General features: G+C 42.3%; 3 protein-coding genes across 3 annotated transcripts; all 3 read right to left on the bottom strand.

The window, feature by feature from the left end:
- Positions 1-14914: 14914 nt before the first annotated feature.
- Positions 14915-27986, bottom strand: TERB2 (telomere repeat binding bouquet formation protein 2). The gene is made up of 8 exons (XM_061595864.1): positions 27923-27986; positions 26380-26461; positions 24613-24752; positions 23199-23260; positions 22389-22459; positions 20813-20901; positions 17014-17127; positions 14915-14934 (listed from the first exon to the last, which is right to left on the bottom strand). The coding sequence occupies exons 1-8, from the start codon at positions 27984-27986 to the stop codon at positions 14915-14917; spliced, it is 642 nt and encodes a 213-aa protein (XP_061451848.1).
- Positions 27987-30890: 2904 nt separating this feature from the next.
- Positions 30891-44369, bottom strand: TRIM69 (tripartite motif containing 69). Its single transcript, XM_061595101.1, has 6 exons — positions 43875-44369; positions 42114-42209; positions 40283-40516; positions 36929-36951; positions 34422-34546; positions 30891-31884 (listed from the first exon to the last, which is right to left on the bottom strand). Exons 1-6 carry the CDS (start codon positions 44367-44369, stop codon positions 31340-31342), a joined length of 1518 nt encoding a protein of 505 aa, XP_061451085.1. The 3' UTR covers positions 30891-31339.
- A 6080-nt stretch (positions 44370-50449) lies between these two features.
- B2M (beta-2-microglobulin) lies at positions 50450-65433 on the bottom strand. The gene is made up of 4 exons (XM_061595080.1): positions 65248-65433; positions 59918-60196; positions 55814-55849; positions 50450-51209 (listed from the first exon to the last, which is right to left on the bottom strand). Exons 1-3 carry the CDS (start codon positions 65333-65335, stop codon positions 55836-55838), a joined length of 381 nt encoding a protein of 126 aa, XP_061451064.1. The 5' UTR covers positions 65336-65433; the 3' UTR covers positions 50450-51209; positions 55814-55835.
- Between the last annotated feature and the right edge of the window lie 6324 nt (positions 65434-71757).

Genomic DNA, 71757 nt, shown 5'->3' with positions numbered 1-71757 from the left:
GCTTGTAGTAGAATCCTCTTTAGTAAATCTGTTAGCAAGTGATAAGGTCTGATTGTTATCATGCCTCAGTTGGCTGCTCCTGAAAGGAGTCAGTTCTGTGTTTGGGGTGGTTCTTTCTAGAAGGCAGACATCTTCCGTCAGGCCTGGTTCTCCACAGCTTGGAGGGCTTGGTTGTGCATTATTTTTTCACCACACATCCATTCTACCTCCTTTACTCAAGTGGATCCTCCTCTATCATCTTTGTGCAGTTAACTGTTTTGTTGTTGAATTTATTAGTTGCTGTTCAAGATTACTTATGAATAAAATGGGTTTGAGTTATATAAAGTGTGGATTGGACGTCAGTTCATCTGCCTGGATAGACACACAGCTCAACGTGTGTTGAGGCCAGAACATCTCCCCATCCCTACTTCTCCAGCCCATCCTGGCTGTCACCCTGAGTGGCATGAACCGTTGCCCACAAGCATCTTCAGCAAAGATCTCCCACTCCTTTTCTGCAGTAGCAACAGAGCAACAAGGAAACACAAAAGAGAAAGAGGGTGGCAATAAGCCACAGCTGGTGTGTCTCTCCCACTCTCAGTTCTCCTGGCAAACTGAGGAGCCTCAAGGACAGTAAGCCTCTAGGGAGGGATGTGCCAGTGGATTTGCTGACCTCTCCCATCTTGCTCCTTCTTGCCAGCAGGCACAAACAGCATACAGCATCCTCCAATTATAAAAACATCGGAACAACCTGCTGGATCAGGCCAGTGGTGCATCTAGTCCAGCATCCTGTTCTCCCAGTGGCCAACCAGATGCCCACTATGGGAAGCCCGCAAACAGGACCTGAGTGCAAGAGCATTCTCCTCTCCTGCGGCTTCCAGCTGTCAGGATCTAGTGATTATAATAACATTTTGTGGAATTAAGCGCATGCAGTAAACACTTAAGTTGTAGCTACACTTCAGCTTGGTAGAAATTGCACTGAGAGTCCAGTACAAGAAAAATAACCAACTAAGTTTATTGTAGGAAATACATTTAGATAGGAAAAAACCTACATCTGACTAAGATAGATAGGAGATGCTGCAGAAGAGATGTCTGCTGCATCTGAGCTCCTCCTCAGAGGGCCATGCTGGCAAGAAGGGCAAAGGAATAGTGAGATCAGAGAAGGAGCAGGAAGGGAGATTTGTTTCCTCTGAGGATATCAGTTTACACCTGGAAGGAAAGGTGAGCTTAGGTGAGAGTGGACAGAACAGTCTAGGAATTTAGGAGGACTTCTCTCTACCTCTCTACTTCCCATGTAGCATGCAATCCCCTCTTCAAGCTGAGTAGCACTGTCACATTTCCAATATCGGCAACTGGTATTCAGAAGCATACTGCCTCTATGTTGGCAGAGCACAGCCATCATGGCTAGTAGCCATTAATAGTATTAATTCAATTACCCACCCACACTTGCTCACTGTTAAAGCCTGAGAACTTGACCTTCAGGGCAGGTGCAATGAATCATGCTGCTACAAAGTCCAAGGACACTGACCAACTGATTGATAAACAAAGACAGAAGCGTGAGACCCAAGAAAAAGAAATATTCCCACAGGTACAGCTAGTTAAAGTCACAGGTGCAAACCTGCACCCAGGTCCAGAGGCTCCTTTGAGTATAAATAAGGCTCCCTCGGTTCACTTTGGGGAGCTTCAGTACAGACCCAGGCTGGTGGGGTGATATGTATTGGCCAGCTTGGATCTCTCCATTGTTTCTTGTCTGGGGCTCCCAAAGACTGAAAGGAGAACGTGAGATCTGTGCTCATTCATTGCTTTATATGTTTATTGCCTTGCCTGCCATAAAGTGCTAGCTGCTATCTCAAATAAAGCTATAACTTTTCCACTGGTATCTTCATTACTTACCCTTTGAAATCCCCTCGAACCTTCTTGCCTTTGGCAAAACAGCAAGGCTTCCATTCCACCTTGAGCACTGCATGTAAAGTGGGGTAACTGGGTCACAAAGGAAGATTTTATCATCAGGTAAACCAGCTGTCAGTTGCCAAAGGAATGTAATGTGAACACAAAGGTCCTAGAGGCAAAAACATGCACAGCTCTCCAGGTATCTGGGCAGAGTGCAATTTCACACCATTCTTAAATCACCCTGTCCATTATGACTACTGTGATTTCTGCACGCTACTGCAGGGCCATCTTCGTTTCAGCGTCTCTGCAAAACTTCCCTGTTCCGTTGTCTCAACTGAAAACTACCATTTGAAAGATGTTGCCTCAGGAGACATCAGGAACTGAGAGGGCATATGGCTGCTGAAGACTTCTTAGATCTTTGTGTTTCCTTCCTGCTTCTCGTGTCACATACTTGGAGGAGGATGACAACTTGGGGCTTTTCTGCATGAGCGTATCACTGACTGTCACAAGTTCTGGGGTGGGGGACACCCTCATATCCCACCCCATCCATATTAATTAAATTACCCAGCCACCCCTTGCTTCCCCACATTGCCCTGGCAATGTGAGCTGCCTTTCATGATGGCTCGCAAAACCCTGATGAATACTGCTATTTTTGATTGATTGATATTGACTAAATATATTTATAGGCCACCTTTTAGGGTAAACCAGGAGTGCAGAACATTTTTCAGACTAAAGGCCACATTTTCTTCTGGGCAACCTTCTGGGGCCACATGCTTGTGGTGGGCAGGGCCAGAGACAAAAGTGAGCAAAGCAATAAATGTGAATTCTACCTTCGTACAGTAGGCTACTTTACACACATTCACAAACCCACCTCTGCTCTCCCTCCAGGCTGGCAAGAAGCACTATCAGTGTTTAAGGACACACACATTCGAGCCAGGCAAAAAAACCTCAAGGAGAGTGCAAAGCAGGGGAGTTACTCAGAAGGATGTGTGTCTCTGGAAGAGTCCTGGGGCCAGATCCCTGTTCAATCAGGGATTGGGGAGGGCACAGCTGGTGAAGGCAAGGGGAAGGAAGCTATGAGCCTGTTGGAGAGGCCCCAAGGCAGATGCAGCTCACTGAACTGGGTGGAACTGCCACCCTAGCTTCAGCAGATGCTTACCAGAAGGGAACAGAAGGCAGAAGGAAGGATGGCACAGAGAGCTGGATTGGTTCTGCCAGGGCATTTCCACCATGCTGACCTCCTCACCGCCTTGTCCTTTCCCCACTACCTCCAAGTAAGCAGCCCACCTGCCCACCTGGTAAGCTGCTTCTGCTCCAAGGGCTGCATCTGGCCCTCAGGCCTTTGGCTCCCCAGCCCTGATATAAAAAAAAACCAGCAGGGGGCAAGCACCATCTCAGAAGCAGCATTCTGGGGACCAGCAGACTATTTTTAGATTTGCTCTGGTTGCTTTTCGGCAAATGTTTGTTTTTCCAACGAATGCTGGCTGGTGAAGGAATCTGCCGGCCAGGTCCAACAGCCTTAAAGGGGCAGGATCAAGTTTTTACATAAATCAAGCCATGGATGAAAAGTAAGCAGCTGTTCCTTAGGAAATCTAAGTTCGGGCACGATGGTTCTCACCAGAGTAGGATACAAACAGCGTGGTCTGGTCCCCATGACGGAGACGGACAATATTGCAGCAGTCATTAAAAAACATAATCAATGTAAAATCACGGATTTCTTTGGCCCAAATTTAAATGTCTCATCTGCTATGGGACCTCTGGACCTAACGGTACCGGATGGCACCGAATGCTTAGACTGGTCTTTGGGGCCACAGTGCCTAATGAAATTATCACCTGGGGACACTATGAGGGCTGGTGAGTGCTCTCTGGCTGTGGAACTAGAGCATGCTGATCCCTCAATTGTAAACTTTCAGCAGGCTGGCAGCCCTGCTCAGCCCCAAGTCTGTGGAGGCTCCGTGAGCGTTACTCCGCCTTGCCCTGCTGAGATCCTGTGCGCCACTTGTTCATCTTCTTCACCTCAGCCTTCCCTATCTGCTACACATCAGACGTCGATTTATAAGGGTCCTCATCATGAAGAAATGGATTCTAATACGGTAGTGGTGAGAGGCAGTGGTGAGACCACTCCTGAAAAAGCCTTCCTTGGACCCAGACAATTTTAACAGCTACAGGCCAGTGGCGAATGTTCCATTCCTGGGCAAGGTCTTGGAACGAGTGGTTGCTGGCCAGCTCCAGGCGGTATTGGATGAAACCGATTATCTAGATCCATTTCAATCGGGTTTTAGGCCCGGTTTTGGCACCGAGACAGCCTTGGTCACCCTGTACGATGACCTATGTCGGGAGAGAGACAGAGGGAGTGTAACTCTGTTGATTCTCCTTGACCTCTCAGCGGCTTTTGATACCATCGACCATGGTATCCTTCTGGAGAGGCTTGCGGAGTTGGGAGTTGGAGGCACTGCTTGGCAGTGGTTCCGCTCTTACTTAGTGGGTCGTCTCCAGAAGATAGTGCTTGGGGAACATTGCTCGACACCGTGGGTTCTCCAATGTGGGGTCCCGCAGGGTTCGGTTCTGTCTTCCATGCTTTTTAATATTTATATGAAGCCGCTGGGGGCGGTCATCAGGAGTTTTGGAGTGCGTTGTCATCAGTATGCTGATGACACGCAGCTCTACTTCTCCTTTACATCTTCTTCAGGTGAGGCAGTCGACGTGCTGAACCGTTGCCTGGCTGCGACAATGGACTGGATGAGAACTAACAAACTGAAGCTCAATCCTGACAAGACTGAGATGCTGTTGGTGGATGGTTTCTCTGATCGGGTGGTGGATATATACCCTGTCCTGGATGGGGTTACACTCCCCCTAAAGGACCGGGTTCGTAGTCTGGGAGTCTTTTTAGACTCTTCCCTCTCACTTGAGGCTCAAGTAGCCTCAGTGGTTAGGAATGCGTTCTACCAACTTCGGTTGGTAGCCCAGCTACGTCCCTATTTGAGTAAAGAGGACCTTACATCAGTGGTACATGCTCTGGTAACCTCACGTTTGGATTACTGTAATGCGCTTTACGTAGGGCTACCTTTGAAGACAGTTCGGAAGCTACAGCTAGTGCAAAATGCGGCGGCCAGATTGCTGACAAGGACCAAGCGGTCCGAGCATATAACACCTGTTCTGGCCCGCTTGCACTGGTTGCCAATATGTTTCCGGGCCAGATTCAAAGTGTTGGTATTGACCTATAAAGCCTTATACGGTGCGGGACCACGATACCTTGTGGAACGCCTCTTCCGATATGAACCGGCCCATACACTACATTCTGCTACAAAGGCCCTCCTCCGGGTTCCAACTCACAGGGAGGCTGGAGGGTGGTGACAAGATCTAGGGCCTTCTCAGTGGTGGCCCCCGAACGATGGAACAGTCTCCCCGAGGAAGTACACCTGGTGCCGACTCTGCTTTCTTTTTGGCGCCAGGTCAAAACCTTCCTATTCTCTGAAGCATTTTAAGTTAAATTGACTTACTTTAAAAATGTTATTGTATTGGATTTTTGATTGTATTATTTAGTATTATTTTGTTATTTATCGTATTTTTTTATGCTATTTTATGTTCACCGCCCAGAGAGCTATCGCTAGTCGGGCGGTATATAAATCTAATAAATAAATAAATAAATAAAATAGTCAAACTACTTAATTCCCAGTTGGACCTAATTAAAAGCTTATTTATAAAATGGACGGAAGACCTGTCGCTGATTAAGAACCTCCTTGCCGAATGTATGGGTCAGTTGTTATTATTAACGGCCCCAATGTCGCCTTGTTCAAAGGACGCCACCTTAATTCAACCGCTCTGCACTACTTTGTCGACGGACGTACCGGAGCCTAAGTTTCGGGCGGACAGGGATCCTAGTCCCATACATGAACTTAGTTTTACAACTGAATTGCCTACGTGTGTAACCCATCAGCCGAGTGAGCGAACTTTTAATACAATTAACCCGGCTAGCCTAGGCCATGCTCACAGTAAGTGTGGCATTAATGCTGGGGTTTCAACAAAAAAAGGCTCAAAACGTAAAAACATCAAGGCTCAACCAAGTTTAAAGAGGAAATCGAAAAACATAAAAGCGGCCAGTAGCTCCAGAAAGGGTTCCAAAATGAATGTTAATAAACTTTTCAAATTATTGGAATGTGAGGAGACTGGTCAATCAGAGCAGATGAACACTAGAAACAACAAAGCCAAAATTATTAAGACTGCTCAAGACCGAACCCCCTTGCACCCTAGCCCTGAAGCTTTGCCTATAGGTGATATTGCAACACCTTCCCTTGGACACCAGTTAACCCGGCAACTGATGATAAGGGGCGATGGCTCTCTAAGTAAAGCGGAAGATTGTGAGTATAAAGAGGACTTGAAGCCACCAACTCTGGAAAGTAAAAGGTGGTGCCTCTAGCTAGAAGATAGGGTTTTGGTTTTTACCAACTACCCCAAACCATACGGGTGGCTGTCACAGAGGAATCGCAAAATACACCTATTGAAGTTGCTGTCCTCTATGGTCAAGTCTTTCTTGAAACTTGACGCATTCTCAAAGATTGAATATCTTTTTTACAATTCAAACACGGCCCGTGCCCTGGTAACGTTTGCCTCAGCCTCTATTGTGGACTTTGTTTACTCGTGTAAGGAGGTGTTTCTAGGCAAAGGAATAGAGGTTAAAAGACACTTTAGAGACGTTTCTCCTCCCATGCCTTTGGTCACACATAGCATGAGGTAACGCTTTGCCTCTTCAATTTTAAGATCAGAGAAGTCCAATATAGGAGTCTCCGTGCCTCGTTTCAACTTACCCCTGAAATCACCAGCAGTTAACTCTGGCCCAGATAATATAGGATCTCTGAACTTCAGGGCCGAGCAAGGCAGAGGGAGCCATCTTGAGAGTGTGTTGATCCTCGGCTCCGGGAATTTTTATCCCGAAGAACTTCTGCTCATTGACAGCTTTGGTGCGCTTCCCGAACAGGAACAACGTGAGATCCTGTCACGGCTGTCATCCTTGAAAACTACCCTTACGAACTTCACTAATCCTTTTTCATCTGAGAACTATATTGAGACTGCTCATTCCACCCCTACCCTGTCTAGTGTCTGTTCTCATAGGGCATCTTTGAACACCAGTTTCGACTCATCTTGGTCTCACTTGGAGAATACAGAACAGGGGTCGTCAGCTAGTTGTCAAGGACCGGTTCCGTTAATTTCGCTAGCTCCTCTGAAGTGTTCTCCCCCTAATGTTTGTAGGCTGACACATACCTTTCCTTCTCCCTGACTGCCTCTGACCCACTCCCCTGGTTTAAAACGGTCATTTAAGTTTGTGGATAAGTGGGCAAAGGAGGGTATCCATGGGGTGAAGGAGGGAATCCAAGGGGCTGCCATTAATGTTGTTGAAGGCAGAGGGAGATACGAAGTAGGGAGACAGCCATGCTATCAAGGGAAGGTAGAGTGTAACCGACTGTTGATAACCCCAAGCTGTCTTCCCGTTCAAACAACCTGGATGGCCTCGGTGACAGTGCCCCTGGGTTAAAACTGCTGCTGGTGAATGCCAGGTCGGTGAATGGAAAATCGATGCTCATTCAGGATTTGGTCCTCGATAAGCATGCTGACCTGGCCTGTATTACGGAAACCTGGTTGGATGAACCTGGGGGGGTTAATCTCTCCCAGATTTGTCCACCTGGTTTTTCAGTACAGCAGCAGCCGAGACCTGTGGGATGGGGAGGTGGGGTCGCAGTAGTCTATCGTGATACTATCCCCCTGACCAGGTGCCCTCTCCCACAGTTCTCAGGGTTCGAGTGTGTGTACTTGAAGTTAGGTGGCCAGGACAGAATAGGGATTCTGTTGGTGTACCGCCCACCCCACTGCTCCACAGTCTCCCTACCTGAGCTAGCCGGGGTAGTCTCGGGGTTGGTGTTGGAGTCCCCTCGGCTTGTGGTATTGGGTGACTTCAACATCCACGCTGAGACTGCTCTGTTGGGAGTGGCTCAGGACTTCATGGCCTCCATGACAACCATGGGTCTGTCCCAAGTAGTATCTGGCCCCACTCATGTTGCTGGTCACACCCTTGACCTTGTTTTCTGTGTTGGTCGGGATGACGGTGATCTTGGTGTGGAAGAACTTGCGGTGGTTCCGTTGTCATGGACAGATCACTACCTGGTCGGGTTTAGACTCACTGGGACTCAGAGCCTCTGCAGGGGTGGGGGACCCATTAGAATGGTCAGTCCCAAGAGGCTGATGGATCTGGATGGTTTCCTGATGGCTCTTGGAGATTTTCCTGTCACCTTGGCAGGCGATCCTGTCGAAGCCCTGGTTGATCTCTGGAATAGAGAAATGACCAGGGCAGTGGACACGATCGCTCCCGAGTGTCCCCTCTTTCGGAGTGGAGCCAAACTGGCTCCATGGTTTTCCAAGGAGCTGGTGGTGATGAAGCGTGTCAGACGGGGACTAGAGCGACGTTGGTGGAAGACTCGGAGCAAAGCTGATCAATCTCGGGCTAGAGGCTATTTGAAGGCCTACTCCAAGGCAGTACGGGCTAAGAAGAAATCTTTCTTCTCGGCCTCCATTGCGTCTGCTGGGAGCCGTCCAGCGGAACTGTTTCGAGTGGTTAGGGGGCTTTTAAGTTCCAGCCACCGTGAGGGTAATTCTGACCACTTAGCAGACCGCTGTCAAGAATTTGCACGGCACTTTGCGGACAAAGTCGCTCAGATTCGCTGTGACTTGGACGCTAAAATTGATACAGTCTCTGAGGATGTAACTTCGGCGCCTGTTTGTCCAATTAAAATGGATTCTTTTCAACTTGTTCTACCCGAGGATGTGGACAAGATCCTTGGAGTGGCGTGTGCCACCACATGTGTACTGGACCCTTGCCCTTCCTGGCTCATTAGAAGTACCAGAGGAGGACTGGTCGATTGGGTCAGGGGAGTAGTTAATGCCTCTCTACAACAAGGCAGAATTCCATCATGCTTAAAGGAGGCAGTTATAAGACCACTGCTGAAAAAGCCCTCCCTGGATCCCTCTTTACTAGGTAACTACCGGCCAGTCTCCAATATTCCATTTTTAAGCAAGATAATAGAGCGTGTGGTGGTTGCCCAACTCCAGGGATTCCTGGATGATACGGATTATCTGGATCCATTTCAATCTGGTTTCAGGCCTGGCTATGGGACAGAGACGGCTTTGGTCGCCTTGGTGGATGACCTACGCAGAGAACTGGACAGGGGGAGTGTGTCTCTGCTGGTTCTACTGGACCTCTCAGCGGCTTTCGATACCATCGATCATGGTATCCTTCTGGGCCGCCTTGCCGAGATGGGACTTGGGGGCACTGTGTTACAGTGGCTCCAGTCCTTCCTGGAGGACTGAACCCAGAAGGTGGTACTGGGGGACTCCTGCTCGACCCCTTGGCCATTGACCTATGGGGTCCCTCAGGGTTCCATTTTGTCCCCCATGTTATTCAACATCTACATGAAACCGCTGGGAGAGGTTGTCCAGGGTTTTGGGGTTCGGTGCCATCAGTATGCTGATGACACTCAACTCTATTTCTCTTTTCCACCTGAAGCCAAGGAAGCCGTACAGGCCCTAAACCAGTGTCTGGCATCAGTGATGGACTGGATGAGGGCAAACAAGTTGAGATTAAATCCTGACAAAACAGAGGTACCCCTGGTCAGTCGGAGGGCAGATCAGGGAATAGGGATTCAACCAGTGCTGGATGGGGTCGCACTCCCCCTGAAGTCTCAGGTTCGCAGTTTGGGTGTACTCCTGGACTCAGCTTTGAATTTGGAGGCCCAGATTGCTGCTGTATCTAGGAGCACATTTGCCCAATTAAAACTGGTGCGTCAGCTGCGCCCGTTCCTGGAGCTACCTGATCTGACTAGGGTGATGCATGCCTTGGTTATATCCCACTTAGACTACTGTAACGCACTCTACATGGGGCTGCCTTTGAAGACTGTTCGGAAACTTAAATTGGTACAAAGAGCTGCAGCCAGAGTGCTAACCGGGGCTGGTTACAGGGACCATACAACTCCCCTGTTACAACAACTCCACTGGCTGCCAATTTGTTTCTGGTCACAATTCAAAGTGCTGGTTTTGACCTACAAAGCCCTATACAGCTCAGGTCCAGACTATTTGACAGATCGTATCTCCCTACATGAACCTGTCCGGGATTTGAGATCTTCAGATGAGGCCCTTCTTGTGTTCCCCACACCTTCGCAAGCACATATGACGCGGACATGAGATAGGGCCTTTTCGGTGGCCGCCCCTAGGCTGTGGAACTCCCTTCCGAGTGAGGTGCGATCAGCTCCCTCCTTGCCGTCTGTCCGGTGACAAGTAAAGACTGTTTTATTTCAACGGGCATTTGGGATAGAGAACGACCAGGATTAAGTGTCATAGGTTTGGTGATTACATTATATGATTTTATTATTTTAAATTGTCCGCTGTTTTTAACCTATATTTTATGGTTTTAATTTTTCTCATAGTTTAATTCTTTTTTAATAATATACTCTGTATGTTTTAATGGTGTTGTTTTTAGTTGTAAGCCGCTCTGAGTCCTATTGGAAAAAGGGCGGGGTAGAAATAAAGTTTATTATTATATTATATTGTTATTATTCTCCATTCTCTCACTCTAGAGCAGGCTGGGGCAACCTGTGGCTCACCGGGGGCTCATCTACACAGTGGTTTACTGTGTGCTTGGTGCTACTCACATCTCCTTTAAATTTGCTTGGTTCACATGACATTGCCAGCAAACAGAAGCTTTCCCCCTGTAAATCCGTACTAACCCAATCCACTGATAACACGAAAAAGAAAAAAGTCTTCACTCTGTATCTCTAGTGCTTGTGAACACTTTGCTCTGACGCTTTTAGGTGGGTGTGTCAATTGTCCCTCTCTCCATGCCCACTTCCTCTTCCTCCCTTTATTCATTTTATTTTCTGTAGGCTGACAAACAACTTCTGGTTGCTCCCCTCCATTCTGCTGGCCTTTTTTGTGTTGCTGTAAACAGTGCCTTTATTCCCCCCCCCATATAACCTGTGTGCAAAGCATAACAATGCTCAAACAAAGATTTGTATTTCAGCTGTATCCTACCAGGGAAAACACAGATATTCACACTTCTGGTTTGTTTGTTTTTAAAAGGAACCTACTGCAGCTGTAGAATAGACTGTGCATGCTTGGTCACCTTAGCAACCTTAGGGAGTGGATATGTATAATTAGAGGGCAGGGCCACAAGGAAAAAGTGAGACTAATCCTCCCCGGAGGAATGCCTGCTTGTGTGAATGGGAAACAAAATTGGCAGCTAACTTTTTAATAGGAACTGCGGACGATGCAAATGAAAAGCGAAGGTAAAAAGTGTATTTCCTACGAAGAACTGTTCCCATGTAGAAGAGCCCAGGATGATACTAGATTCCAGCTCCCATCATCCTTGGCAATTGGCCTTGCTGGCTGGGGTTGATGGGAGTTGGAGTCCAGCAACATCTGGAGGGCTACAGGCCCCTCAACCTTGCACTAGAAGATGCCTCTTCTAAGACAATTCCTGCTATAATCCATGCATGTATCTGCAAAAAACAAAGTGTGTTTTTTGCTTCAAAACTATTGCTTTCACTTCTGCAGATGGGACTAAATTAACTAAACTAGTGATGAATCGACTAATTTCTTTTAATCATGCTGCAGAAAGATAATCGGTAAAGAGAACTTTGCCCTTGCTTCTGTGTTTCCATATTTCATTTCTGCCCCGTCTTCTTGTATAAAATCAGATTTTGAAATAAGGGACAGGGACCAAAATACTGTGTCATAGAAATGTTTGTTCTTATTCACTTCCCCCTTTGTGTCACCATTTCTGTTTTTCTGAAAAATTCCCAACTTCTTATAGTTGTCAGTTTCCTCCTGTTGAGTTCCTAGTTTACTCAACCCATCTTTGGTGGCTAGGCTGGTTTGAAGATAAGTAAATAAATTGAAAATGAAACTACTCCTACCCAGTGCAAATCTTTTCTTCTAATTCCAGAAGTTTTGGTTTTGTTTGTTTGTTTAACAAACAACAAAATACATTTCTTTCTGTTCCAGGTGACAGAAAATTCCATGTCACCTCAAGCTTCTAGGTCATGAAGAAATGGATGCTGAAAGTGCAAAGAGACAGTTATATAATCAAAGGCTTGGGGCACCTTAAATCAAGAGTGGAGAGTCTCTGACCTGTGGCCCAGACGCAGACTGTGCGCCCTTCCTGCCATATCCAGCCCTATACAGCTTGGGACCAGGCTATATGAAAGATCGTCTTACCCCTTATATACCCAGTCAATCACTGTGCTCTGCAGGTGAGGGCCTCCTGCAGATACCATCTTATTAGGAGGTTCATTCTGCACAACATAGGAAGCAGAATGTTAATGTTGTGGTACCTACCTTTTGGAATTCCCTCCATTTAAATATGAGACAGGCGCTATCTCTGTTGTTTTTTCAGCGCCTGCTGAAGACTTTCCTCTTTCAACAAGACTTCTAATTAGAGACCTTGTCCCAGTCTGTGTCTGTGTTGGAAATGCTTTTTAAGATTTTTTAAATATTTTTTTTTTAAAAATGTTTTTAAGTATGTTTTGTTTTAATAGGTATCAGGCTTGTATTGTGGCACCCACCTTTTGGAATTCACCCCTCTTAAACATTAGACAGGCACCATCTCTGTTGTCTTTTTGGTGCCTACTGAAGACCTTCCTGTTTCAACAAGCCTTTAAGTAAAGACCTTATTACAGTCTGTATCTGTGTTGGCATTGTTTTGAAGATTTTTTAAAAAAAGATGTTTTAAAGATGTTTTTAGTGTTTTATTGCTTGTTTGCCACCCTGGGCTCCTTCTGGGAGAAAGAGTGGGATATAAATTTCATAAACAAACAAATAATAGTTTCCCCTTCTTGACCCCCCCCCAATTAGGCTTTTCGGGGGTGATGGCAGGTATGTGGGCTGATGCAGTGTCACACCGACAGAAGAGGTGGCGCAACTGGGCATATTTAAGTGTGTGGGGTGGAGCCCCATGGTGGTCTGGTGCCCAAAGGCCCACAGCCGTTTGGTGCTAGCCCTGAGGGCAGAAAAATAGGGGGGAGAGAGGGTGTGTTCCTTGGATTAGGGATGGGCAAATCTGTCAGTTTGGGTTTCTGTGAGTTTTTCAGCTTTCCAATCTTAAATTCAGTTCTCCCTCATCAGTTTGCGACATTTCCTATAATATAATGCATTTTTGTATGTTATTTTCCCTAACAGATGCATTTATATCCATATTTCTTTACCCTAGTATATGCATTTTTGTACACATTACTTGGCTAGAAGACTGCATTGCAAAATTCAGAGAAGTGCACATTTTGAAGGATGGCTGTGTTTTGCTTCACGTACTTTTTCAGAAAGTGTTGGTTCGTACGTTTGACTTTAAATGCAAGCGGACTCAAATTTCTCCCCCATCCCTAGTGTGGACTGGTGGTTCTGACATTGTCCATGTGTGCTTCTGCCCCCAGCCACGTTTTGTTCTGATCCCACCCACTGCCAGCATGTGGCCCTGGGAAGGTTTCCCGCAAAGGAATGCAGCTCTTAGGCTGAAAAGGGTTCTTCTAGCCATGCAAATGGTAACAGATGTGTTCTGGCATGAACGTTCATGATATAGAGCCTCTGTTGTCAAATATATGAAGTGTTCTCTTTTGCATTTATATATACCTACACATGCAACACACATGTACACACACAATTGCAAAACAGTAGGGTCATTCACTATCAAAGTCCACAAAATGCAAGAAGGTAGTAGCAACATGTCTGTGACATTTGACAAGTAATAGACCTACTGCTACCCATTGCTTCCCCATTAGAACGGACCTCTTTTTTAGGGGATGCGGGGGTCCCACCGACCCTGGCTATGGGCTTGTCCAGGTTTGCTACTATGAAGACTGAGTTTCTCACTACTTCTGCTGTCTGCATAACAAGGAATCTGTTTTGTTTAAGGCTGGAGGCAGATCTAGGTAACTCCTAGATGGTATGTTTCCAAAAGTGTGGGTCAACCATTGCTTCTTTGCCCCATACTCCTAGGTGCAACTTGAGACTTGCAGCACTAGAGACTAATCCTATGAACTCTATAATGTCCACAGGGTAGGACTGATGCACACCTGATGGCCAGAAAAACAAGGGCTTTTTTTTTGTTCTTTTAGGGGGAATGGGGGGGGTCCTCCTCTTCCTCTTACCTCCTGATAAAGAGTTCTGGAAAACTTGAAAGCTTGCTCACTATTTTGTGTCATTTTTGTGGATCCCTAATAAAAGAATTGACTAATTGTGGATTTTAGGTTTTGTGTGCGTGTCTGTAGATAAACAGATAATCTGTGAACTGAGGATAATAAAATATTTTGTTGTTTTCATTGCATCAGCCAACAGGGCTATAGCCTTCTAGAATTTGTTACATTGTGTTTGCATTGCCCACAAAATAAAAGTTCTAAACATTTATCAGTGTTTTAAAACATACTTTCTGAATCACACTGACAACATTCAGAAGGGACGCAATGGAGATTTACTGGTATTTTTAGTACCATTGGTCAAATCACACATAGTTCTTCCTCCCTCCCCCCTTAATCTTAAACTCATTTGTTTTATCAAAGAGCTCCGCCTAGAGGCCAAAGTCAACTTTATGAATTAACCTTGGAAACTGACGTTGTTCATAATAACTTCCAAAAATAAGGGCAGAGAGAGATTGGGGGGCTTCTCCGGGCATCCTTTTTATTGTGCATTCATGACGACTTATGCTCATGAAGGTGTCAGGGAAGTTACACATGATCACACTTTTAATACTGTTCGTGCCTATAAAGGTTTCGGGGTGGGCATACTGCTTTGTTCCCAATCAGTGCATACCCTGTAATTCCAGGCTGAAATCCTGTAACTTTTCATATGACAAATGTTCCGGTCCCCGCCCCCCTTCCTTTGTTGTGCTCTAGCACAAGAGTGCCCCTCCAGACAGCAATAACATTGTAATATTGGGAAAGCATTGCAGAACAACTAATACAGCGGAATGATGCGTGGATGATCAGTATAAATCCACCACTAGTTTATAGTATTGCGTCAATTACGCGTTGCAGAATACACCTGCAAAAAAAAAAAATCATTCTGGAGGGGCCCTGGGGCTGGTCTTTCTCCTCCAACCCATGCTCACTGGAGTCGTCCCTACGTCATCAGACCAAGTCAGCAGTCACAATAGCTCATCTCCCTATTCTGTATTTCCTCTCCAAGTATAGTTAGTATACATAAAGGCACACATAGGCTGCCATTCACAGAAAGATCTTGACAGAAAAATCTGTCAATTTCAGTTCTCCCAGTTTTTCATTTTTTGCAGTCTTAAATTCAGTTCTTCAGCAATTTGTGGTGGTTTTTTTAAATGCTCATGAAAATTCTTCAGCATTTTAGTGTGAATTTCTCCTAATAAACACATTTTTTTGCATGCAGTTGTGACTAATGAACATATTCTAGCAAGCCATTTCTCCTAATATAATGCATTTTTGTATGTTATTTTCACGAATATATTCATTTATATGCACACTTTCTCCTAATACATGCATTGTTGTAAACCTTTGGTTAGAGAATTGCATCACAAAATTTGGGTAAGTGCAAATTTCAAAGGGTGTCTGTGTTTTTTGTTTCATATTGTTTTGGAAAGTGCAGATTTGATAACGTCGGATTTAAATGCGAATTTGAATCAAATTTCTCCACCATCCCTAGTACACACCATACATTTAAAGCACCTGATTTTCCCCAAAGAATGCTGGGAACTGTAGATTGTTAACAGTGCTATGAGGCGTAAACTACAGGTCCCATAATTCTTTGGGGGAAGCCATATGCTTTAAATGTATAGTGTGTATGCAGTCATAATCTGAACAGTAAACTTGCTGCAGAAGTGCATGTGCATGCACGTGCACATACACACATCACATTTTGAGCCAGACTTGTGGGATTTTTCAGTCTCAGGTACCAAGTAACATGACCAGTCTTGGACATTATATGCACCATGACTTGGAAGAATGGGCACGATTTGCTGTTCCGTCCCCCAGCTGCAATATGTTTCAGGCCAGCCATGAGTTGGTTATATCACTATCACTATCAGTTCCCAGACAAGTCATAACACATTGCTAGGAAGAGGTCAGTTCATCCTTGGCCACCTGACAGAGTGTTAATTGCTTTCTGAAACACAGCCCAGTAACAATACCTGTGTTTTTCCTTCCAGATCATTTTGGGCCAGGAACTTTAATGTATTTATAAATAACTATGCTACAGGGGAAAGCCTCTGTGAAAGAGGCAGCAGGAACAGAAAGTTTTTGAATGTAAAATTTGAAAGGAAGAAAAATAAATAGGTATTTTGAAGGAGATAATTTAATTAAAAAGTCACTATTTATTCTTTTCCCCCTACCTCCACTGTCCAGCAGAGGGAGCCAAAGTGTAATAGTACATTATTTCTCATACTTTTGGTACTTTGGCTTCCCCAGCTAAATTAAGGCTATGAGCACGCTACAGGTTTAAAATGCTGCAAGGCTGTTTTTTCTTGCTGCACTTCAATCTGATTTTACAAATCCCGGCGTCTCCAGCTGCCCGCTGTCCATAACCTCACTAGCTATATCATGAATGAGATTGGGCTGCTCAAGAGGTTATCATTCTGCACTTCACCCATACAGAATATGTATTCCTGATTTAGAGAAGATCCTTGCAAACAACCAAAGAAGCTCATTTAATAATAGACATACACATCCTTACAGAAGTAGTAATACTGAAACCATTGCCATTTGGATTAGAATATTCCAGCGTTCCAGTAATATGACAGAAATCAAAGCACTGTTTTTTGTAGTTTTGAAAGTGTAAATTGTTCACAAAATTGTAACAGGTTCTTTAATTATTTTAATTCTAAGGTACATTAGGACACAGGAAATATCATAAATCAGTCAGGTCTTATTTACACATCAAATGAAGGACAAAACATTCAAATGTAAACTTGCTGATCCTTCCAGTAGAAAATTCAGATTAAAGCTCATCTAGCAAATTTAAGAATAAGGATCACAAGGAAGAATATTGAGAGATAGGGTATGCACTTCATAAGAAGCTAAACGTTCTTTATAAATTTTAATTTTGTTTTCAGATCAGAGAAATAATGTCAAAATTATTTTAATTTTGTTTTCAGACCAGAGAAAAACATTTTTTCATTTGGAATCCAGTATGCCAAGTAATCAGAGCAGCCAGGAATAAAATCCTTTATCTCTCCAAGGAATTTCTTCATCTCTTTAGCAGAGGGATAACCTATGAAGTACAGGTTAAAAGGCATACATTTCACAAACACAATACTGTTTTTAAAGACACAGAGAGAAACTCTACAACAACAAAAAGGAAATTATAATGTTAAAAGGCCTTCACTGTAATGTCTAAATTAGCTCAATCCATCTAAAGAGCACAATAAAAAACTTTTTGTTGGACAGAATGTGAACTCACACCAATTATGTGGTGCCCCCCATGTTTCACTAATGGGTTAAATAGCAACTTGGGAAAACATTATTTATCTGGGAAAACAGCACAGGGGAAAGAGTTTTTAAAACCCCTACAGTAGTCCCAATATAATCCTACATACAACTCCTGTTAAAATATTTTTTAAAGAGAGAGAGAGAAAATCCAGTAACAAATCTCCAATGTTTTATTCAATTTGGCCCTGATCCAGTGTCATACCCTAAGGGACAGGAATATGAACACAGAAAGATATATATAATTGATTTAATTATGTGGATTCTAATGGAGAAATAGTAATAATATTTTGCCTGCAACTTTAAAAAAAGACGCAAATTTCAAGCTTGAAATGTTTATGAATTGTAAATCTAAATTAATTTTAACGTTCAAAGTTAATAGCATGTTCATTTCAGCCCTATCAGCAATTGCTGGCAACACAGATTAACTAAAATCTGTTTAGCTGGACTAATTAAACCCACACTTCACAGTTTGAGGGCACTCCTAGATCCAGAATTCAGTCACCAGGCAAAAACATGTTTATTTAACCAGATATTTAAATAGAATTTTAACTGATCTAACTCCACAAGTTTTAGTTGGCTCTTCATTTATTAAAATCAGGCTAAACTAAAGCTGTATTTTGCTGTTTTTAATCTTTGTTTTGTGTTTTATTGTGCTGGCTTTATGTTGCGCATAAATCTGATATGATAAGGGGCAGGCTATGAGAGTTTCACATAAATAAATGTATTACAGTATACAGTTTTCCTTATACTAATGACCAAACTACATGTGATGGAAAAGATCTGTGAATAGATCTCCTAACATTTCTTTCTTTTCTCTCTCCACCCATCCTGAGCCTAATCCTCTAACTCCGCACATCACATGCACTGCAGCTCCAGTCCCCCAAACCCCTAACTCAGGGGTGTAGAGACGGGGGGGGAATGAGAGCATTGCCCCCACATGATAATTCTGCCCCCCCATTGAAATTTTCCTTCAGTCCCCAAATTTCCAGCATTGCAGTAACTTAAAACTACGGTTGAGCTTTTAGAAACACAGTTTAGGCATCCAAAGAAAGGGTTAAGGCAGCGTTCCCTAGGGAATGCAAATACAGATAATATGGGATTTTAAAGTGAATACAAGTCAATGTGAATGAAGTGAACACAAGTCTTGATGGACAGGGGAGGGAATTGGCAAACCTAAGGATTTTCAATTGGAGGAAGAAAAGCAGGGAAAGGCAGTATTGTTATGTACTGCAGAGCATCTCTCCCTCCCCTGTAATGCTCAACCAATCTCTGGAGGTGGGGGGGTAGTAGTGCATCTGGTGAGTGTGCCAAGGCATTTGGGCCTAGGTAGTCTAGGCTAGTCCAGGACAGGACTTGAGAAGAAGCAGAGAGGTGAGTGAGCTGGCTCTCCAAGGCCCAGGAAGCCTAATGAGACCTTACTAACTTAGCCCAGCAATGGGGAGCTGGAATATTGGGTGTGGGTGTGTCATTTCTTCCTTAATTTGTTTTAAAAGTTGAAAAATAATAATGCACCTTATTTCACTTTTCTCATGCGAACTTATGTACTACAAAAATGGGTGTGAGAGATTTCCTGGCACTGGCAGAGCCATCAGAAACAGTGTTAGCTGGGTGGCCTTTCTGCAGAACAGAGATTGTGTGCTTGTACAGTTGATTCTAGCACTGTTAAATTTCCTTCTGTTGTTTTCAGCCCAATGCTGGCCTATCAATATAAATTTGAATTTTGTTTCTATTGTTGTAAAAACTTAGGGGTTCTCTCTCCTAAGTTTTTACAACACTATCCTCCAAGGTATTAGCTATCCCTCCCAATTTTATATCATCTGCAAATTTGATAAGCATTCCCTGTACCTCCTCATCCATGACATTAATAAAAATGTTGAAGAGCACAGGGCCCAGGACCGAGCCCTGTGGTACCCCACTCGTTACCACCCCCCAGTTTGAGAAAGGAACCATTGATATCCACTCTTGAAGAATGTTTCTGTAGCCACCTGTGGTCCCATCTGATAGCTGTTCCATCTAGCCCACATTTAGCTAGCTTGCTAATCAGAATATAATGGGGCACTTTGTCAAAAGCTTTGCTGAAGTCAAGATATTTTATGTCCACAGCATTCTCACAGTCTACCAGGGAGATTACCCAATCAAAAAAAAAAGAGATAAGATTAGTCTGGCGGGATTTGTTCTTGATAAATCCATATTTGCTTTTAGTAATCACTGCATTGTTTTCATGGTGCTTACAGATTGACTACTTTATACTCTGCTCCAGAATTTTCCCAGGGACTGATGTCAGGCTGACTGGTCTGTAGTTCCCTGGTTCCTTCTTCTCGCCCTTTTTGAAAATAGGGACAGCATTAGCCCTTCTCCAGTTATCCGGCACTTCACCCATCCTCCATGATTTTTCAAAGATAATAGACAGTGGTTCTGAGAGTTCTCCAGCCAGTGCCTTCAATACTCTAGATGCAGTTCATCAGGCCCTCCACATTTGAACTCATTCAGAAGGATTAGGTATTCCTTAACCAATTGTCTATCAAGCTCAAGCTGCAATCCTGTCCATTCAACTTCACATTTGCCAGGAGGGTCATAGAACCCCTTTTGGGAGGAGACTGAACCAAAGTAGGAATTGAGCACTTCTGCCTTTTCTTTGCAATCTGTTACCATTTTGCCATCCTCATTGAGTAGTTGTACCACCATTTCTTTTCTCTGTCTTTTACTGTGGATGTTCCTGAACAAAGCTTTTCTTGATGCTTTTAGCATCTCTTGCTAATCGCAGCTTTAGCCTTCCTGACACCATCCTGAAGTCCTGTGCTACCTGTCTGTATTCTTCCTTTGTGACCTGGCTTTCCTTCTACTTCCTGTATGTGTCCTTTTTTTGTTTTCAGGTCATCTCTAAGCTTTTTGTGAAGCCACATTGGCTTCTTTTGCTGTCTTTAAGTAGCAAATTTAGTAATATTGGCTTTTGAAAGTAACATATTTGAAGGAATTTCAAGTGAACAGTTCCTTTGCAAGTTTGCAGAGAAATCACAGCACATTAGACTTCATTAACAGTTCAGATCATTATGATAGGATGACTTCCACAATATACATTTACTTCCTGGTCACTGTTAATTTAGTTTACATAATTATTTTGCATGTGGAAAATATTATATTTGAATTCGATTTGTTTTTTTGTAAACTTCACAAATCATAGTTCCCAATTAAAATGCATAAATTGGTGTTTATTTTTGTCATTACCTAAGAAAACCTTCCCCCCCAGAAACCTCATTTGTGGTGACTGATGCCCCAACCCTTCTGCACCCTCTCAACTTTTGTCTCTGCCTCCCCATTGAAAATTGTCTAGCTATACTGCTGCCCTAACTGCATGATTGTTTCTGGAAGAGGAAAAAGGTGCCAGGAGTGCAAATAAATGATCTTCCCAGTCATGTGCATTTGAGTCTTTCCTAGAAATCATTTCTACATCCCACTCTGTTTCTTACCAGTCACCATGTTGCTTGCTGGATAATCTTGTAGTGGAATATATGCCAGTTTCCTTCTTTCTACTGTCCCTGGAATCTGATTGTCTCCACTGTAATTACACAAAGCAAATGTTGCTATTATTTATTATTATTTATTTATCATTGCACAAGCATTTTCCTTTTTTCTTTTTCTTTTACAACAATTAATGAAGCACACTGTACTGGAGAGATACTGTTATCTATAGACTTAAAACTGTTAAAAGTCTTCACAAAGGAATTGTAGCGCCCTGAGGGAGACTGGGGTGGAGTTAGAGAACTCTTCACAGATCATTCTCAACTCCTCACCAAATAATTCCCTGTTATCTTTTTATTATGGATGCTTCCAGACGGGGGCTTAACACTGCAAATGGGTCATCACGGAAAGGCCCAAACTGGCACACAGCAGCCACTTTCAAGCAGGCCACATCTCTGCCTACACTCAGAGCTCCTGTAGTAAGACTGTGCAAGGTCACATTGGATTTTGGGGAAGACCAGGCTTCCCTTGTCATCGTTCCAGCAGTGCTGCCTAACAAAGCAATCCCTGGCACACAGGGAGAGCTCCAAAGCTGTTATTGCAAACAGGTTAATGGCAACAACAGGGTTTGTTTGTTTTTTAACTTATTGGATCCAGATGAAATGAAGGGGAATATAAGCTGGCATTTTGATGCCCACAACATATTGTGGATGCTGCAAAAAAAACTGCAAGATAAGGAGCACTATAGGACAAAGCGGAAGTGGAATAAAACCAATATCACTGGCTTCTGGTATAGATATGGAACAAGGCGATGGGACAAGGGGATACATTAAGTACCCTGGTGCAGCCATCTTTTCTGCATATAATGTTGGAAGTGTTAGGGTACATCTCAGCTTGCACTGAAGGCTGATGTGTCTGCATGGGAAAAAATAGACAGAGACCATGTTTTCCAGACTGTCCTTTCCTTTGAACCTGTGTTGATCTACCTTCCAGTGCTAGACTGATCCTCTTAAGGTTGCTGATCTCACTTCCTACTTCCTCTCTCTTTTCTTCCATTCCTCCCTTGGAGAGACCTTTTTGGATTTCTCTTCTCTTGAGATGCAGGAGAAAGTGTGACTTCTTGTATCTCCACTTTAGTTAGCCAAAAATAGGGATCTTTCCTATCAACATGTACTTCCTTTAGTAAATGCCAGTTTGATGTTTCCTTAAAGCTAGAGTCTCAGTGTGATTATATCCAGGGCAAAGTTCAGCAGGGATTCTGCTACACTTCAGCTTCTGCCAGCATTCAACTCCAGTGCTAACACACAGGAGTTCAGATGTGCAGATTGAGATCCTTTGGCTCAAACAGCGTTTTTTCCATGAAGAAAAGTGATTCATGCAAACGTAATATATGGACATTTTTGATAAAATTACCATTGGTGGAACAGGTAGTCATAACGGTCATTTACAATGAAAAATCAAGAACTGAGGAACTGCCTTTGGCCAATATCATTGAAAGCATGCCGCCACCGCCACCACCTCCAGGGCATTTTAGCCGCTGCAAAATGACAGTCATCCAGCAACATCATCCATTACAAAATATACCTTTTTTTCAACCCTCTCTTGCTCTTTATCTCTTCCACTCTGTAGCTCTTTACTTCAGCAGGTTGACTAGGCTGTGGATATTAAAATGATCATAGTTGAAACTGGGCACAAGACTCAATCCAGCAATGCAATTTTATAAATATTTATGGTATTCTTAACTGAGGTGTATATCAGCATCAGTTTCCAGATGATTCTTTGCTGCGATATAACATTGGAGTTAAGCTCAGTCTTTCACTCCTGGGTGGGAGAGTCATTGCTACTGAGCCTTGTTCCTGTTATGGACCAGACTCACAGCCATATTAGGCAAGTAGTAAGGAGGTGGGTGGGTGGGAACAGGTGGACGTAAGGAGAGACAGAGGGGCAGGGGAGAGATGGGCTTGCAGAGAGACAAACGGGCAAAGGAAGGGGCATTCATAGAGCAGATATGGGGAGCCTGTGGCCCTCCAGATGCTGCTGAACAACACCTCCCATCAGCCCTAGCAATCATGACCAATGGCCAGGGATGATGGGAGTTACAGTTCAGCAACATCTGGAGGGTCAAATGTTCCCCACATCTGTCATGGAGACAAGCAGAAACAAAAAGGCAGGCAAGCAGAGATGGAAAGACAGACAGGTCTATAAGAAGAAAGAAAATTATAGTATATACTAGCTTAATGCTCTAAATTAATTTCAGTTATTTCATTTTGGAGTAGTATTCCATAGTATAAATACTATATTTTAAAGCCTCAAATTTAAAAAAGTAACAGACCAAAACAGATAACAAAATTAAAATAGAAATAACATCATGTGCATTCAAGATATTCTTCTTACCTGAACCTTCAGAGGATTGGTTATCTGCTCCCATATAAAGCTGCCAATTTTTTTTCTAATTTCTGTAGTGAATGCAAAAAAAGGGAAGGGGAAAAAAAGAATCCCCCCCCCAAAAATCAGACATGCAGTAGAAGTCTATCAGATGATGCAATATGATCACTATCACTCACTAACTTTGCTGCTGGATGCACCATGCTTTCATCAGAGTGGCTCTTAAGCACTGAATAGCTGTGGTGACTGCTCAAGCACATGCATACAACTTCTCTTGATAGAAGGCAGCCCAACACATTTTGCTTCCTGATGCAAAGGACAAGATGGTTCCCCCACCATCCCACATACAGAAGCCAATTGGACTGGTAATGGCAGTTAAATCTTTTTTCAATTCTTACAGTGGAATAGTGTCCTCTACCACACCTGAGGACAGCAAGCTAGTTAGGAGATGCAAGACAGAACATGTGGTGTGTGCAGCTCTCTTCTCTAACAGACAGATACAGCCAGGGGGCTTAGGAATAGCTAGGATACTGCCATGCTGTCCAGCATCTGCTGCCTGAGGTGGTTGTCTCCCTTTGCCTAATGGTAGGGCCAGCCCTGACAGAAGGATATTCACACAGGTGTGAACTCCCAAAAGAGGTATGATTTCATTCTCACAAATACATTTTGAAATGGTGTATGAACTTGGTTTGTTTGCAGGTACAAGCGTATGTTGTGTGTGTGTACACACACACAATTGTATCTGCATTTCTATTGTGTTTGCATGTGCAATCATACATAAACACCAACTATCTTAGTTATTGTTATTTCATATTTCTAAAGTGCCAAATATTTTCTAAGTGCTATACAAAGTATTATTTATTTATTTATTATTTTATTCATACCCCGCCCTTCCTCCCAACGGGAGCCCAGGGCGGCGAACAAAAGCACTAAAAACACTTTAAAACATCATATAAACAGACTTTAAAGTACATTAAAGCAAAACATCTTAAAAACCTTTTTTTAAAAAGGTTTAAAAACATCTTTAAAAGCAATTCCAACACAGATGCAGACTGGGATAAAGTCTCAACTTAAAAGGCTTGTTGAAAGAGGAAGGTCTTCAGTAGGTGCCGAAAATATAACAGACGGCAGGTGTTGCCACCACTCACCATATGCTCAGAGGCGCATGTTACCAAATTCTTTCAAGCTACACAGGAAGTGCATTGGAGTGTGAAACATCAACCCAAATTGTGTTTGCATTTTGACCAATTTGTAGGGCAGTACAGTATCTCAGAGAGGAGGTTAGGTCTCCTGCTCCCCTGGTGCATTCACTATAGCTGCCCAATTTCCCTGCTGTTTAAAGTTTGATAGAAATATCTGTTGGCTATAGGTACATTTTTAAACCACAAGGTTTTTTTGCCTATTAGTGAATGTACATACAGACCTTGTTGCAAGCAGGCAGGTGGAAGGAGGAAGTGTCCTAATGGCACTGTGTTTTTTATTTCAGAGTTGACACTTGCAGTAAGATAACAAGAATGAAAAACTGTGATTCTGTCTTCTAGATAATCTAAGCTCCAGTGTATTCTAGAGGAAGAAGAAGGGGGGTATAGAAATAAACATGAAATATCCAGCCAATTGTTTTAATTACAGCTTTCAGTTAAATCTCAAGCAGGGTGAGTTCCTCCAAGGATCAGCTCAGGTGGGAGATTCTGAGGTATCATCAAACGATATTTGAATTAACTTGTTGCTATATTTTTACCGCCACAAGAGAGTGCTGCTAGGATATTCTGTTTTCCCAGCAAAATGCCTTATGCCATCTCTGCTCTCAAGTAGATGTACAATGCCATCCACAATGTAGAACAAAGACTGGAAATCCTTTTACGTTTATTTTAAATAGTGAATGGTATAGTTTTGCACACTTTCATTACCATGCAATAAAAAATGTTCAGACTCTTTAACAAGAAGTTAATCATTCTCATTCAAATTAGGGTGTATTACTTCACACTTCCGGTAAAGCTCATGTAACTGAATACTCATTCACTTAAAAATATTCCATGCTCAGAAAACTAGCATGTCCAGGAGAAGACTAAGTTTGAACTCAGTTTTCTGTGAGCTTATTTATTTATTTTTGTACGGCAGTATATTCAGTCTGCCTGCACTCTGAAATGATATAATCAGCACACAGCTTTACCGCCTCAGTAAGAACTAGGTCTAAGATCAATCAGATTTATGGCTACATTTTAGATCACTTAATATTTTTAAACATCTATCTATCTATCTATCTATCTATCTATCTATCTATCTATCTATCTATCTATCTATCTATCTATCTATCTATCTATCTAACTAACTAACTAACTAACTAACTATCTATCTATATATTTAAAAAGACATAATTTTAAAATACAGCCTAAAACCAATAAAATAGTAACATAAAAGCATATAAAACAGATGAAAAAGTAATTGAAGGGATTCAAAGACATTAAACAGGGTCCAGTCTTATGGGTCAGGGAATGCCTGGGCAAAAAGATGGGTCTTTATAAGGCATCTGAAGCAACTGATGGTTGCTGCTTCATGTATGGCGGAGCAAAGGACATGTCATCATGCAGGGGCAATAGCAGAAAATGCCTGTTTTCAGGTCATTGCCATATATGATATTCTGAAGGGCTCAGTACCACGAGCAGAATCACCCTAGATGACGAGCTTTTGTCCTCTTTCTGGCCTAAGTGATTGGACTGATTGGTTTGAAACACATGTTGATCCATGTGTTCACTTGAATGCTTATGTATTACACGCTTACTATAAGATGTGGTGCCACAAGCAGAATTTCCCCAAATGACATCACCCCACAACTTTGCCACAGTGGTAGCTGGTGGCTCCGATGTCAGTGGTGTTTCAGCACCTTGAACAGCTCCTTGAAAGTTCAGACTAAAATCCAGAGTGGATTCCACTGCCCCACTGACATGGAAGCCACCAGTCACCACTGCTTAGCCATGTGTTTTCCACGAAACAAGAAGCTTTGGAATATGTAATGTAATGTAAGACTTTCAGGACAGGAGGATATTTTGAAGCTGATTTGCATTCTAGCACTTCTCCTTTCAGAAATTAAGCACTGGAAGCAGAAGCAGGAGACTGGGGTATACGTGCCCAGACTTCAGACAATGTATGGTACTGATAAAGGCTGAGCGAAATAGTCAGCTATAAAATGTACCTTTTTGTGTCAGGGTGCGAAGCATCACTGCTGAACAGATAATCAGCAGCATCCTGGTTTGTGATCACTCCTCCTTCAGCAACTGCAGAAAAATGCCACAGAAAGAGAACATTTGTTCTTTAGAATATTCTTAATCTTTGAAATAGGGGGTTTGAATTTGCAGGCATGCATTCCTTGCAGTGACATGCTGTGAAATTAAAACATAAGTGTTCAGGTTTTCGTTTTAAAATGGAGTGAGCAACCTGTGGCCCTCCAGATGTCGTCGGACTCCAGCTCCCATCAGCCCCAGCCAGCATGGCCAGTGGTTAGGGATGGTGGGAGTTGTAGCAAGGAGATGTTGGCATCCCCTTTTAAAAAGTACTGAGAATTTTAAAGCACCTTCTAGACCAAAAAGTGCCATCAAATGCTCATAACAAGAAGTAGTGACTCACCACAGTGTAACAGAAGTCAAGGTCCACATTCGACTGTATTCCTTTCTCTCTAATTGCCATGGCAGTTGTGACCTACCTTAGCTTCTGACGTTGTCCTCCTTTCAAAGAGACTGGTGTGGTGGCTCTTTGAAGTCATATTGACTACATAGAACAGAGGTGAGGAGCCTCAGGCCCAGGGCCAAATGCAGCTCTCTGTCTGGCCCTCAGGATTCCACCCAGGCCACACCCCTCACTGACCTTGCTCTGCACCCACCTCTAGTGTTTTTTACCTGACTCGAATATGTCCTTAACTGTGATAATACATCTTGCATGCCTGGATGGAGGGGGGGTGATTGACCACCCTCAGTTTGGCCACACCCACCGCCACTAGTTTGCAGCCCCCAGAAGGTCACCTATGAGGGAATGTGACCCCCCGGGTGAAAAAGGCTCTTCACCTCCAGACTCCGAGACACTTATTGAATGCCAGTTGTTGTGAGGCAACAGCAGGAGGGGGTTTTCACTTTCCTGCCCTGCTTGTGCCGTTCCCAGAGATATCAGCCTGCTGAAGTACATGGATCTTTGGTCTGATCCAGCAGGGCTCTTATATTTTTAATGTGTGCCAAGAGGTGCTGGTCCATATACTTAAGACAGGTGTGGGGAACCTATGTCCCTCCAGATGTTGCTAAACTACTACTCCCATCAGCCCCAGGTGGCAAGCATGGCCAATAGCCAGGGATGATGGGAGCTGTACTTCAGCAACATCTGGAAGGCCAAAAGTTCCCCACACCTGAAGAGAACATGGTCACTAAGGAGCTATTTGTTAGCAAGCACTGACACTTATATCCAGCCCCTACAGATGTGAAATTAGTCTGAAAACCTCCCAGGAAATGGACCCTCTAGCTCTTCTCTTTGTTTTTATTTTGCAAGCCACCCTGGAAAGGTTTTTTGAAGACTAGATAAAGTTTGCTATGTTGGGGGCAGGTGTCTCTGTCTCTTCGAAGTTAACTGCCCCCACCAACCCCTCTGTTCCCTCAGTGGCAACATAAAGTTTGACTATCACCCTCAACCTTCCCCTCACGCTTAGGGAGAATATCTCCAGCTTTCCTTTCTCAGAGAGTCATAATTTCCCTCACCCCAAAGGTCACAAAGCTTGTGGCTGACGCTTTGAGAGAACCAGGCACTGCAGCCCCTGAACATCCTGCTCTGAGGCAAAGGTTGGCAGCCCTGACAGGCCTCCACTTTCCCGCCTTTTCTTTTTGATACACTGAAACTGAAACCCTGCAAAGGGGAGGAACAAGCTTCCCACATTTCACTTTTCCTGCACGTTGGACCAACCCACACATATTCCAGTGTGCATTGCCCACACACAGAGAACCCACAGACAATATCCCGTTTTCCCATCGCAAGAGTTTATGGTGGTGTTAGGTACAAATTAAAAAGGTGCATTAACATTTTGGTTATGCCTTCTGTCTTGCTTAAAGTGACACAAGCAATATTAGGAGTAGGCCAGAATGGCTTCTAGTTGACTTTCAAGATAAAATGTCGACATATTTCCTGGTGACCTGACCCTTTCTCATTCCAGTGGCTCAAAGAATAAAAGCCGGTTTAAGCTGGAAATTTCCCTTCCCACTATTCCCTTTTACTCTCGTATCACACTGAGGTTGATTGCTTCACTTATAGTTGCAAATCATGACATGTATAGAAATGTTAAAGCTCCCCAACTACCCCGCAATCTTCTAATGTAAGTCTAGCAATATTAATCTGTCATCACTTGAGGGGCGCCTGGTTGCAGCTAGGGGCTCCTGCTTAGTATCTCTTTGTTCCCATAGTCGCAGAGCGCTTATCTCAAGGACATGTGAAACACGCAGTCTCATAGTTTAACAGACATTTTGATGTTTCTACTTATGTTCTTCCTCTGCACCCCTTCACTTTCTCTACATGTTCTTAGGGTATGTTGACAATGAAATGTTTCATTGTAGTTTATGACGCTGCTCCCCAATGTTGTAACTTTTCCCTTTACTCTCGTATCACACTGAGGTTGATTGCTTCACTTATAGTTGCAAATCATGACATGTATAGAAATGTTAAAGCTCCCCAACTACCCCGCAATCTTCTAATGTAAGTCTAGCAATATTAATCTGTCGTCACTTGAGGGGCGCCTGGTTGCAGCTAGGGGCTCCTGCTTAGTATCTCTTTTGTTCCCATAGTCGCAGAGCGCTTATCTCAAGGACATGTGAAACACGCAGTCTCATAGTTTAACAGACATTTTGATGTTTCTACTTATGTTCTTCCTCTGCACCCCTTCACTTTCTCTACATGTTCTTAGGGTATGATGACAATGAAATGTTTCTTTGTAGTTTATGATGCTGCTCCCCAATGTTGTAACTTTTCGGGGTAAAAGCTATATATTCTCTGACCTATCAATAAAACGGGTTCCCACGCTGACCTGCCTTTTGGCTTGTAAGTATTGGGTTCCCCTTTGCAAAGGAATTGTGTCACGCTTACTTGATCTCTGATAGTGGGTTAAAATTGCACTCATCTCCGTACCCCTCCTGGGTGAACGCGAGTTGAGGAGACAGAGACAGAGCGTGTTAAGTTTGGACCTAACAGTGGCTTATACACAGAGGGTCCGGGCAGTGTCCTGTTTCTAACAGTGGTTCCCAAACTATTTTTCCCACAGATCCCTTGAAAATTGCTGATGGTCTTGGCACGTCACTTCATGATTTTTCCATCTGTTGTAGCAATAATAATGCGCTGTGGTAGATGCTGTATGTTTTTTTTATTGTATTTTGATTGCTTCTTGTATTTCTCATACATTGTATTTATTGTATTTCAGTTTGAATTCCATAGAATTCAAATTGCAATAGAATAAAATAAAATATAAATAAAAAAACAAAAAACCCCAATTAAAATCCATATGAATAATCATGTGATGGTCACCTATGAGGGAAAGTGGCCCCCCGGGTGAAAAAGGCTCTTCACCTCCAGACTCCGAGACAGTTATTGAATGGCAGTTGTTGTGAGGCAACATCTCCCATCTTCAATTACAAATCCACAGACATGCCTCAGACCACCTGAATGAAGCTTGTAGTCTTCTGGTGGTCAGAAGACCACCGTTTGGGAACCCCTGTTCTATAATATTGACTTTCTAGTATTCCTATAAGCAGCGGGGGGGGGGGGTTGGCATAAAATGAAGTGCCCATACTCATATCTTGATAAAAGTGCTATGGGTGCCAGCACAAAATGGTTACCATGAGCAGCAAAAAAAGAGGTGCCGATACTCTGTACTGTTGAGTGCTGTCACAAAAAAGGCACTGCCTATAAGAATTTAAATCTATCACTTAATTGTAAACAAATCTGGGAAGGAACCTGGGTTTTCTGCCATTGATAGGCCCTGCTGGGATTGCCCAGTTGCGGCAGGTTGTAGTAGTGCCCAAAACAAAGGCCCTGATAGAAGCCAGATGCTACTGCCAGCTCTGGTCACAAAAAAGGGTGATAAAACAGAGTCTATTTCAAAGCAGCTTACAATGTGGGCTAATGGTAAAAGTAGGGGCTTTGTTTTCTATATGTAGCAATGTAAGTCTATCACAAATGGTGTAATGCAGACTTTGCCAACCTGGTGCCCTCCAGATGTTTTGGACAACTCCCTTTTGGCCCCAGCTAGCACTGTTCACCAGGTTGGCAAAGCTGATTTAAGGAGTGTAAAACTGGCATAAGTTAGAGAGAAACAGTCTGCAGACATAAATATTTACCCTTCATAAAGATATGTTTTTGAACCTGTTTCAAGAACCCAATAGCACACTGTGAAACTGAGATGAGTATTTTTTTATTGGATTTCATCAAACCAATACAAAAGGACACACTAAAACATTTTTGTTAGGGAACAAGTTTTTTGTCCAAACAGAGTTACTACTTTTCAGTATTCTCAGAATTCTCTCATTTTCTCACTTTTGCCTCTATTCTGAATAAGCTGATCTCCTCACAAAGCTTTGGCTGTCCTCCCTGCCTTTTCTACGTATAGTATTTTCTAATAGATATATGTGTAGGGAGTTTTATACAAGCACTGTACTTGCATTGCAAAGCGAATTTGAGTGGATTTTATTTTATTATTATGTTTTCTAAAGAATTACGCTATAATATAATTAATATAAAATAATATATACATTCATCACAAACAGCTCTCCTGAAGATGACACCTTACAATTAGGAATTATTAGTGTAAAGATAACTTTGACCTAAACTGTGATGCCACTCAAGGGGTCTAGAGGGGACCACCTTTTCAGACATAACAGGAGTGCATAACAGAATTGCAGTTGTGCCACAGGAAGGGCAAGGGTAGCCACCTGTGCAGGTACTCCAATGGCTGCTCCTGCACCAGTGGTAGTAGGGTTAGAGTCACATCCCAACAGAAGTCCAGGGGCACCTGCTGTCCCCTTTCATTGACAATGGGATCCTATCACCAGATCCTATAAGTTGTCTAAGTGTAATAGCTCATAGGTTCAGGTTGAAAGAGATCTATTTTACAGATGGTCTTCCTTCTCACTCTGCATCTACATATGGAAAGCAACAATTCTCAGTGGCTCACTGTTTTCTCCAGAGTCATTCAAACATGGGCAAAAGTATGGGTAAAGTTTCTCTGTGAAAGTGTCTATGAAAGTATAGATGTGAGACATATTGTCAGCATCGTAAAAGGATACCTGACCACTCTCATAATCCAAGTATACCCCAATTCTAGAAGGATCTTTGGCCAGGGTCAGATTTTTTGGTTGCATATCTATAGCTTTTAACTCATTCTTATTCCTTAGCTTTATAAGCCAGTGACCCTCTTTGGGTGACAACGGGTAGTTCCCTTTGCGGTTAATGCTCTCTCTCACAACTCCTAAGGTCCACTTGGTCTTCTTCTGCACCTCCACTTCCCAGTAGTACCTCCCAGAGGTGAACCCTTCAGATGCCAGGACAGAAACACTGCAGTCAAATCTCTCTGGAATATCTGGCAGCATTTGCTTTATGTCATTATGTCTTACACAGGTCATCCTTTCAGAGAGAATCAAGTTTGGATGTGCTGTTTTGGGGTCCAGAGTCAGGAATGAAATGTCTAGTAAATAAAGAAAAACATAACTATTGTAACATAGGAGACATTTAAAGATTATTGTGAAAGTATACAAGCACCAGATAAATAAGGCCTTACTGTCAGAACATGCTAATTCATCTGTTATATTATATTCTTTTTATTGGATCATCTAAGGTCCCAAGGCATGGTTTGAATTCAGCAGCTTTACTGAAGTTAAGCACAGTGGTGGTTGGTGCCCATTGTGAGTGGTAGGGCGGAAGACAGGGAGGCCAACAACAGGAGGAGCCAGAGCCAATGACAGGTGGAGTCAGAGCCAATGACAGGCAGAGCCAACTAATTCTAATTTTGTCCTATCCTCTGCCCTGTGAAGTTCTGCAAGACCAACACTGAGAATACAAGGGAGGAAAGGAAAGAGTAAGGTGGTGCACACCATGGACTGGTTGTAAAAAAGCAGACAGATGGGGGCTGGCTGAGGGTAGACTGAGGTTGGGGGGGCAGTGCACCATTTGCACTAATGGACCAACCTCCACTGGCTAAGCAGGTCTGGGTGTGGTGATCACCCAGATGGGAAACCACTGGAGCTCTACATAGGCTATCTTGATTTCCATGGTGAAAGAAAAGTGGGATATAAATATAAGAAAAATAAGAAGAAAACTTTTCTTGGTGTAAAAATATGCAAACTGTTCATGACAACCTGCATTCCCTATACCAACAAAAAAGCAATGCAACAAACAATGTCATTGTCAATTTTGTCATTTTTAGTTTTGTGGGAGAAATTTGATTCAGTTCACATTTAAAGGTGAACATACCTAATTCATACTTTCTGAAACAATAAGTGAACCGAAACTCAGCCATCCTTGGAAATTCATATTTCCCTGAATTTTGCAATACAGTTCTCTAGCCAAGTAATGTGTACAACAATGCACATGCTAGTGTAAAGTATGCTTATAAATGTTTACATTAGTGAAAATAACACACAAAAATGCATTAGAGAAATTGCTTTGTAAAAATGTATATGTTAGGCAAATCTGAATATTAAAAATGTATATGGTAAGAGAAATTTCCCAGGGTTTCCTGGGAAGAGGGATTGGTTGTTCAACCGCTCTGGGTATTGTAGCTCTGTGAGGGAAATAGGGGTCTCCTAACAATTCTCAGAACCTTTAACAAACGTCAGCTCCAAGGATTCTTTGGGACAAGCCATGACTGTTTAATGTGGTATGGTACTGCTTAAATGTATCGTGCAGATGGGGCCTGATCTTCAAAAACCTGTTCTGCGTATATTGGGCTCCACAGCACCTTTATGAATGAATGAATGAATGAAACTTTATTTTTACCCTGCCCTTTTTCCAAACTGGAACTCAGGGCGGCTTACAAATAAAACTACATGTAGTTAAAAACATAGAAAAACATACAATTAAAATACGATTAAACAATGCACAACCTTAAAACCTTAAAAAGGAAGCAATTGGCTAGTTCAGATAGATTATGATGCTGACGTAACGCTGAAAACCCCTCTTTGAGGCATATAATGTGGGCATGTCCTGTGGTGTTGTCTTTCTAGTTAGGACTGTTGAAATATGCAGGGATGAGACTGTGCTGGGACCATCAAGGGGCAAGCATTTCCACCTGCCTGCCCCACCTCTCTGCCTGGGCCTTATCAGGAGGAGCTGCCGGCTGAGAGGTGCTGCTGCAGGGATGAGACTGAGCTGGGACCATCAAGGGGCAAGCACTTCCACCTGCCTTGCCCCACCCCTCTGCCTGGGCCTTATCAGGAGGAGCTGCAGGCTGAGATGTGTTGCTGCAGGGATCAGACTGTGCTGGGACCATCAAGGGGCATGCTTTTCCACCTGCCTTGCCCCCCACCCCTGCTCTTAGTGACATTTTTCTGGGGACTGCCCTTTACCAGAAAGATGAATGCTTTTGGTTTGCTGCTCCTGTTTTTTTAGAGATGTTAGGACTTTGTTAGTTTGATTTTTTTTTTTTTGTAAATTGTATTGTTTTTATTTGTATTTTGTATTTGTATTTGTGTGTAAGCTGCCTTGGGGGCCTATTTTGCCGAAAGGCGGCCTAGAAATAAAACATTACATTACATTACATTACTGTTAATGTCAGCTGGCAATGTTTTTCTTGCTTTTTTTTGGTCATGTTTGCAAAATAAAATTAAAAAATGAAAATCAGGGGTGGGGAACCAGTAGTCATGCCCAGCAAGCATGGCCAATGGTCTGGGATAATGGGAGTTGTAGTCCAGCAATATCTGGAGAGTTGCAGGTTTCCCACCCCCAGGTAAATAAATCTCTTTAGGAATAGATATTTCTTTTTGCTAGGCTAAATGGGTGGGGTGATATTAGTTTAATTTTATTAAGAAGAAAGAAGAAGCAGAACACTTCTGTGTGGCTTGGTTATAGCCTGTCTTTGCCCTTTATCCATTTAATAATACAGCCCTGTACAGATCTACTCCAGTAAGTTCTACTGAATTCAATTACGCTTAGTCCCATGTAAGTGTGTACAGGCCTGCAGGCTTAGTTTGATTTAAAGATGAGTAATTGGAATTGGACACATACCTGGGCTGAGAATGGATTTCATTTCTTTCCACATGGTGTAATGCATGGGCCCCTTGAACTCCCCTGCACTCAGAGTTCCGGTCACTAGTTCAGCCAGAGATGAATTTTCAGTTTTTTGTTCCATCCTGCACAGACCATTAATTCACACTCCAGTTAGTAGGAAGTGATACTCCCTGAAAAATTGATATGTGGTTCACATATCAAATCTTTATTGTTTAGCCAAAGGCCATCAAGATATTCAAAAGTACAATGAAAATGTGGTATGCACTGCTCAAAATATACCTATAACTATGTTTTAAAGTATATTTTGAGCAGAGCAACCGAAATTTTCACACTATATATATATATTCAGTACCTTTGACAATGATAAATATTATAATAGTCATTACAGAAATGGCTAAAGTAAGACCATACCAACCAATTTATAATTAATTGTCCCCTGATATATAAACATTCTCCATTCTCCTCTGTTATTCCAAATTGTACTGCCAGTCAGTCATATAAGATTCATAGCATTCCTTTTCAATTGACAAAATTGCAAGTAAAAAACTTGGAAAATCAAAAATAATGTTTTGGGTCTGGTTTGTCACCAAAATTACTAATACATCCTCTTGTCTCCAGTCACTTTGCTATGCGTTTCTATCAAGAGGAACAATATTGACTACACTGCAACACTATATGCTACCTGGTTAACATATATGCTACCTGGTAAAAATTAGGAACAATATAATTTATATGAGCATAATACATTGCAGAGACTGATTGCTCAAATACTGCTCCCAATCTGCAGATGGATTTCTCCTAATTAAGGAGTTTAAAATATATTTATTTATCAATATTATCACACTGGTATTTCACCTTTCCTGAACTTACAAGATCTGAACTGCGTGGTTTACAACAGATACTATTGGAGATCGCTGATTCATAGGGTCACCATAAGTCGTAGTCGACTTGAAGGCATATAACAACATCTCACCTTTCATTTACAGAACTCAAGGTGGCATACATGGTCCCCCCTCTTTTATCCTCAAAGCAACCCTGTGAGATAGGTTAGGCTGAGTGATAGTGACTGGCCCAAAGTCACCCAGTGAGCTGCATAGTTGAGTGGGGATTTGAATCCTGATCACCCAGGTCCCAGGTCTAACCACTACACCACACTGACTGTCAGTGCTGGGATGGGGAGGGATGGAAACACTGCCTTTTATTCTGCACAGAAGGATCTCTAAAGGATCTTTTATCTCCAGTTGCAGCACTAAGCACCACAGCACTCAGATTAGAGGTAAGTTTTCTGCTTGTTCTTTAAGAGTAAAAGGCAGCATTTCCCCCTATCCCCCCCCCGTCCGCACTAGTGTGAGGGTGGAGGAAAATGCATCTTTTACTTTTAATGAGTAGGCAGAGAGCTTTCTTTCCAGTGCAAGTGCTGTAGTGCTTAGTGTTAATATTGGGAGATAAAAGATCAATTTTATCTCCCAGGCTCATGGTTTGTTTGGAAAGAAACAAATCACAGCCCAGGTTCAGATGCCATGACAAGCCAGAGTCTGATAGCATAGCCCCAGATGGAGCTGGGGAAGAAGGAAGAGAGAACTTAGCAGCAGCAAGCACCAGCATCCTTCACATTCACATTCAACCATAGTTTACCTGACAAACCAGGGCAGTGTGTTTAATACCAATCAAAATGCTTAGTAATGAACCCAGCATTGTTTGCGTATCTACTTAAAATTGTTTGTGAGAATTACAAACTCTTTGCAAGACATATGCCAGAGGAAGAAAGGGGAGCAGGGCCCAAGGCTCATGCTAGCCCATAATGCTAAATTATGGTTTAGTGCAGCCTTTCCCAACCTTTGAGTCCCCAGATGTTGCTGGTCTGTAATTCTCATCAGCCCTAGTCAGCATGGCCAATAGTCAGGAATCATGGGGACTGTCATCCAGCAACATCTGGGGACCCAAAGATTGGGTTTAGTGTTTAGTGGGTTTAGTGTTATGGGTGAACCAGGTACTTCTCTTCTATAATATGAGAGATCACTCTTAATTACACATGGCAAGGCTCACAATTGTTAGGTGCAATAACGATTATAGTATACATAGGAGGTACCAAGAACCAAGGAAGTGAGAATGCACAGGGCAGCCTGGTCCCCTGGAGCACACACAGGCCACACGCTCCTGCCACTGCTTGTTCAGTGTTAGATTCAATGGGGCCTATGCAAGTACAGATGTGCACATGCAAGTCTCCCTCCTACAGGGATGGGAATCTTGGTCAGTCAGCATTCCTGTTCTCATGGGCGTACACCTGTACTCACATAGTTCCCTTTCAGACTGACGCAGAACACATGGTGGCAGGGAAGTGTGGCTGGCACACATGTCAGCTTCCAGGAGGCAGGTTGGTCTGCGCATTCTTGCTACCCCCAAAACTGTTTGGTACCCACACATGAATAGGGCTTGTGTCCTGACTGATTAAAGTAGGCCTGCTTTAATAGTTACAGAACACCTGCTTATAGATTCACACTTACCGTTCTATGAAAGCTTTTATTCCCTGTCAGAGAGAAGGAGAGAAAAGAAATGAGTTATTTGCTATCTTTGGGATACACTTTCATCATATGTGGAACCCAGCAAACCCAAACAGTTGATTAGGCCAGAAAACTTTCAATGCTAAGGTATGTATGTATATTCTGTAGTGATTCCTTACTCCCTCAGTGCCCTTTGGTACATTTCTGGCCTGGGAGTAGGTCTCATCCAGTGAGTCAACATGACAGTGAGAGACCAATTATCTGTTCTGTATCTGGAAACAGAGTATTTTCCCACATGATTCTGAAGATGTGCAGATGTCCAACAGAAGAAGAAGAAGAAAATCCTCTTATACTCCCCCTTCTGACTTGGAACACAGGAAGAGCCAGTTCAAAATTTGTTTCCTTGGGCTCCCCCTCTAGCACCTGTTTATCTATGTGTGGACCCTGCTAATTCAGAGGTAGTCAACATGGTGCCCTCCAGATATTGTTGGACCACAGCCCCATAATCTCTGACTATTAGCCACGCTAACTGGAGCTGATGGAAGTTGGGAGTCCAACAACAATATATGGCGCAGACCATGTTAACTAGCTAACTAGGCCCATTGGCCCAAGTCTCTCAGGTCTCTGAACATCAAACCCCATATTGAAATGCATAAGCAGCTGACTCCTACTGGCTACTGCCATGATTCATCTTCCTTGATGGGCCTTGATGCCCAGAATCATTCAGGAAGCAATCAAAGCCCACTCAGCTCATACACACAGTAGGCATCTCTTGAAGTATAGGCATTACATTAGCCTTTTGAGAATCAAGGCCTTCTTAGGTTGCTTCTTAGATGACTCAGATACTGCAATACTGTTAATACATGATGGTCATTAGCTCATGATGAAACCATAAACAAGGCTTGTTCTTTCTCTGAAGTTTTAAGTAACAATATTGAGATATCTTTGTGCAAAACTACATATAACTTGTGCTTTAGCCTGCACATTTTGCAGCTCCCCTGGTCAGGATATTAGTCTTGTCCAGAGCTCCAGTGGTGTAGTGAAGGGGACCACAGCTCTGGAAGCTTTTTTTTTTCCAGAGCAGAAGTGATGACATCATTTCTCAGGGTAACTGATAGAGTCTCCTTGCTCTGGCATGTGAATGAAACAATACCGGGGCGTACAGATCCTTTTCTTGGATTGGGTTTCTACTTCAGGACAGCAATTTAACTAATAGCACCTTAGCTGGGCTGGCCGAATAATGAGATAGAATGAGATAATTGTCTCAGGCAGCGGGCATGGAGGGCAATGAATTGACACACACACCCAATACCTCCGCTCAACTCATTATTAGCTTAGCTGGTGGCTGGCTTCACTTTCCAGCCAAACCTCATTATGAGGAAGGGGCAATGGGCTCTTTAAGAGTGAAGACTTCAAATTTCTAAGTTTAAAATTGCCTTTCTAGTCACCACAGTGAACGGCAGTGGCTCAGCCACTCTCCTTGTCACCTCACCCAGAAGGCCTTGTTCTGTAGGATCCTGTTGCCTCCTTTTCTGAGTGAGATGAGGCAGGGAGGAGGTGGAAGGCTTGGTGGAGCCATGGCTAATGAGCTGGGGAAGGAAGAAAGGGGAAAACAAAATTGAAGGGGCAGGAGATGGAGGAAAAGAAAGTGAGGGGGCGGTAGGGGCAAGAGGAAAATGGCGCCTGGCTGCCAGCACCACGAAAAGAGAGGTGAGGGAAGAAGGAAGGGGAGGATGTGGAATAGTGGCACAATCCCTCGTGCCAGGCCTGTCTCTTGGGAAGATTGTTTTTATTTCTAATTTGAAGGTTAAAGTTGGATTTCAGCTGGCTTAAGATCTTTCATTAAAGCTCAGTGTGTTTTGTTTTGTGAGTGTGGGTGCTTTTTTGTTGTACACTGCTCTGCGATATAAAAATACCTTAATAAACAAACTTATGCAGTAAGAAGCACTGCTGAGTTCAATGGAGCTTTGTCCAGGAAATTATGTATGGGACTGCAGCCATGCTACAAAAAAAGTTCAGTCTTTATGGTGCCAGAGGACAAAAGACTAGTCATTCTTCCTTCAATTTTGTAGTAAAATGTTGTTGCACAACTGCCTGTGTTGTTGGAGTCTCCTTGGTAGTATGGCTGTAAAGGTTGTTATGACGAGCTCTTGTAATTCAAAATATACTACTACACCACTGCAGAGCTCAGATAATAAGTTGATTCTTCTTATGGAAATATGCAGAGATACTCAGCATCTGAGCTGCGTGTGTGCCAGTGTGTGTATTTACCTAAGTAGCAGGCTTTTACCCTGCATTTAGATCACTTAAGACTTGGTAAAATAAGAAAAGCTACTTTATTTATAGAAAGAGTAGATAGGAAAGGCATACCTAGTTCTAACCAACTTAAGTTGGAGGCGCAATGCCCAGACTTGAGTATTGCCCTCATGACTCAGGAGAGAGAGCAAAGACAAAGATGTCTTCTCTCTCCTCGGACAGTCAAAGAAGAAGACAAAGGAACAGGGCCTGTTCTAAAGGGCAGCCAGGTGGGGCACTGGCCGAGGGTCCCTGGAGCTACAGGGGCCCCCTCAGCGGCCCCTCCACTCCCCTCCTGCGATCTGCGGCAGCAGCCACGGATCGCAGGGCAGGAGCTTCCACCTGCCCGCCATTCCCTCGCCCTACCTACCTGTCTTCTGCCTTTTAGCATTGCCCTTAACGAAGATGGCAGCTACAGTTTCCCTAAGATACTGAAGCCCCTGCTGCCATCTTAGTTGATGGCAGAGATGCACAAGCATAGCACATATGTGTGCCATCAACAAAGATGGCGGTGAAGGTTCCATCCCCTTAGGGAAACCATGGCTGCCATCTTGGTTAATGGCAATGGTAAAAGACAGGAGACGGGTAGGTGGGGGCTTGGGGGGTGCACACATGTGTGCGTGCACACACACTGGGGCCCAGGGCAAGCTGATGACCAAGGGCCCCAGCATGCCTGGAGCCGGACCTGCAAAGGAAGGTCAGCTTCCCTGAGCATATCAGTTTACAAAAGAAGGAAGTCAGGCAGAGAAGAGCACAGGTAAAGGTAGGCAAGCCTAGCCAGCTGGAGGACCCTAACTCTATCTTCCTACTGGAATACATACAAAAGAGCCCAAACAGGAGTTACTCTTGCCCCACTTCCAACAATTCTGAACGGAAATGATTGTTGCATGGCTCCAATTATCTACCCGGAATCTCAATTCTCAGTTAATTTCTTCCTTATTCCTATGGTCTGTTTCCTTGTACCAAGCATGTAGCAGTTGGGTCCATGGGCTACAAAACATTGGAACTAACGCATCAATAATATTCCAAACAATGTTGTGCTGTTAAGTCTGAATTCCTTACTTTCAGGAAGCCAGCAGAATTCTGCTGGTACAGGCGGGCCTGGATGCAGACCAGGGTATCCTTAGCACTCTGTGATCGGTCTTGGAGTTTGTTTAGATTTGCCTCCATTTCTTGGAGGAGAATTTCACCCTGTTCCTTTAACTGGTTGATAAACATTTTCTCCTTGCCATGAAGAAACTGGTGCAGTTTTAGGAATTCCAAGGAGATATGGTACTGAAGTTGCAATTTGTTCTCCTGGAATAAGAAAATGTATTAGACAAAGCAAAGACCACTCTAGTAGCTGAGACCAGCTTTGTTTTATGCTTTATAATTGTCAGTCTACTACTGTGGGTGCTTCCAGGTGGATATTTATTGTAAGATCAGTTGTCCTCATGCATGCAAGTTTTTTGCAGCATTCACACAGTGATATTGGCATCAAAATTCCAGTCCATATGCCCACACATTAAATCCAGATTCACCCTTTTCAGATCTTCCTGGAAAGGGTGAATTTAGGTTTAATGTGCGGGAATACGCACTAACTTTTCAGAAGTTAAAAAACCCTGTTGCCGACAACTGCTGTGTGATATTTCAGTGACCTGTTTGCAGTATTAAGACCCTGTCTGGAAGTACCCAATAATTAAAATTGCACTATTTGGCACTGCGAAGGGGGAGGGGAATATTTATTTTCCCTTTTAACAGTGGGCACAATCAAGAGCAAGTTCAATGTACATAAGGTTACAATTCTAGGCAAGCTTATTGTATATCAGGGGTGGCCAGATTTCAGCCTTGTCGGATCTATTATTTATTACTACTACTACCAGCCAGACCTTGTGCAAAAGACATACAGTTCAAATTGACCAGGGTGTTCTGTGCACATTCTAAGCCTAAGCATTTGTTTTCAGTACTAGAACTGAGCGGAACTCACAGTACTTTCAGACAAAAGACAGCTTCTAGGTAGCTTCCTTCATTTCAGTTATTTAATTTAGGTGGGAAATGGCTGTGTGCATACAGCAGTTTAAAGTGGCTTTGGTGCATACCATGTGTGCATGTTTTTCACATCATCTACCACATGACGTTGCCCTCGTCCAAGTGGCAGGCTGCACTTTCCCTCGATTTAATTTGGATTTTCTCAATCCATGGATAAAGTGGTAAGGAAAAATATCCAACATAACATCTGATGTTACCCATCTGTGGATGTACTGAAGCACATTGTGTGGGCAGGGTTTGTTTTCATTTTTTTACACGTGTGGTGACTTTTTGCTGGGTGCCATCTATCATCACATCCTCTATTTCTGTTGGCAAGGCATTCCTCAATACTAGTAACCCACTGTTTTGTGCAAGTCTGGTATGTTGGAAAACTTGTATAAAAAAATGGCTGCCCGGTTCACAAGTGTAAACAAATATCTGCGCACATACCCACAATGGACCTCAGATTTCCAGAACTCAGGGCAGAGAGCTACTGTTGGGGCTAGGCAACACACACATACACATGCTCCCTTCCACTATTTTGTACAAGTCTGGTATATCAGCAAACTTATATATCAAAAACAATTCTTGCCTGTATGCCCACAATGGACTTCAGGTTTCCTGAACTCAGAGATAGTGGGAAAGTACTACTTGAAGGGAGGAGACAGCAACACACAGTATGAAAACACCCCATCAAGTGCTGCCTACTATTGTAGACAAGAAGCACGGAGACAGAGTTCAACTGAAAGCGCTCACATGTGGATGAACATTCACAAAAGTGCACATGGAAATATCAGATCTGTGTGGCCCATGTGTGCATTAATATTCTGGTGTGTGCAGAGTTATTCTGTTGCTGCTATTCTTAAACAATATTAATGCTACTCACTTTATGACTAGAAATTTTCTCCTCCTGAGCGTTTTTCAACATCTCAAGTTTCACCAGGATGGACCGGAGCTGAATTCTCATCATGAGCAGCTTTTCCTGTGGGTAGAATATCACAAAGGTTGCACTCCCTGCCAAATAGTTCTATATCCAGAAAAGGCGATCAGTCATATTTAGATTATTCTCTGTCAGCCACGTAACAGAGTAGTAGGTAACATTTCAGTGGGGTCACTGAATTTCATATCTTTCACAGCCATAAATACATGAATATTCATATAAGCATATTCTTATAATCACTGGATTAAATCCACAAGTGAAGTGATGCTACAGGCTGCTTTGAAAAGTGAACACAGGGGTTCCTTGGAAGAATATGTGATTTCCCTAATCAAAATGTCAGTAATTGTGGATAAGGTTGGCTGAAAGTTAGCTTGCCAAACAACCCCTAATTCTGTCTTGAAATATATTCAGAAGCTGGAGATTTAGTGATATCATACAGCAGCGGGGAGGTTCACAAGTTCCATGTGAATTGGTCCCGAAAACCAATCTACATGGATTCCTCTTGAATTTCGGGTGCCTACTGAATACTTTTTTTATTCCAGCAGCCATTTTAACTGAATTTTTATTTTATAGTTATAATTTATTTTTATCTTTATTGTATTGAGTTGTACATCACTTAGAAACGATGGCACTTAAGTGGCACATTAATTGTCAAATAAAATAAAATAAATAAATGTGCACCCAAGAACATTCTGCAACGTGCAGAGTGTGTGCCCTAGGAAACTTCCCAGAATTGTCTGCAACATGCAAGGTGTCTGTGCCAGAGATGTAGGCATTCCTTGGCAGATTAATTGATCTGGAAAAGGGTTACTTAATAAAGCTAGAAAATGTTAAAATCAGTGGCAGAATGTGAGCTCTTAAGCAAGCACCATGTGTTCTTTTTGAGCTGTACCAGCCAGGGAGTACCTTTGCTTCGTGACTTCTTCTGTATGATGGTAACATCATCTACAGTTAAATAACTTAAATCTTTGAAGGAAATGGGGTCTCCTAACAACTCTCAGCACCCTCTACAAATTACACTTCCCAGGATTCTATGGAGGAAGCCATGACTGTTTAAAGTGGAATAATAGTGGAATGAATGTATGGGGTGAATGTGGTCTTACTTTCAAGTAAAGATGAATACAGGATTGGGCCGCCAGACAGTTTTGCTACTTGCACACAACAATTACTGCAGCATACAAAGTAGGGATGGAGAGAAATTTGGTGAGGTTCCCATTAAAATACCTAATTCACAATTCCTGAAACAATATGCAGTTCTCCAACCAAAAGCTGTGTACAAAAACAGGGAAAGTGTGCAGAAAATTTGGTCAAAGTTAAAAAAATGCATGCTATTAAGAAAAATTAGTGGGAGAAATGTGAATACTAGGCAAAGGTGCATACAAAAATGTGTGTATTAGGAGAAATGTGTACTAAAATAATGAAGAATTTTCACTTTTTTTTAATTGTAAACTGATGTCTGATGCAGAAATGGAGTTAAATTGAATTTAGGATTGGAAAACTGAGAATATAAGAGAAATCAAAATTGGCAGATTCATCCATCCATCCCTATTTAAAAGAAGGGGGAGAATGATATGTTGAAATATTCTAAAATAAAACAATACTTTTTAAATGTTCTCAAACTAGTATGGATATTGTGTTGCTCATCATCAACAGTGTCATGGTTGTTATCCAATAAGTCTCATGATGACCTGGCGTTATGATGGTTACCGTATAGATCTGCACAGCATCTGGGATGAGAAGAAACTGGGTGCTTTGATCTTTGGGTATCTGAGATTCCCGGCAGCTGAAGCAGGCTAGTTTTTCTTGTGGCTTCCAGTAGAGAGTCAAGGGCTCGCTGTGTTCGAGGCACTTCTGCTGTTGGCACCCCACATGAAAGGTCTTGATTTTATTCGCCATTTTCTCCAGGGCTTTGTTCGCTATGTACTTTTGGTCTGGAACATTTGAGTGGCATTGTGGGCAGAAGACTCCTTTTTCTTCCCAGACTGTCTCTAGACAAGGTTTGCAGAAGTTATGGCCGCAGGACAGGATGACAGGCTCCCTAAACAGCTCTAGGCAAATAACACAGGATAACTCCTTGGTGAAGTCGTCTGCATGCAGCTCCCAAGAAGTGTTAGAAGAACTGGCTATGACTGTACTGGCTTCTCTTTCATTAACGGAAGTAAATGAGGTAGTTGAAGGATTTTTGCTGGTGGATGTGGACATGATAGCGGAAGGAAAAGCCTTAAAGCAACAGTCAAAATGGGGTCATCCTGCCAGATGAAAAAGAAGTTAAATGAGATCCTTGTTTGTATGTTAAGACTCAAGTCTTAATAAAGGTTGGATGGTAGTTAGGTGATGAAATCCTGCATTACAGCTAATCTCTCCTTGATGTGAAACCATTTAATAGAGCACTACAGCTTCCATCATTCCTGATCATTGACCATGCTTGCTGGGGCTGATGTGAGTTGATGGACTACAACTCCCATCATCCCTGACCATTGGCCATGCTGACTGGAGATGATGGGAGTTGTAGTCCAGCAACATCTGGGGAACCAAGGTTAGAAAGCAGTGCAATGGAGTGGATGTGGGGAACTTTTAGCCCTCCAGATATTGCTGAACTACAACTCACATCAGCCCTGGCCGTTAACCATGCTTGCTGGGGCTGATGGGAGTTGTAGTTCAGCAACATCTGGAAGGCCAAGGATTCCCCATACCTGCAATAGAGTCTTCCCTCTTAAGGCTAACAGCAGATACAGGGAGGGGCAGAATATCTGTCAAGACCACAGCAGGGGAGACAGATAAAAAACCTCCCTCCTTGCACACTGCAGTCTCAATTAAAATCGGCAGTGGGGTGGGGGGCATGGTTGCCTTTTTTTAAAAAAAAGCACAGATGGAAGTGCTAACAACATAAAAAGAGCTCTGTTGGATTGGGCAAAAGGCCCGCCTAGTCCAGCATCCTGTTCTCACTGTGACCACACAGATGGCCTATGGGAAACCCGCAAGAATGTCCTGAGTGCAAGAGCACTCTCCCCTTCTGCGGTTTCCAGCAACTGGTATTCAGAAGCATGCTGCCTCCAACAGTGGAGACAGAAACACAGCAAAGGTGGCTAGTAGCCATTGATAGCCGTAGCCTCCATGAATTTGGCTAACCTTTTACAGCCGTCGAAGTTGGTGGCCATCACAACAACCTGTGGGGCCAAATTCCATAGTTTAACTATGTGCGATCTGTGAAGAAGTACTTTCTTTGGTCTGTCCTGAATCGTTTGACATTCAGCTCCAATGAATGGCCCTGATTTCTAGTATTGTGAGAGAGGAAGAAAAAGTTCTCCCTATCCATTTTCTCTACATTTACTGTCATGTATGGTTTGGTTCTGAGGTACACTGGAATTATTATCCTCCTTCTGGGAGGAAGAACGGGATATCAATTTAAAAGATAAATTAATTAAATAAATAAATAATATTGGGGTGCGGACTGGGATGGGGTTAGGATGAGAGAGACTGGCCTGTATAAAGCCACTCAGTAAGCTAAGGCCTGAGCTGAGATTTGAGTCAGGGAGATTTCCAGCCCGCACACGACTTGTGTGGTTAATTATTACACTAGATCAACAAGCAGCTACTTGATCTACAGTATTCACATTGGTTAATGGGCTAGGGTAGATGCCAACTGTGGGCTAGCCGTCACCTGCTTAAATAATTTAAAAACCATTACATACATTTTAATCAATTAGATCTCTGTAAATCTGCATAGAAAAAATATTGTTGCTTTGTTTTTAAATAAGGCACAAAAGGTCAGAATCATCATAGATGATTAAATTAATCTTGTAACTTTTGTGCTTTTTTAAAACTGTTTTTAGTTATTTTTATTATATATGTGAATGTATTAAAATTTTAAGAAACATCTACTGGTCAGTCAGTGTAATTTCTTCAGTCAATAAAAAATTAGTTATTTTTTTATAATTCAAATACATAAATAAAAAATGTTTCATCACACTTCTAAAACATACATTTTCATATCCTGATTGTCTTAACAAGTTTTATATTTTGACATATTTTGAGTTTAAAACAATAAAAAACAAACATATAACATCTGAATAACTTGTCTTTGCAATATTCAGTAAATGTTGATAAACAATTAACAGTTAACTTTAGAACTGTCCCACCTCTAGTCTTTTCTCTTTGGATCTTTCCAGTTAAAATTAACTCATTGAGGTTAATTTTTCCATAATGGCCAAATTCCACATTTTGTCAGCTACTCCTTTAATAAAGGCAGGTTTTGAGACCTCCAGTGTTTTGTTTAAATTAACCTTGCTGCAGTAGCCATATAACTAATTTTTTATCAATCTGATATTAACTGATTTACCTAACCAGTTAATTGGCTTTGTGTTGCAGCCCTAGCTAGAACATTAAGACAACTTCACACAACTGTCTTTAAAGATGCAGCTGCTCTATTTTGTCCCTCTGGGTAATGTCACCATACAATACTGCTAGTAGTAGTATTTGAAAAATGAAATGGACTGCCTTCAAGTCGATCCCGATTTATGGCTATCCTATGAATAGGGTTTTCATGGTAAGCGGTATTCAGAGGGGGTTTACCATTGCCTCCCTCTGAGGCTAGTCCTCCCCAGCTGGCCAGGGCCTGCTCAGCTTGCCACAGCTGTACGAGCGAGCCCCTTCCATGTCCGCAACCGCCAGCTGGGGGACAACTGGGCTCCTTGGGACTATGCAGCTTGCCCACGGTTGCACAGGTAACAGAACACATAACCCCTGAGCCACTCACTGTGGGGGTGATCTTTAGCTGGCCCTTGACACCCAGGAGACACGAGCGGGGATTTGAATGCACAGACTCTGGACTCCCAACCAGGCTTTCCTCCCCACTGTGCTATACCAGCTGTAGTAGTAGTATTTAGCAGTGTTAAGAGTGTGGAAGGTGTGGTACAGGACATAGCCATGGCATATAGCCATGGCATATAATCATTCCCATGGGGCGTATAATTTATTCTATACAGACATGATGTTGCTGGGAATTCCATGCCGCTCTGGACAAATACAGCTGCTCTCATCATCACTACCAACCTTATACCTTTTCTCATCAGTACTATTCTCCTGCTCTGGGTCTCCTTTTCAGAATTACAGACAGACAGAGACTGAGGACAGGAAGCTGGCATTCCATCTTGAAACAGCTTCCTACTGCCGTCCATTTCCTAAAGCATTTCTTCCTGACTCACCTATTTCCCAGAAATAATGTTTTTTTCTCAAGCAGCCCTTGTTTCTCTTCCACTCTGCCTCATTGACCAGCTTTGCAGTCCTGACTGATAACTGCCACTCACCAACTGTTTTCCTCTTCTAGAAGATTCCGTTTGTGTTCCTGTGAAATTATTTGCTTTGAGATCCAGCCAGGAGGCTGTCAAAGTGAGATCAAAATAAACTTCCATCAAAACAGGCCTCATTTTATTCTTTTCTCAGCAATGACATCCCCATGGCTCCTTTATGCTGTATGCCCAGCATATCCATGGGAGACCGTTATTGAAGTATGCATCTCCTCTAGTTTTAAACCAGGAAAAAATCCAGGAAAAAGGCCCCCTTTTGCCTTGTGTATGAAAAGGTCTTGGAACACTTATTTATAATCCTGGTATGATCAGAGTTGTTTACCATCAAGAATATTCCCTCCTGCACCTGCAACAGCAGGCACTGAGGCACAACAATACACTATAGGATAGTGTCCTGGAAGGTGGAAATGTGTCCCTATAGCTTTTGAGAACTCCCATTCCTGATGTCAGATTTGTGTTTGTTTATTCTTTTGCAGAGAGACTGGCCTGTCTATCCTACTGAGAATGCAGAAGGGAATAGATGGCAGATAATGTCATCTACCATATTGCAAGCTGAGCAAGTGAATGGACCTCTGATGTTGTGGACAATATTATTAGGTCTTGTAACAAAGTTGCCAGATATGTAGATATGTGAACAGAGTTGGCACCTGAGTCTGCATCTCTGTGATGAAGCTCTTGCTGTTGATGATTAGCTATTTGGTTTGGGGGAGGAGAATGCCTGTAAGCAAATACAGGTCTGCTATGGCATGGTATGAGTGAACATGCTATATTTGTGAGATAGATCTGCCTTTGTTTTGCTCTTGAGTGCACCTTAAACTAGTTTGCACGATACTTTGGCGGGCAGTCATGTGGTTTAAATGTATGGTGCAGATGTGACCTCTGTTGGGCCATTGAATACCAGCACCATCTTTGAATGTTTTCCTCTCGATTTTGCTCTAATAATCTGCAGCTTTTTTGATGCTTAACTCCACCCAGCCATAAGGAGTTTTGAGTTTGAGGCTGTGTACACACACAGCCACCACCTGGATTCTTAAGTGTTTACCAACACCACGAGAGTCCAAGTAACCATAATTTAGATTGGACTTCAACTTTACACACACATTTAGTAGGTGGAGAGAACTTTTTTCTGACACACAGACCAGTGATCAATGATGGGAAAAGCTTCCCTTGCCAAATTTCTGTTTGCCAGGCTGTTAATGAACAGGAACAGAGTCAGCAAATAGGGGCATAAGACACTGAATGGAGTATCCAGGAAACTGAAATAAGGAGGACCTCACTAGAGTCTAATTGCAGCCTCCACTTGGTGCAGACATGTTCATCTCCTTGCCAAAATCCAACCTGTGAGCTACGTTCCCCTTTGCATCCAGTTCTGGTGTTCTCCTTCATAGGTCATACAGCAGACACATGAAGCTTTCCTCACAGATGCAGATAAATTGCTGCCTGAACAGAAATGGTCTTTCTTCCTCTGCCTTGTGTGTGAATGACAGGAGCATCTCTTTATGAGAGGCAGTTGCCGATTTTGGCCCCCAGGCTGTAAGACCAATGAAGTGTTCTGGAGAGGTTTCCTGAAGTTACCAAGGAACAAAAGGTGAGCATCCATTCACCCAGAGCAGCCCCCACCAACCACCTCCCTGTGGCTGCCACCTGGCTGGAGATAGGCAAGATCCTTCCAGTGGATGCTGCAGTGGAGTTTAATGGAACTGCCAGAACTCACAAAGGGTCTCCAGGTCTCCTTTTTAGAGGGGCACTACTGGAGAACAGAGCTAGCAGCAAACAAAATGCAGCAGTGAGACTGCTCACTGGGGCAGGGTATCGCCAACATGTCACCCTGCTGCTGAAAGAATTGCACTGGCTCCATTTGCTACTGGGCCAAGTTCAAGGTTCTAGTTTTGGTGTACAAAGTCCTATACAGCTCAGAACCAGGATACCTGAAAGACCATCTTACTCCTTATATACCGTTGATCACTGCACTCTGCAGGTGACAGCCTCCTGACATACAAATCAGGAGGTTCATTCTGCACAATATAGGAAACGGACCTTTAGTGTGGTGGCACTTACCCTGTGGAATTCTCTCCCCTTAAATATTAGGCAGGCGCCATCTCTGCTATCGTTTCGGCGCCTTTTGAAGACTTTCCGCTTTCAACAAGCCTTTTAAGTTGAGACCTATCCCAGTCTGTGTCTGTGCTGGAATTGCTTTTAATATATTTTTTTAATAATGTTTTTAACCCTTTTTTAAAAAGATGTTTTTAAAACTTTTTAAAAAAATGTTTTTAATGTTGTTTTGTTTTAATGTATTTTAAGGTCTTTTTATGATGTTTTAAAGTGTTTTTAGCATTTCTGTTTGCTGCCCTGGGCTCCTGCTGGGAGGAAGGATGGGATATAAATCAAATAATAAATAAATAAATAACAAATAAACAGGGCCAGAGGCCAATGCAGCCCTCCCAGCCTCTCTGTCTGGCCCCCAGAATGTTCCCAGGTCACACCCACTCTCCTCACCCAGGCCACGCCCCACAGCAGCTCTACTCCAGGCCCTCCCTTGGTGCTTTTGCCTCACTGAAACATATCCTTGAACTAGGATAATTCCGCTTGCTCGCCTGGATGGACAGGAGCATGCATAGGAGCCTCTGGCTGGAATGTAGCCTATTGTACAAAAGGGTTTTAAAAAATCACTACCATTGCCCTGCACACATTTGCCTCTCCAGGAAGAACAAAGTTTTTTTTCTGATTGGGCCTGCCTTCTTTGGGAAGAAGAGTTAACCCTTTGCCGTCTATCCCCCACACACCCTTACTGACCAAGAATGGTTTATCTATCATAAGGCTGCTTATGATTGTAAAGATCAGTTGCAGGATGCAATGAATTTTGTATGCAGTCCTATTTACACTTACAAGGGAGTAGGCCTATTTAATGTAATAGGACTGACGTACGAATAAACATGCTTAGGAGTGCCCTGTCATTCAATCAATGAAAGCCACCAATTGTTATAAAGGAAATATTACATGCACTTTATTAAAGTTTTTATTAGGAGTAGGCTAAAAGCATTAAAAGTTACATTTCAGATATAATTCATAGCCAATTGATTAAAAAGGTAAAGTATATAATCTTTTTAACTTGCTTTGCTTTACAAACATCCAAACAAACTTCTGAAAGATTTTAAAAGTAATTAAATACTTACTAAAAGTATTTAAGGCAAAATTCAACAAAAGCTATTACATCATTTTTTTTAAAGATTTCAAACTGCAAAACTCTCAGTGTTATTATAAAGGCATGATAGCTCAAGTTTCCCCTGCAATCTTCAGTTGACAGCCTACAGCAGACACACAAAATACAGTAGGGTCCCACTCATACGGCAGGTTACGTTCCAGACACCCGCCTAAAAGCAAAGCCCGCCAAAAAGTGGAATTCCATCATAAAATGGCGCCCAAAAAACACCATAAAAGCGGAACAAGTGCCGTATGAGTGGGGCCTTACTCTAATTGAAAACCGCTGTATTAGTGGAACACCGAAAAGCGGCCACCAAAAAGCAGGGCCCTACTGTATAAAAGCTCACATCTATACAATTAAAAGCTTCAAAGGTGACACATCAGCAGGTATTGTCACCCTTGGTATGCATAGCTCATCACATGCTAGAAAACTGTCCACTGAACTCTGTAATTGGATGAAAAGCAGGAACAGCAAGGAAGACTCCTCCTCAGGGATCACATAAGTGGCAATATTGAAAAGGAAATTTCTTCAGACCTGGAAGGAGGAAAAAAAAAACACTGAGTTTTACCTTGACTCATTTTTTCAAAGAACAAACAGTGTGGTCCAGTGGATCAAAGGCTGGATAGGGAGACCCAACCTCCAATTAACCACTAAGTGGCCTTGACCATCACTATTCAGGCCTATAGCCAGCCCCCACCAAACTTTCCTGCCCATGTGGCGTAGTGGTTAATGTGTTGGACTACGACCTGGGAGACCAGGGTTCGAATCCCTGAATAGCCATGAAGCTCACTGGGTGACCTTGGGCCAGTCACTGCCTCTCAGCCTCATGAAAACCCTATTCATAGGGTCGCCATAAGTCGGAATCGAAGGCAGTGCATTTACATTTAGGGTTGTTGTTTTTTTTTACAAAAATTAAATATTAAATCTTACATATTTTTTCTCCCACCCCCCATTACTTTATGGGTGCCCCCTAACTTTTAGGCTGGCTATGGAACTGTCACTATTTCAGCCTAATCTTGGTGGGGACAAGAGAGATAACAAATCTAGAAAAGCACTTTAAATCCTGAGAAGCATTATGAGAGCTGCCTAAAGACTGAGCTGTAAATCAAGACATCTCTCACTAGGTGGCCTTGACCAAGCCACTCTCTCTCTTAGCCTCAGTTCTATCCCGCCCCCCAAATACTGACTGACCTTTCAACAGGGTGGGGGAGCATCCATTAAACTAGGATCTGGAGACTAAGGTTCAAATTCCCAATCAGCCATGAAGCTTGCTGGATGACCGGGGCCAGTCATAGTCTCTCAGCCTAACCTAACTCATAGGCTATGTGAGGGAGAAACTACAGGTCCCCTGATTCTTTAGGGGGACTCATGTGCTTTAAATGTGCATCGATAATTGAAAGATCATCTTATCCCTTGTACACCCAGTCGATCACTGAATTCTGCAGGTGAGGGCCTCCTGCAGATACCATTTCATCAGGATGCCCATTCCGCACAACATAAGAAGTGGACCTTTAGTGTTGTGACACCGACGCTTGGGAATTCCCTCCCCTTTAATATTAGACAGGTGCTGTCTCTATTATCTTTTCCGCACTTACCAAAGAGCTTCCTCTTTCAACAAGCCTTTTAAGGAGAGACCTTATCCCAGTCTGAATTGTTTTTAATTTTTTTTTAAAGCTGATTTTTTAGAAGATGTTTTTAAGATGTTTTGTTTTAATGTTTTTTTAAAGATGTTAATTTTGATATTTTTAAAGTCTTTTGTTTTTAAGATGTCTTAGAATGCTTTTAGTGTATTGCTTGCTGCTCTGGGCTCCTGGGAGGAAGGGCAGGATATAAATTTAATAAATAAATAAATATATATATAATTGAATGTGCTTTAAATGCATGGATTGGCACCAAGATAGTTGGCACTGGCCTCCACATTGTGGCATGGCCTTCCCAACGAGAAGCAAGCACAGGCAGGCTGGAAATTATGTGTTGTGGCCCAGTTGCATAAAGGGGAAATGTGATCAGAGGATGAGAGAGGAGGTGGCGGCGGCGGCAGCAGCAGCAGCAGTGGCAGCAGCAGCGGCATCTATATTGTGCCTCTCCCCCAACAAAGACAAAGGTTGGGACAGAGAGCACACAACAAGGAAGGCCTGGAGCAAGGGGAAACTAGTTGTTTACATTCCGTGGTGAGCCAGGATGGAGAGGACAGTAAAGAACAGTATATACGGTAGGGAGGGTATTGTGGAGCCTGAAGGAATATAATGTGTTCAAGAAGATCTTCATCATAGTGGTGGCTCTGGAGTAGGGATGGGATCTGTTGGCCAGTGCAGATTCAAAAGCATTCTTCCAACCTAACAGGCTGGAATTGATTAGAGTTTATTCTATAACAGCTAGCTGCTGCTTTTACTAATCTATTTTTTTTTGCCTGCAAAAAAAAAATTGATATTAATATCGATATTTTAAAGGAAGTATTGCTATTTTGAAGAAAATGTTATTTCCTTTAAAAAGGAAAGGACATTTCTTCAAAATATCAATAAATTATCATTCTTACAATCAATGTTTTAGAAGTCTCCTCCTGCAAATGTTAGTTCAGGTTCAGGGATCTGCCCTATATCTTCCACTGTGAAGACAGATGCAAAAAATTCATTTAGCTTCTCTGCAATCTCCTTATTGTTCTTTAGTACACCTTTGACTCCCTTATCATCCAAGGGTCCAATTGTCTCCCTAGATGGTCTCCTGCTTTGAATGTATTTATAGAATTTTTTGTTGTTGGTTTTTATGTTCTTAGCAATGTGCTCCTCAAATTCTTTTTTAGCATCCCTTATTGTCTTCTTGCATTTCTTTTGCCAGAGTTTGTGTTCTTTTTTATTTTCTTCATTTGGACAAGACTTCCATTTTTTGAAGGAAGACTTTTTGCCTCTAAGAGCTTCCTTGACTTTGCTCGTTAACCATGCTGGCATCTTCTTGGCCCTGGCGGTACCTTTTCTGGTCTGCGGTATGCACTCCAGTTGAGCTTCTAATATAGTGTTTTTAAACAACTTCCAAGCATTTTCGAGTGATGTGACCCTCTGGATTTTGTTTTTCAGCTTTCTTTTTACCAATCCCCTCATTCTTGCACTCAGGTCCTGCTTGCGGGCTTTCCCCAGGCACCTGGTTGGCCACTGTGAGAACAGGATGCTGGACTAGCTGGGCCACTGGCCTGATCCAGCAGGCTCTTCTTATGTTCTGTTCTTAAGTGGATTTTTTAAAAAAGGTCTGTTTTTAAAAATAGCTGTGAAAATTTGCTACATTACAATCTAATCCTCAGCGATTGAGAATAAATGAATTAATGGAAAATTCAGTACCAACTCCGAGTTGGGCAGAATTCTACAACATCCCTACTCTGGACTGCCCCTCTGATGAGCTAAGCACTTGAACACCAATGAAAAGAGGTTTAAAAGAAGGACTCCCTACCCTCCTATGAAGTTAGAGCAATTAAGCTTGTGGCTGTGAGGGCTTTCTACATTCTCATTCACCATACCCTCTGGGATTCCCAATACCCATTATGGCGTAATAGAGCTATAAGACTTATTTTAGCTCTGTGCATTTCAGAGTGAAATACTCCTTCAGGAGCTTGAAACGCCTGCACATTCTTTAAATTTACACAAACTACCTTTGAACAAGTAGTTCATTTTTGAGGCAAAATGTTCACTCTGCACATCTCTCCCACTGAACTCAATAGGACTGACTACTGTGTAGTGAGCTGGTTTGGAAGTAACAAACCTTTTCCACTCTAGGGCTGAGTTCTGGAAAATCTGGTTCTGCAAATCTGTGCAGAATCTAACATTGCATGACACCCATTGGCTAAGACCTATAATATCACAAACCCACCTGTCTCCAATCCCTATAGCTGTTTAGCCATTTAAAAAAAATCTTCCCTCAATTAAGACACAAAAACAGACACATAAATATCCATGCGGCAGTTCAAACATTCAAATTTTAAAAACCCAAAAAGCCCCCTGGAATTGTGAAGCAAAACAGACATATGGCCAAACTAGAAATCAATCTTCTGGCAGGTACATCCATCATAGTAACTACAGTTGGGAGAAAGATGCGGCTAAAGATTTAGCAGCAACTTCCCTTTTAATTAAATCTGTTTTCAAGCACAGTTTATAACTGGTCCAACACAAAACTGATCCATTGGTCTCTGGTAGCCTCCTTGTATCTCTTGTGAGAGACGGGTAATATATTTCTTTAAATAACAATTCACTAATAGGCAAAAAACCTTGCAGTTTAAGAATGTACCTATAGCCACCAGATATTTCTATCAAACTTTAAAAGGCAGGGAAATTGGGCAGCCATAGTGAATGCACCAGGGGAGCAGGAGACCTGATCTCCTCTTTGAGATATTATACTGCCCTACAAATTTGTCAAAATGCAAACACAGTTTGGGTTGGTCTTTCACAGTCCTGTGTAGCTTGGAAGAATTTGGTAACATGTGCCTCTGAGCATATGGTGAGTGGTGGCAACACCTGCCATCTCCAAAGATGGAGAATTACATTTTTGTATGTTTGTTGGTGTTCTTCTTACTTTGCTTCTTTCCTGTGTTGTTACTGCACATTGAGTTCAATGCAAAATTTCTTTAATTAATTAAAAATCAGCTAGGCATTTTTTAAACTTTTAAACTGCAGAAGATGAAGGTCAGAGTATGGGGCAAGGTCAGTAATGGGATTACTGGTACTCTGTGAACATGGCTGTTTTTTAATGAATTTCAACAGTTTATGAGAACTCTGACAGAAAAAATCCAACAGGGGTCTGGTTTTTTTGCTCTCTTTTTACACTTTGAACTCTCGATTCTCTCTATCTGTTTTGTGTATCACCATGAAAATTTAGAGGGTTGTTAAGCAAGTATTTCTGAGTTCAGGACTATAAGTTTTGTAAGGTTTTGTTTTGAATGAGCTTATGGGAAGGATCAGAATTGCATGGGGGGTATTTTCAGTTTAACACTGCGGAATGCGAAAAATCCATGCTGACTACAGTATATAGCCACTCTCAATAATCACATTGATTACCATTTATGTTTGTTGTATTTCTGTATTTTAACCTTCTGTAAGTTGCTTCTTGTTGTAAAAAATGACAAATATATTAAATAATACTAATAATCTGTATCTTACCTTATTTGTTGGGATCATCTGGTTAATATTCTTGATCTGTGGGAGAAGACAACAATATTGGTGTCCCTTCAACATAAACTGGTCCAATGTTTTATGACAGTGCTACTATTCAGCACTTCTGATGACCGATGAATGCCTATCACTCTTGCAAAGGATGGCTACCTCCATCAGCATCCCAGAAGTATGCCCAAATCTTTCTTGTTTGAATAACAGGAAGTGCCTATGTAAGTTCGTAGCAATCCTCCTTGTCCCTTGACATTTACAGAATTTGTTAACTATAATTAGAAGTATAGAAGATTTTGTGTTATGCTATCCAGCTGACACGGACTATACCCAAAAAGAGAGAAAAGAAAGTACTGTATATACCAGGAACAGCCGGTGGGGAGGGACACCAATGACTCTGAAACGTACTGGGAGAGAGGAGTTTAGTGTGGTGTAAATGCACCAGTGAGAGTCCCGGATTGGCTCCACTGGCGTGTCCACGTCACACTGGCCTCCCTGCTGCCTCACCCTTCCTCACCCTCTCTACGCTGCAGCAATGCCAGTTCCAAGTGGTCAGGAAAGTGCCACTGCCCTTTTCCCCTGGCTGCTCAACACCAATATTTTAATGTGGCAGCCAGTAGGAACTCCCTGCCTGTTGACATCAGGCAGGCACCTTTACTGTCCTCATTCTGGAGCCTGCTTAAAGCTTGTTGTTTAGGCAAGCCTATCTAGACATGCAGAAGTTAAATGTGTTTAAATCTGTTTTTAGCTTATTATTGGTTTTAATTCTTTTTTGAATGTTTTTAAATACTTGTCTCTTTTTAAAGTTTGTTTTTTTGTAGTTACCTACAGCAAAATGTTTCCACTAATCACACCTGGAGGGGAAACGGGTAGATCTGCCAATCAGCTACGAAATCTCTTTGAAGCAAATTTTTAAAAAACGCACTCAAGCTGCTCCCACCAGGTTTTACAATAAAAAGGGGAGGGGGTTGACTAGCATCATGTGTCCCCATTTTCAGAAGAGAGATGGAGATGCACTGGAACCGGCAGAACAGGGAGTGTGTGTCTACCCTTAAAATCAAGTGACATATACATTTTGTTAAATAAATAAATATCAAGAATATTCACATCCTCATTTTTTGTTTTTAGAAAGGTATTGAAAAAATTGAACACAGCAATAGAACTCTTGTTGTGCAATCCGTAAACAACAATAATAAAAAGGGAAATACCGATTTCAGTAGAGGCTTAGGGGTATTGGGCAAGTTATACAAAAGAGAGCTACGATGGGAAGGAGGAGAGCAGGAGGAAAGACATGGAATATAAAGCTCAAGACCAGATTACTTGGGAGACTGTCATCCTTTATATATCCAGTAGGTCACTGTGGTCTGTGGAAGAGTTTCTCCTAAAGCTTCCAGAGAGATCAGAAGCCCACTCCACAGTAACTTGGAGCAGGGCTTCAAGTGTGGCTGCCCGTTCTGCGAAATAGCATTCCTGTCAAGATAGGACAGGTGCCTGCTATCTGCACTTTCCGGAAACAATGGAAGACATTTTTGTTCTGATAAGCTTTCCCCACTGGATGAATAGGTGTCTGCCATGGATATCTCCTTTTATTGTATTTCATTTATTTATTTATTTATTTATTTAATTACATTTTTAGACCGCCCTATAGCATTAAGCTCTCAGGGCGGTGTACAACAGAATAAAATACATTAAAATACAAGCAAGTGTGAATTTCGTATACAGTTATAAAACATGTTAAGCACAAGATACAAGATTAAAATAAGAATTTTCAGTTACAAAATTTAAGCTTAAAATGCATTTAAAATGCCTGGGCGAAGAGGTAGGTTTTTACCTGGCGCCGAAAAGATAGGAGAGAAGGCGCCAGGCGTATCTCGTCAGGGAGGGCATTCCATAATTCGGGGGCCACCACTGAGAAGGCTCTAGATCTAGTTGTCGTTCTCCGGGCCTCCTTATGAGTCGGGACCCGGAGTAGAGCCTTCGAGGTCGAGCGAAGCGAACGGGTAGGCACATAGCGGGAGAGACGTTCCACTAGGTACTGCGGTCCGATGCCGTTTAAGGCTTTATAAGTAAGAACCAACACTTTGAATCTGGCCCGGAAACATATTGGTAGCCAGTGCAGTTGGGCCAGAATAGGTGTTATATGGTCAAATTTCTTTGTCCCAGTAAGAACTCTGGCCGCAGCATTCTGCACTAGCTGAAGTTTCCGAACCGTCTTCAAAGGTAGCCCTACGTAGAGTGCATTACAGTAGTCCAATCTAGAGGTTACCAGAGCATGGATAACTGAGGCGAGATTCTCCCTGTCCAGATAGAGTCGAAGTTGGGCTACCAGCCAAAGCTGGTAGAACGCATTCCGTGCCACCGAGGCTACCTGAGCCTCAAGTGACAGGAGCGGATCTAATAAAATCCCCAAACTACGGACCTGCTCCTTTAGGGGGAGTGTAACCCCATCTAGGGCAGGTCGAACATCAGCCATCTGGGCAGAGAGCCCCCCAACCAACAGCATCTCAGTCTTGTCAGGATTGAGCTTCAGTTTATTGGCTCTCATCCAGTCCATTATCGCGGCCAGGCAGTGGTTTAATACATCAACAGCCTCACCTGAAGAAGATGAAAAGGAGAAGTAGAGTTGCGTATCATCAGCATATTGCTGGAAACGCACTCCAAATCTCCTAATGACCTTGCCCAGCGGCTTCATATAGATATTAAAGAGCATGGGGGACAGAACTGAGCCCTGCGGGACCCCATACTGGAGTACCCAGGGACTCGAGCAATGCTCCCCAAGCACCACCTTCTGGAGACGACCCTCGAGATAGGAGCACAACCACTGCCAAGCAGTGCCTCCAACTCCCAAATCCGAGAGTCGCTCCAAAAGGATACCATGGTCGATGGTATCAAAAGCCGCTGAGAGATCAAGAAGAACCAACAGAGTTACACTCCCTCTGTCTTTCTCCCGACAGAGGTCATCATACAGGGCGACCAAGGCCGTTTCTGTACCAAACCCCGGCCGAAAGCCCGATTGAAATGGATCCAGATAATCAGTTTCATCCAAGAGAGCCTGGAGTTGGCGAGCGACCACACGCTCTAGAACCTTGTTCATGGGATGTTATTATTTTTTGGTCCTGTTTCTAACTGTTTTTATTCTGTTGTGTAGATCTCCTTGAGACGTATATGTGGAAGATAATTAATAAATAACAACACTGTGAAGGGGATAAAATAGTATAGCAAAGCATAACTGGGAAAGGTTAAGCTAACAAGCAATATAATAACACAGTCTCAAAAACAGAGTTGCATTTCAATGATGCACGTCTGTGTGGTAGTCAATAAAATAACAACTAAACAAGTTGAAAACACATCTATGCAAATAGATTTGTTGGATGGAACAATTAGCCAGTGCAAAGCAACCAGTCCTGAGATTTACATTTCCACTTTGCTCCTTATTGTTGATGAACAATCCCCGCACCTTATTAAAATGCTACGTGATCATTTTGTACAGGGAAAAGTCTTCACAAATCCCTGGAATTCTTCCATACCAACATTTGTTCCAATACTCATGCACCATTTTTGAAACAATGAAACAGCTACACAAACTCCCAGTAGTGAAAATTACCAGCTGTTATGTCTGTTTTTATTTATTTTTAATCATGTTGTTTTGATGCTTTGCTGTTTGCTGGTCAGGGCGCCTTTGGGAGGAAGGGCGGAGTCGAAGTTTAAATAATAATAATAATAATATTCATCCTGGGGAGTACATTTATAACAAGTAACCACAAGGGTTTTATATATTATGGAAAGATTTCCTGTAAAAAAATGGTGTAAATTCACCATTGTTCATGACAAGTAGTAGCAAGGTACAGAGGCAAATCTCAGCGTAATACACAACCAATTTCATTTGAAGCCAAAGCCATACCAAATGCAATTTTTGCTCTATTTGTAAAGACATGGCTTTGTTTTGCTGGTCCCTTTAAAGAAAGAACTCTCAGATGGGGTGAACAGTAATCAAGATGTGTTTTCTGGAGGGGCTACAGACTACAGAGCACAGTAAGTCACGTTTCAAGACTTGAGAAAAAGAAAGGGGATGGAAAGAAGACTACAGTGACACATCCTCACCCAACATGACAATTTTTGGTTCTTTCAGGGTGCTGTGCTCCACTTTGCAGAAGAACTTATCTTTCCCATTTGGAACGACTTCAGCATAAACCAGGCGATTGAAGGCCCAGGTTTTATCAAAAGAAAGGTCAGAGTGCTGCATGTTTTCAAGTGGCTGACTATTCCTCAGAAGAGTGATGTTGATTTTGGGAGGATGGAACTGATCCACATAGCAATTCAATTCATTTTTCTTGCCAATCTCCAAAGGATGGCGGGAATACACTTGTACATTGGGAGTTCCTGTAGGAATGGGGGAAGAGGTAAAAGAAAAGGCGTTAGGGACACTATCATCTGTCATACTTCAAGATTAGATCATAGAAGATATATTTCCTGCCCAGACACTGAGTCCATATAGGTAGCTACATGCACTCTGCATATATACTGTCACAAATGGCAAAAATATATGCGCCTATTTTGCTATGTATGCGTGGTATGGGAACTCACCACCAGCTCCACATAACTACATACACAGGTAGAATAGAATAATAGAGTTGGAAGGTACCTATAAGGCCACTGAGTCCAACCTCCTGCTCAACGCAGGAATCCAACTTAAAGCATACCCAACAGGTGGCTGTCCAGCTACCTCTTGAATGCCTTCAGTGTTGGAGAGCCCACCATCTCCCTAGGTAATTGGTTCCATTGTCATACCACTCTAACAGTTAGGAAGTATCTGTTCATTATGTGTGACTTCACGTACAATTTTCAGCACAGATACAGTATCTATGTAGGAAAATCATCTAGTGTGAAACAGATCTATCCATATCCCAGTAAAGCAGCTAACTGGAATTTGAGCCTTTACATACACTTCCTCAGTTTTAGAAATTTGGTTGTTATGGTTGGCATTCAATGCTAGTCCTACTCAGAGCAGACCCATCAAAGTTAATAGACATTAATAACTTAGGTTCATTAATTTCAATGGGTCTATTTTGAGTAGGGCTTAGGGTTGTATTCAACATATGTTACAAAGAAAGAACAAGCACAGGCACCATTCAGATGAACATCATGGTTTAGAGATGGTCAATGGCCCAAGCTCCCTCATCACCTCACATGCATGATTAATGCAAGCTGTAGTTTGCTGTAGTTTGTAGTTTATGTCCAAACTGGCAAAGTATGGTCTGAATGATCCTGCCAAACAAGAATTGCAAACAATGGTTTGATCCTAGTTGTGTGGACCTGTTCAAACCATAGATGGAATTAGAAGAAAGTGCCTCATAGCTAGGGATAGGATCTGTTGGCCAATGCAACTTTGAAAACATTTGATCAACCTAACAGGCAGTATTGATTCAGGTAAGTTCTCTGTCTATTATCCGTTGCTTTTAATGGTCTGCATTATCGATATTTTGGAAGGAAAGCGGCTTCACGTCCTCCTCTTCCTCTGAGAGAGAGAGAGAGAGAGAGAGAGAGAGAGAGAGAGAGAGAGAGAGAGAGGTACTGCGAGTAAAATCAATAAAAGAACAATATATTTGAGGGGGGAAATCTGGTGTCGGGAGAAACCCAGTGAAGTTCAGAGCAAACAGGATTGCTCCACAAAGATGAGGAGTATGAGGACTACTGAAAAATCCAGTGCTAAATCCAAATTCAGCAGAATTCTTGCCTATCCTTACTCATAGCACATGCAAAGTGACTTCTCTTTTCACTACTGAATAATCACAGATCACCCGTTTCTGGGATTAAGGGACAGACTGTTGAGTTGGACAGTCTAATATTTTTATTCCATTTCCATTTTTAGACTGCTTACTAATATGAGCCAGTCTTGGGTCAGCATCCGAGTAGGAAACTTTATAAACAAGCACCACTGAAGAGGCAAGAAGTGCTCTTCTCTCCCCAACTGGCCTCTGTTTAACTAAGAAATGGAATTGATCCACTGCTGTTCCTTGTCCCTGCTGTGAGCATACCTGGTGAACAAGAGTGCAGTCTCCTCTTTGCTGACATTAAAACAATGTGCCCCAGTGAATGAGTGCCCTTTACTCCAGAGGTGGGCAAACTGTGGCCCTCCAGATGTTGTTGGACTACAATTCCCATCAACCGCAACCATTGGCCATGCCAGCCTGGGCTGATGGGAGCCGGAGTCCAACAACATCTTGAGGGCCACAGTTTGCCCATCCCTTCTCTGCCATTCATATTCAAGCTGATTGGTTGTGATGACCCACTACGCAGGGTCATAGCCTGACCTAACGCTGGATTACGGTAGCACCTGTAACACCATACAAATTTGATTAAAAAATGTGTTCTCTATTTTGGGTCAAACTAAAACTGGGCTAAAGGTAGGTCCTGGGTCTGAAAAACCTGAAGATTACTGTGTATGTACCATGAGCAGCAGTGTAGTGGCAAATTCAGAAATGCAGGGTCCCTTCATGATAATCATGCCACACACCCTTTTCCACTTTCCCTCGTCTCCCTGTCATCTTGTGAGTCCGCACTCCACTACAACAGACGTCCCTAGGAGCCAATCAGCATAAAAGGGGAGGCTGTGCGTTAGCTACTGAGAAGAGTCTTCTCAGTGGTTGACTCACCTCCTTTCACTCTGATATGCTCCAGTCCAAAAGGACAAGGACTCTTCTCAGTGTCTAACATGCTCCCTTTGCATGTTGCATGTTGATTGGCTCATACATAGGGACGTGGCTGGGACCCTGCTCCCAAAAAAAGTAAGGGGCGTATGACCTCCCACAACTCCAGATGACTATACCCCTGATCTAGGAGAAAAGGAAAGAAAAAGGGCAAGCAGTAGTCGATCTGCACACAGCAATGGCCAAGGTTCAATTTCACTCTTTCTCTAGCTGCAGGTAACAGTAATAAAACTGGGCAAAGGCTGATGACTAGTTAGAAAGTCCCTGGAAAAAAGCCAGTAGGAGCAAAAAATGAATTGTATGTGAACATGCCACCTTGAGTTCCATGGCAGAAGAAAAAAGAAATGTAAATAGAAGAAAATAAATGTGTTAAAGTCTCAACTGTTTTAAATTGAAAAGTAGCTTTCTGGGGTGCCCTTCCCTGCTGACCCCCCCAGCTGCTTTTCCCATCCTTTTAAACCTTTTAAGTTTTCCACTATTGTCCCTGCAGTCTCCCAGTTTTCAATACCAGTTCATCAATGTATGTAGTTCTAAAGTTGGTCTCCTGCATGTTCACAAGTTGTGAGCCCAAATGGGGAAAGGGAGAAAAGAGGGCCCTGAAACCTTGCAAGAAAACATTGGGGGAGTTGAAATGACCCCTGGTTCCTCCAAGGGCAGTACATGGATGCTTCCTTCTGCGGGGAATATCACTGGTGGTAGAGGGCACCGTGCAGGTGCTATCACTGAGCGTGGACGAGGTTAGATTAGGGACACCGCTCAGTAATACAGCCTCTGCTTTACGTGCAGAAGGTTCCAGGGTCAATCCATGGCATCTCCAGGCAGGGCTGGGAGAAATCTCCACCTGAAACCCTGGAGAGCCGCTGCCAGTCTGTGTAGACCATGTTTACCTAGATGGACCAATGGTGTGACTCAATAAAAGGCACCTTCCTCTATCCCTAGGTTAGTCTCTTCTCACTGAAATGTTTGGGGAAGAGCCGTAGCTCATTGGTACAGCATCTGCCTCGCATGCAGAAGGTCCCAGGTTCCATCCCCAGCATCTCCAGGTAGGAGAGAATCTTGTCTGAAATCCTGGACAGCAGCTACCAGTCAGTGTAGACAATACTGAGCTAGATGGACCAATGGTCTATCTCGGTATAAGGCAGTTTCTTATGTTCCTAGAATGTGGGAAGAGGGCGACACTGGACTCAGACACTGACGGCTGCTTTGTGAGTTTGTGTGTGTGCTGTCAGTGAGCTCAGATCCCCTCCCCCTTTTGTTTACCTTAGGAGGAAAGAGAAGCTGAGCTCTCCCTTCTCCTCCAAAATGTGTGATTTTCTGTTTAAATTTCCTAGAATCCCTACATTTCTTATCTTCTATTTTCTTGACTTAACTGTTGGTAGAAATCACTGTAAAATGGGAGACAAGGAAACACTTCCTGCCTGTCCTATCCTGTAACAAAAAGTGTTCCCTTCTTCGGCAGGTTACTGTCTGGATGGAAACAGAAGGCACCTCTAGCTCCATAAAACCTCATGGAACAGACATCCTTCTATCCTCCCTGTTCTTCCCTGCCCCAAATTCTATGGCTAGATAGCACTTCTTGAGAGTCCCACCCTCGCGGTTGGGTCGGAGGTGTTGCAAAGGAAGCCATGACGTTAAAAGAAGAAAGAAAACAGCTTAACTGCAGGGGAAGCCGTTGAGAGCCTTTGTTGTCTTCTATTGTATAACCCATCCCTACTCTCTTATGAGTCGTACTAATTCACTCAAATATCTGCTTGCTTCTATTTCATCCTACTCGGCATCTGTAAAACACAAATTAGGGCTGCGTACACACCACATCTTTAATGCACATTCAAAGCACATACACACCCCGAATCCTGGGATCTGTAATTTGATCCCACACAGCTACAGTTCCCAGCTCCTTTAACAAACTACAGTTCTCAGGATTCTTTTGGGTGTGTGTGCTTTGAGTGTGCTTTAAAAGTATGGTGTATGCACAGCACTTCCACTAAACCTCCCAAAAGCATCAAGGAGGCAAAATAGAACTTTTTACCACCCTTTTAAGTACCCCAATCATCCAACAGTATAGATATGACAAAACAACACAACCCTATGTATACTTACTCAATAGCAAGTCCCATTCTGTCCCACGGAGCTTACCTAATAGGGTGTTTAGGATTACAAACACTAAGGACTACCTTAAAAGGCTTTTACTTTGGGCCTTCCTACAGATTAAACACGTATAGGACTGTTCCACAAGGCTGTAAGTACACTTACTTACTGTAAGTAAGTACACATACTAAGCAGTATGCCTCAATGAAGCTGATGGGGCTTACTTCTGAGTAAGCATGTTTAGGGTTGCAGTTATCCAGATTCACCTAATCACAAGCGTTCTTGGTCTACCGCCCACTTAATACATTCCATGGCTGCCACAATCAATCTATTAATTCTTTACCAGCGCAGTCCCATATATGTATTTACTCAGAAATAAATCCCACCGAGTTTAAAAGGGCTTACTCCGGGGTACGTTGGTATAGAATGACACCCTAGGCTGCCACAAGACTCTTTGCTCTCGTCCCTCTCACCCCCGTTTTTCCCTCTGCAATTTTGTCACCGTATAGGCATAGATAACCGGTGTTAACAGACCTTGAGAACGCGCCCCTAACGACATACTTCCGGAGGACAAGCAAAACTTCAGCCAGCCCTGGAAAGAGGTACAGAGTTAGGTGGATTACAATAGAATCTTACTTGTACTGGCTTCCAGGGTGCTGATAACTTCCAGGGTGCTGATAAACAGCAGTAACACCACGCACAACAGCAAATGCGGCTTGGCCATGGCTACAGATACTTCTCGCCGTCCGCCCTGAAGACGCGACGCTGAGAAATTGATTGCTGAACTCCCACTCCAGAGATGGAGCTTCACTCCTAAAAGTCGTTCTCTGACCAATCGCAATAATGTAAGGGTGTCGCATCACTAGTAACCGGGAAGTTATCGTCTCGCAAGTCTGCCGAAAGACCAAGAGGTGCTTTCCAGCACATGCGCACTCTTTCCACTCTCTGGCTTTCCCTTTCAGTTTCCCTTGCTTAGAATGCTGGCCAATTCCGAGAAATGGTCACGGGAGAAGTGGCGCTGAAGGTTCAAGGCGGTTGTGTGCGCCGCTGAAATTGATCTAGAGAGTGCCAGAAGGTTGATACAACATAAAGGCCTGAAGCCAGTCTAGAACATGTGACAGAGAATTGGTTTTTAAAAACAGTCCAGCCGGTTTGTGATAGGTCTAAGAGTTTGTGGGAGAGGAGTGTGTGTCTATGCAATACAGTCAGAAAAAAGCAAGATAGAAGATGGGAAAAATGGCTTTTTATTTATTTAGTAAGATTTATATACTGTTTAATAAATAAAAACTCTTACGTGGTTTATGTAAACCACTTAGTAGAATAAAATAGTATAGAATATTCATTAAAAACAGCGACGTTAAAAACAGTCGGCATAATAAAATGATCAAAATATAGATAAAATCAATAGGTTTAAAAACATACATACATAATAAAATTACATGCCTGGGTAGGTTTGCCCAGGGTAGTTTTTAAGAAATTGTTACTGAGTGTTCATTCTTTCATTCAAATGGCTTCCATGTGGAAGCTTCTCTACCATGTTCAAGCCCTGGCATTTAGTTTGAGGTGAAAGTAATTTAAATTAGTTGAAATCAAAAACAAACGGAGTGAATACAGCTTGCAAATGCATTTGCACAGGCTACTAGCCTAGCAAAATTCTTACTAGCCTGCCCACCCAGCAGTAAATAAGTTAAAAAGAAAAAAGCTGCTGATCCAAGCTCTGCCGTGGCAGAATTCTTAAAAAATAAAAATAAAAAAGAATGAAGATGCAGACAACCAGTCATCACAGTGTACAGGAAGACAGATTTTGTTTTTCAGAAAGGCTGGTGGTTTGTAAGAATTATTGTTTAATGTGACCCTATCGTCTACTGTCTCTATTCAATTTCACTAAAACTGCATACCTCTAGTCAGTATCTCAGTGGCTTCCAATCTGAATTTGTGTTTTTGGTTCATTGATTAAATGTCAGGTAGCCATTTGTGTCCACTGGGTGTCCAAAAGCTAGGACTGCATGTCCATTTGGACATGCAATGAATACTTTAAAAATGCCTTGGGCTTTCCTTAAAAAACCCAATTTTTGGCAGGCACTGAAAACAGTACAACAAAATTGCTTTCCTTATATTAATAGGTGTTCCAGAAAATAGGTGCTTTCAGCCTGAAAGATTGATTCCTCGCAAGTGTAGAATGAACATTATGTGGCCCCTGTAAATGTGCCAGTTCCACAGATCAAAACAGTGGAGTAGGCATATAATATGTGTAAAGGCAATCCTTCAAGCTGGTTTATTAAGAGGGGGGAAAATACAAAAGTAACAATACGCTCTGAGTAGGGTAATATATTTATTAGGACCAGCTAAAAGATCACAAAGAGGGAAATAATTTTCTCAGGTCATCAGAAGCTTTCAAATCATCATTAGGCAGAATATAAAGAGCAAGAAAGCAAAAAATAATTTGGGAAGAAAAGGATGTTGTTGGGTGGGAATATTTATTTATTTATTACATATATATCCCACCTTTCCTCCAAGGAGCTCAAGGTGGTATACATGATTTCCCCATTTTATCCTCACAACAACCTTGTGAGGTAGGTTAGGCTGAGTCAGTAACTGGCCCAATGGAGATTTGAACCCTGATCTCCCAAGTCATAGTCCAACACCTTAACTATTACACACCATGTTTGCAGATTATCATATTCTTTCAAGTGAAATCAGAAAAGATAGAATGCAGACTCAGATAATGCAAGCCAAATCCTGAAACAGGAACTTATGCTGGGGTCTAGGTTCTAACAAGAGATTTTGGGGGAAGTTGGAAGCTTTTCTCTCCAATCCTATACATGATTGGACTAGTCATTGCTTCAAGCTGTTTTGATCAGCCATCATCATTGTCAATTTGTAGTATTAGACTACAAACTATATCAACATACACAAGCTCAATATTCAAATACACACACTCAAAATAACATACCTCAAGTAATAAAATATCCAATCCTAATTTAAAACACCTACATGCACATAAAACCCATGCATTTCACCCATTATATTTTTTCACTCTATACTCCCAATATATCTACTCCCATTTTTTGCCAAACATACACTCAATCTCACAAAGACCCAAAATTATAACTTTGTTTATTATTATTATAAGTGTCTGTTTTACAATAATGACTAGAAGCCACAGCAAGGTTGACAGTGTACTTTGATTATTGTTGTGTGTGTGTTGGGGGGGCGGAGAGAGAGTTGCATGTGAACCAAGCACAGTGGTGAGAGACGTGCACACCTATAGTCTGGCATTGATGGCAGGGCAGTTCCCGCCCCCAAGATGAGTCATATTCTCCAGATTCCCAGCTTTCTTTTTCTTTTCTTTAAAAAAAAAAGTTCATTGCACTTGTACAACCCAAGATATGGGACAAAATATGTAGGCGCTATTTTCCTCACTTGTGTAAGAAACCACTATGAATGTCAGAGCAATGATTTATATTTACGAAAGCAGATCTAGCCAGTTAGACAAAGACAAGGCTAGAATGAAACACCCATTGTCAAAGAAAAACACTTCTTGGTTTCGTTTTAAACCTTTTCTGCTGGTCTTCCCTGGTGAAGTGATTGCTGCCCCACAGAAAACAATTCAGGTATCCAGGATTTTAGTGTAGCTGTGTTTTGAGAATAGCATCAGGATGCAAGTTGATTCAAATGCTGTAGCTAGTGCAAAATGTGGAGCCTAAGGGTGAAGACACACTGTTCTGCTGGTTCCAGTGCACCTCCACCTCTCTTTTCTGAAAATGGGGGCACACAATGGTAGTCAACCCCCCACCCCTTTTTACTGTTAAAACCTGGTCAGATCAGCTTGAGTGTGGGTTTGTTTTTTAATTCGCTTCAAAGAGATTTCGCAACTGATCGGCAGATCAATCCATTTCCCCTCCAGGCATCGCCAATGGAAACACTTTGCTGTAAGTGACTAGTGTGCTTACAGCCTAAGCTGCTCAGTGGTGCATTGTGCCATGCACATGTGACACCTGTGCTGAAGGAATTGGACTGGCTGTCTATTTGCTACTGTGTCAAGTTTAAGGTTTTGTTGCTAACTTACAATGCCCTGAGCAGCTTAGGACATTAGTTTCCAACCTTTTTTTCCCCATGGGTCACATGAAACTTACTGATGGTCTTCGCAGACCACTTAATTATTTTTCTGTCTGTTCTAGCAATTGTAAAGTGCTGTGCCAAATGCTGTATGATTTTTAATTGTATTTTAATTGCATTACAATTTGCATTCCATAGAATTCAAATTGTAATACAATAAAATGCTTCTTTAATTTATATTTTATTGTATAACTAACAGTTTGAATTGTATTTCAGTTTGAATTATAACACAATAAAATGCAATATAGGACATAAAAGAAGAAATAAAAATACAATTAAAAATCAGTATTACTGTTTAATGTGGACATGCCGTGGACCACCTAAATGGAGCTCATGGACCACCTGTGGTCCATGGACCACAGTTTAGGAACCCCTGGCTTAGGAGCAGTCTACCTGAAAAAGTACCTCTTTGCATACAATCCAGCCCGTTCACTGAGGTGGTTGGAGGAGGTCCTTCTAGTTGTACCACACTCAGCAGAGATATGTCTTGTGGTGATTTGAGGGAGGGCTTTCTCTGCAGTGGCCCCTATACTGTGGAATAAATAACCTTCCATAGAAATATGATCGGCACCTATAGGAATGGTGTTCTGAGGGTTGATAAAACATACTTCTTCACAGAGGCTTTCCAGTCACTGTTGCTACTGTTAACAAATAGTTAATTGTCCCATGAAGGGCACAAGAGCCACTGTGGTGTTATCTGTTGTGCTGCTTTTTGACCAGGACTTGTGGTTTCAAAGCCATGCATCACATCACTGATGTAGCCCCAGAGATTTCATGATCAATCAGCTTCACTTCCCTGTTTGCAAAACTGGGATATTAATGAATCCATTAAAAAACCATGTGGCCAACTATACTGAAGTCTTTGTTGGATTGTGCCCACAGAGATGGAAGGTCTTCATGTCAGTTAATTTCATGCAAGTCATATCTGATGGCTGAATATCCAGGGAATAGGCGCCTGATCAATGAATTTTAATTAAAGTGTTGTTATTGAAATTTATTACCCACCCTTCACTCTGAACAAAAGTTTAAAATACATCATCAAAAACAATTAAAACCAACTTAAAATCACAGCATCAGAAGATAGGAGTATATGTATATATAAGTAATGTACGTGCGGCGTAGTGGTTAGAGTGCTGGACTATGACCTGGGAGACCAGGGTTCGAATCCCCACATAGCCATGAAGCTCACTGGGTGACCTTGGGCCAGTCACTGCCTCTCATCCTCAGAGGTAAACCCCCTCTGAATACTGCTTACCATGAAAACTCTATTCATAGGGTTGCCATAAGTCAGAATTTTTTTTTTAAATAATTTTTATTCAACATTTCAGAAAACAAAACAAAACAAAGTTAAAAAACAAAAACATAATAGTACAATAAAAATCTTGACTTCCGATTTGTCGCAGATCAGCTATAAGTATATAATATATATCAAACCTGTCCCTTAATACATACAAGATCACTTTTCTCCATAGGCTATCTTAATTAATCGTCAAATCCCATTATCATCATTTCATTTTGATCTTTCAGCAAAAAGTCTAAGAGAGGCTTCCATTTCTTAAGAAATTTATCTATCGATTTTTCTCTAAGTAAGCATGTCAATTTATCCATCTCTACTAAGTCCATTAATTTCAATAACCATTCTTCCATTGTTGGTGTTGATTCCATTTTCCACTTTTGTGCATATAATAATCTTGCTGCCGTAATCATATATAATATTATTCTTCCATATTTCTTTTCTATTTGTTTATCCATAAAACCCCCCCAAAAAATTCTGGCTTTAATTGAATATTTATCTTTAGAATTTTTTGCATCATCCTACCTATCTGTGCCCAAAATGATTTCGCCTGTTTACACAACCACCACATATGATAAAATGATCCTTCTTGGTGTTTACATTTCCAACAAACATTAGGAACATTGCTATACATTTTTGACAACTTTTCTGGAGTCATGTACCAACGATACATCATTTTATAAAAATTTTCTTTAAGATTGTAACATAATGTAAATTTCAATCCTTTTTTCCACATATTTTCCCATTGATCCATTTGTATGTTATAACCAATTTTTTTTGCCCATTTTACCATACACTCTTTTACTTGTTCTTCTTCCATTTCCATTTTTAACAAAAGTTTATACATTTTCGCAATTATACATTCATCATTTGTACACAGACATATTTCAAAATCAGATTTACTTATTTCAAAACCATACATTTTCTTATCCATTTTATATCTTTCCAACAATTGTAAATAGGCAAACCATTGAGAACTATATCCTTCCTTTATTAGTTGTTCTCTCTGTTTCAGTATATATTCTCCATGCGCATTTTCTAATAGTTCTTGATAAGTTAACCATTTCTCTTTTCCAGCCATTTCTCTTCTATAGAACGCTTCTTGACTTGAGACACATAATGGTATTTTGGAAGAAAACCTTGATTTATATCTATTCCATATTTTCAACAAAGGACGTCTTATAAAATGATTATTAAAGTCCACATTAACTTTTACTTTGTCATACCATAGATATCCATGCCATCCCCACTTCAGGTTGTGGCCCTCCAAATCCAATAGTCTTTTGTTCCTCAGTAAAATCCATTCTTTTATCCAGACCAAACAACAAGCAGCAAAATAAAGTCTCAGATTTGGTAGTCCCAATCCTCCTCTTTCTTTGGAATCTTGTAATAGTTTAAATTTAACTCTTGGTTTTTTCCCCTGCCATACAAATTTAGAAATATATTTTTGCCATTGTTTAAAAGGTAAATCAGAGGATATTACAGGTATTGTTTGAAACAAAAACATCATTCTCGGTAATACATTCATTTTTATCACAGATATTCTACCCATTAATGACAACTGTAGTTTATCCCATCTTGACATATCTTTCTTAATCTCTGTCCATAATTTTTCATAATTATTATGAAACAACTTTGAATTTTTATTTGTCATAATAATATCTAGATATTTCAACTTTTTCTCTATTGTGAAATCTGTCTTGTCCATTAACTCTTTTTGTTCCCTTAGAGAT

Source organism: Rhineura floridana, chromosome 14 (genome assembly GCF_030035675.1).
Source record: "Rhineura floridana isolate rRhiFlo1 chromosome 14, rRhiFlo1.hap2, whole genome shotgun sequence".
NCBI classification, from domain to species: Eukaryota; Metazoa; Chordata; class Lepidosauria; order Squamata; family Rhineuridae; genus Rhineura; species Rhineura floridana.
This window is presented reverse-complemented; position numbering and strand designations above follow the sequence as displayed.

What these genes read in the sequence shown, in the direction of transcription:
- TERB2 (XM_061595864.1), bottom strand. Translation starts at nt 27,986, where the DNA reads ATGTTCAGGGGCTGCAGTGCCTGGTTCTCTCAAAGCGTCAGCCACAAG. An exon ending in TCGCACCCTGACACAAAAAG is followed by an intron (nt 24,753 to 26,379) that starts GTACATTTTATA and finishes TTCTTCCTCTAG; the next exon opens with AATACACTGGAGCTTAGATT. An exon ending in ACCTGCCTGCTTGCAACAAG is followed by an intron (nt 23,261 to 24,612) that starts GTCTGTATGTAC and finishes CATTCACTACAG; the next exon opens with AAATTAGAAAAAAAATTGGC.
- TRIM69 (XM_061595101.1), bottom strand. Translation starts at nt 44,369, where the DNA reads ATGTCCACATCCACCAGCAAAAATCCTTCAACTACCTCATTTACTTCC. An exon ending in ATGCTGTGCAGATCTATACG is followed by an intron (nt 42,210 to 43,874) that starts GTAACCATCATA and finishes TTCTACCCACAG; the next exon opens with GAAAAGCTGCTCATGATGAG. An exon ending in GAAATCCATTCTCAGCCCAG is followed by an intron (nt 31,885 to 34,421) that starts GTATGTGTCCAA and finishes TTTATTTACTAG; the next exon opens with ACATTTCATTCCTGACTCTG.
- B2M (XM_061595080.1), bottom strand. Translation starts at nt 65,335, where the DNA reads ATGGCCAAGCCGCATTTGCTGTTGTGCGTGGTGTTACTGCTGTTTATC. An exon ending in CACCCTGGAAGCCAGTACAA is followed by an intron (nt 60,197 to 65,247) that starts GTAAGATTCTAT and finishes CCATTCCTACAG; the next exon opens with GAACTCCCAATGTACAAGTG.